We start from the raw sequence: 71501 nt of genomic DNA on the forward strand, positions 1-71501 counted from the left end.
CAAAAAGGTTCATGTACAGATTGCATAAGCAAAGAATTTCTACATTCTTTACACTTTTTTTTCGTTTGTGTTTTTTTTTTAAAAAAAAAGGAAGATTTTTTTTTTTCTTCTTCTTTGTATTGCAGGCACAGAACGGCTACTCTTGGCACTCGAAACGCAAGCGTGGAGGCTGGGAGGTCAGTGCCCCCCAGGTTCAACATTCTGCTTAATAAAAAAAAAAAAAAAAACAAACCAAAAAATGAAAAATAAACAAAAAAAAATCATACATGATAAATCATCTTGGCAACAGATTGGTTCCTTCAGGCCAAACAGTGCTTCTTGACTTTTTATACAGCAAACGGGGGGGAAAGAAAAACCAAAAATAAAAGTTAATTTGTTTTTTTTTTTTTTTAACCCTGAACAGCTCGACAACACCACAAATCTCTGGGCACCACCACACAGTTCCACTGGAAGATCCTTCACTACGGTTTCATCCTGGGCGCCCCACCCTCGCGCCTCCGTGGGCACGCTGCCCACCTGTCCATCCGTCCGTCTGTCTGCCCAGGGTATCCTCACGTCCGGATGACGCCGTTGCAGGGGGGGTGCTTGGGCAGGCAGGGCTCATCGGGCAGCAGGTCATGTGCAAAGACCGAGTCGTCCCCCGAGGAGCAGGTGCTATGGGTGTCCTGGCCGGCTGGCGAGTACTGCTCGAAGGGCACTGAGAGGTCCAGGTACTCCTGCCGGGGCGACAGACCCATCAACGCTGGGTGCCCCCCGCTGGGGACCGAGCAACCCCTCCCCGCGCCCATGCCGGCACACTCACATCGGTGGACGTCACGGTGAGGACCCTGTCCAGGTCTTCCACCAGCTGCTTGAAGGTGGGCCGCTGCGAGGGGACAGCGTGCCAGCACTCCCGCATGATCATGTACCTGCACGGATGGGAGAGGGGAATGTCACCCATGGTGGAGCTAAAGAGTGCCCACCCACCCCCAAATCACCCGAGAGAACAGCTATGGCCAACGCAACTTCAGCCATGGTGGCCCTGGTGCGTGGTCAGCTTGGGATAGTAGGAGGAGGGTTTTGTGGAGCTGCGGTCCTCACTATTGATCTCCTCACGTGCGTTGGTGCTCTCAAAGCAGGAGGAGGAGCTGTCCTAAAGGTGACACACCAGAGCTGCACCCCCAACCGCCAACCAAGTCATGGGCTGAGCCGAAATGTGTCAGGGTGTGTAAACCTACCCGCTGCCAGCTCCACAATCTCACAGTGGGGATATCCCGCCGGCCTGAACCACGGCCTGGGGTGGCATTTGGCTGCAGAGGGAAGGGGGAGCAGGGTGAGGAGGTCACCCCCTACCACACACTCACAAATCATGGGTGCAGTTTGCAGGTTTGTCCATCCGATGGCCTTCCTTTAAGAGTTTGAAGAGTTCCTCAACAGGAATTCCCGGGTACGGAGACCCTCCCAAAGTGAAGATCTCCCATAGTAGCACTCCAAAAGACCAGCTGGAAACCAAAGAAAGATCTTTAAAATTCAATGAGTTTTTTTTCCAAGTTCCCCCCTCATATCCCCTCCCCCCAGCTCGGCTTTATTTCTGTGCAGCCATGCATAGCTAACAAAGTCATCAATGGCATGACTAATTGCCTAGGCCATTTTTACTAGTTACTTGGAGATCTCTGCTGATCCAACTCAATAGCAAAGAAATCCCAGGCACCAAGTCTGAAATTGAAATGAGCATTTAATCAGATAGGTGACAGCCCATCTATTACCCCTAGCTCTTTGTTAGGTCTTCCACCAGCTCCACTGAATGGAACAAATCAAATTATTCATGCACAGCTTCACTGAATTGCAGGCTTGGAACCACAGGCCACTAATTGTGCAAGCTGATACCAAAACTTGCTTGTTACAACACTCATTTCACTGGCCAAGCTGAGAGAAAAATACCCCAACAAAAATCAGCAGAGCACTAATGTTACACACTCCACTCCCGCAGCTGTGCTCTAGTTAAAAGTCCTCTTTTTCAAAACTATCTTTTGCCTTCTTCGTTTTCTTTTTAAAAACAGGGATTATCTGTCTCTGTTTCCTTCCACGCACGCTTGCTCTCCCGTTCTCTAGCTTTGATTTATCTGTCATGCCTGCTGCAGCATTACCTAAGCATGGAAACTATGACTTAAGATCAATAAAAGCCAAAGTATGTGAAAAATACATAAATAGAAAGATTCATTTGTCCAATTGCAAGCAGTGAGACTTCAGGAAAAGGCAGGCTGGCTGCTGAATTACTGTAAAAATGCCATTATCGACCAAATATTAAAATAAAAAAGCTGGTGTGCATGCCACGCTACTTCAGTCCTTGCAAAGTTCAGATGTGATACTGATTTACACGTAAGGCAGGCTCTGCTGTTTGCTTACCATGCAGAGGCACAAAACCAGACAAGACAGGTTTAAGAAAAATAAAGGCAAATAAATGAAGCAGCAAAATTAATCTGAGAATATATCTGTTGAATACTCTGATCAACTCTACTAACGGCGGACAGAGTATTTCAAGCTCATCCCACATACTCAGCTGAAGCGTAACTGTCTGGGGCAAAGCATAGAGGAAGCTGAGGGTAATTTGTTTTGCATGGATTTTTTTTTGCACAAATTTTTTTGACTGCAAGGATGAACTCCTCATCTATAAACTGGACAAGAAATACCTGCCTGCCTTCCAAATAATTCTTCAACAGCTCACTAGACATCCTTGGATGAAAGCAACTAGATAATGGTAAAATAAAACCACCTGTGCAAAGCTGTAGCTTGGAATCGATTTATTTGCTTTTGCATCCCCAGGCGCCCCAGCAGTGAACAAGCCCTGCTCGTGCTTAGCAGTACATTTGTCTTCAAGATACTATAGGTGTTGATTTCCCCGTTGTTTTATTTTTTTTGAAAAGCGCGGGTATGCTTACACATCGCTCTGGTGAGTATAGACCCGGTCAAACAAGGCTTCTGGAGCCATCCATTTCACAGGCAGCCGACCCTGTAATTAAGAAGACAATGGGAACATCCCATCAGCATATTCCCCCAGCCACAACGGCACCATCTGAATCTTCTTTTCTAATCCAGTTTGAAACATTTTCATTAACAACCACATCTGCCTTCCCGGTCACCGGGCAAAGCAGTAGTGGCCACATATAAACAGATTAGAGCATTTGATCCCTGGATTTTCGCTGACAATCTTTGCAGTAAATGCTCTCTGTAGAGGACTGTATTTCACTGCCAAGGCAGGTTTAACATATCAGAGCATCTAAATCTTTGCATGGGAACAGCATCCACTGCTCATAAATGCAGCGAGCTCTGCAGCAGAGCATGAGACACTTTCCATCTCTTTGGTTAGAAGAAGCGGTTTGACTCCAAGTCCAAACCCTGCTTAGGCTGATGTTGAAGGGAACTTCCAAGAGTGAAGGCAAGGGCCAGATCCTCTAAGAATCAAATCCTGATCCCACTGGAGGCCAAAGGAGGAGGCCTGATCCCAGGTTTCCAGGGGAACATCCTACATCAGGGTCATAAACATGGGCTGTCACATATGAGAAATAAAGACTAGATTAATCATAATTCTTTTGGGCTTTGGCCCCTGGAGGGAGTCAGAAAGGACTGTTTCACATCTGAGGCATAATTTGGCTATGGGAGGGCTCTGTCCTCTTCTGAACTACTGTCTCATTGAGGGAGACAACTAGAGATGGGGCAGAGGCAGGATGCACAAATGGGATTATGCTCCCAGCTGTCCAACACAGCTCAAACAGGAAAAATCCATCTGATCTACGATTAAAATTCCCAAGAATTTTTATTAATTTATGATTAAGAAATCCCAGCAATTAAGAAAGATTTCTGATATGATATTGGAAAGGATCAGTATGGGCATGGTGGCCTTTGTAGGACTGCCTGGACATTTAGACCCCTTGCTGTCACAAGGCTCCCAGGTCCTGCAATACCCTCAGCCTCTTCCACTGTCACCTCTGCACTCTGTTGTAGTTGCGGCTTTTGCTCAGAGCTCAACATGTGCTGCAGGGCTCTGAACCAAGACACAGGTCTCCTCTCCAGCCCTTCATTCATAAATTCATCTCTACAGAAAATATAAATGCCTCCAGGACTCAGGCCTTGTCTGGGACTATCTTCTCACCCTTGGCAGTGCAACCAAAGAGCTCAGTTGTAAAAAGGAGAGAGAAATGCATGAAAGCCAGGTAGCTTCAGGTATACAAAAAGTGACATTCCTCTGTCAAGGGCTCTGGTGGGAGACAAGTTGGCTCCTTGGCACCTTTATGAACAACAGTGGAGCAGACTGGAAAGTGCGCCATTCCCCTTTGGTAAAAACCTTGGTTTCTCTTAATCTAGAGCCTCCTGGCCAGAGCCAAGACCTCTCAATAGGCTGTTAGCACCAGCAGTATCTGTCAGGCAGAAAACAGATGGTGGGTGGACTCCTGGGGCCATCCTGTCTACAGCCCCTCACGGGGTGAGGCCACCGGCAGATTTCTTTCTCCTAAGCCTCTCTAGACAGGGAGATGCAGGACAAGGGCCACTTGCTGCAGGGATGGCTGAATTCCCTGCCAGAAGGAGAACTGCACATGCTTGGCAGCTCTGTACTTACATTGGTGGTTTTCTTGTAATAGTCGATGTTGTGAACGTCTCTAGCGAGGCCAAAATCAGCTATTTTCATCACATTGTCTTCAGTGACTAACACGTTCCTGGCTGCCAAGTCGCGATGAATGCACTGTGAAAGGTGAGCAAGTCAATAAATAAGGGCTTGTTAGCTGCCTGCCCTTGGAACCAACAGCACCGTCTGGTTTATAAGCTGCCGTTTCATTGACTCCCAAGCTCATAAAGCTGTGGGCACTGCTTAACTCCTCGGTTCCTGTGTCACTGCCCCATCATGCATGCTCGGTGGGAGCCACCTCTTAGCAACACCTAATCGGCAGCCTCAGCACTGTCACAGCCACACATCTTTTCTCTCCAAAGGGGATGCACGGATGAGAAAGCCAACCCTCCTCTTCTGTGGGTGCCTACTGGGCTGTGAAGTTGTCTTTCTGCCCTGCTCTTCCTCCAGGAAGAGGAGTGCAGGCTGATGTTTAAAGGAAAAAAATCCTCAAATTAAGATAACCCCAATACATCCAAAATACATGGAATCATAGAATGGTTTGGGTTGGAAGGGACCCTTAAAGGTCATCTAGTCCAACGCCCAACATCATGGTTGTTAGCTGAGAAAGAAGCTAAATTAGCTGCACTGTGCAGAAAGGGAGTTTAAAACCACCATGAACCATCCACCCTGAACTGCAGTCACAGGATGAACCCATCTGACATCTGAAGCTGAACTTGCTCTTGGCGTAGTGTTTCCTGCCCGCAAAAAGAGGTCACGCTGGCTGGTACACAGCTTCCTGAACCCGAAGCCTGATTCTGCACTTGCTGATGTCAGGGTAAACCAGGACTAATCCCAGGGTATGATGTAAGCAAAGGCAGCAGCTGGCTCAACGCCAGTAAAGTGCTCCCCGGGGAATGTCCTGGGCACGGCCATGCATCAAGCCAAATCCACTGCCAGCTCTGCTCCTCACCGAGCTGGTGACAGCTAGGAAGACATGAGCTACACCCAGGATCTCAGCTTCCTCGTAGGTGCTCTGCCTCTTTAGTAATCTCAGAAGGGAGACGAGGGGGACAGGGGTGCACACAGCTCCTCACTATTGTCTAAAGTAACGTCTCTCACAGTGGAAGCTCACAACTTGGTGTGATGCTCACCCTGACCACTGCTGCCCGAGCCTCAGGATTGCACATCTGAAAGCCAGTTACCTCTCCGAGTGGTAGAGGCTGAATTGCTGAGGAACTGCACCAAGGTCTGGGTTGCTTGTGCTTTTGTATGCATTCTGGGGATGCTAACAGGCCTGCAGGTTACAGCGAGGGCTGTGCAGCTGCGTGGCTCATGGATGCAGCCGGCATATCGAAACTTCTGCATACGGCCGAAGCCTTCTGCAAAAAACCCAAGATACTTCATACTCAAAAATCTGGTCTCTAAAGGGAGAAGCCTGCAACGCTTTGCCCGAGTTGTCCTACACACACAGAGCACTGCATGCCTTTGAACACATGGGCCTGACCGACACTTCTGAGGTTTCTCAACTCACTTTCTGAGATGCCAAGTACTCCATGCCACGGGCCACCTGGTAGGCGCAGGAAACCAGGTCTTTAAATGTCAACTGCTCCTCTGGCAGCTTGCAGGTGTCGAAGGAATAGTCCATGCCAGGTGGGCGACGTGCCCTGAGGTATTCCCGCAAGTTCCCCTTCGATGCATATTCCACCAACACGTAGAGCGGTCCTGCAAGCAAGAGCACATCAGCATCCAGCGAAGGAACAGCTGACCACCAAAGTCTCCTCTGGGACCTTTTGGGCAGCCAGTGAGTAATTACACAGAAGGGACAGGCAAACCTGAGCCTCCCACGGCCCTGCAAGCACCGGGCAGCTTTGCTACGTACCATCCTGCGTGCAGGCACCGAGGAGGTTAATAATGTTTTTGTGCTTCCCAATCATTTTCATCATTTCCATCTCAGAGACCAGGTCGGAAAGGTCCTTGTCTGTGGCGTCATCTGGAGAAAGCAAGAGAGGAAAGCAAACAAATGTCAGGAAGAAAATAAGTGTTTTGTGAAGTAGTTAATACAACTGCTGCGTAGCCATGAGGGGCTTTGATAGGGAAACAGTACTCAAAATATGGCAGTGTTTGTTTTTATTCTACTTTGGGAAGAAGAATAAAAACAAAACCAAAAAATACTATCTCAAAAAAAGAGAGCGTAATTGTTCAAGAAGAAAAAACAAATATATATAGAGAAATGTTCATATGGAAATCAATAAAACCTTTCCTCTGCTGTTTCATCCTGATAAGTATTAAAGAAAAAAAGTCAGTTTTGGTACCTGGCACCATTTTCCATTTCTGATTTTTCCCTCCCCCATCTCCAGGGGCAAAGAGTTAAAGATGGGGGAAAGTCAGAGCTGGGAGAGGTACTAGAGGAAGGAACGTATGTTTTGCATGGCAAGCTGTAATTCTTCTACAGAAGTAGAAAAATGGGGGAAAACCTCCCCAAATGAATGCTTTTGTTTGGAAAGATGGAAATGTTCCTGCTTCCAAAAACAACTTCAGAATGGACTGAAGGAGATCTAAATTAAAAGAATCTTCTTCTGATAAGAATTTTTTTTTTAAAGATGTCGCCCCGTGTAACCTCAAACCCGCGCTGTTCACTGTTGGAGCATCCGCCCTGCTTGCTCCAGCTGAACTCCTCGGGGTGATTTTGTCTGTGTGTTGCCTGTGGTTACTGTGCATGGGGGAAGGATGGGGAAACAGAGATTCATCTGAAGGTGCCCAGTGACTTCCCCATTTTTGGCCTCCCTCTAACCTCTCAGGAGTTTGGGATCGAGTTTTTTCAGCGAAGAAACTCCTCAAGAAGGAGTCTGTCAACCAACTTTCTGCAAACGCCACCTGAGCTTGTTGCATAAGCTTTTGCTAGAACAGGCATCACTGGTTACAGGAGGAGTAAGGAGTGGGCTGATTCACAGAGCTGGCTAGAAGTGAAGGGGGTTCCCTTTCTTCTCAGGGATGCTATTACCCCTTGGCAGAGAACTGGGTTAATTCCCATTCCCTCTTCCTGATGGGATTTGCACTTTTACATGTTCTCCAAGGAGAGAGCCCTCACCCCCAGGCTATGTTGATGAAGGGGAAGAAAGGCTGTTCTTGCTTTCTTCTATTTTATCTGTTTGTATGAAAGACTTAAAAGAGAGGGAATGAAAGGAAATCCCAGTGCAATATGCTGTTCTGCCCTCTGTGAACTCCCCATACCTTTTAACATCTTGACAGCAACCGTGATGGCCTTGTTTGGCTTGTCCTTATCAATCCCAATTGCTTCTGCCATCACCACTTGGCCAAAACACCCCTCGCCGAGCGGCTTCCCCAAGGTCAGGCTGGAGGGAGGAACAAGCAGGCATGTCAGTGGGTACAGGGGTGGTGACACTCGCAGGAGGCAAGGGGACCCTGACCTGTGGGTTGACTGACCGAGAGCGTGCCAATTCCCACTTGGGATCAGGAGGCAGTTCCAGCTCAGAGACGTTGGCCAGCATCGGCCCATCGCTGGAGGAGAGGCGCGTGATCCGGACCAAGGGTGTGTTGGAATTCATGGAAGAGTTGGACTCCAACGACACCTGCTTGGGTAGAGCAAATAAAGTGTTATTGCCAACTGTATTCCATGGGAAGGCAGTGCCTGAGATGGATCACTGAGGGGGTTTGAGCCATCTTTGCCCACTGACACCTTTCTGGCAACTTCTCTCCCCCCATCCTTGCAGAAATGCACTGGTGTAGGCACCTGTGGTCAGGTTTTTAGCTGGTGGAAAGGAGGGACAGAGCCAGTGCCCTCCAACAGGTAGGAGGTATAATCTGTTCAGTTGCTCTGTGTGCATCTCCATAGCAGGTACAGGCTATGGAGTGACTTCTCCTGTTCTGACCCTGTAAACGCCCACCATAAGCTTGCAGCCAAAGCTGTGAAATCTGTACCCTTCACTATGTGGTTTTACATGGTGCCTTTTGCTCCTGCCCCTCTGCAATTATGCAGCAGAGCATCTCTAACTGCATGGAGAAAGAGGACCCTCTCCCACCTCCACGGGAATTGGTTCAAGTCACCAGTGACCTCTGAGAAAGCAGGACCAAGCACAATTAAATGTGCTCTTGCTCCTCAAATCCCCACTCCACCAGGGAGCCTGGACTAAACTGTTCCCCTGCAATATGTGCTTTCTGTGGCATCCACGGCTGTGCTGCCAGCCCCTCTTGGACAAGGGCGACAGAAACGTGGCTGCTTGGGAGCTGCTCATGAACCAGAGCCAGCTGCCACCAGCTACTGCTCCACTGGAACAGAAACAAATGAATAAAAGGGGTTAAACTCCTAGAGTGCAGACAACTTATGCCCCTCTTGGGCAATGTTTTTCTGGTAGAGTTTCTCACCTAGAGAGAAAATTTCAAGCAGGGGGAAAAAAATAAAAGAGGGATGACCATAGCGGGGAATAGGAATCTTGTATCTACTTTCTGTTACCTGTCTTTTGAGCGGAAATTTGGAGACTTTCTGTACAGTGGGGGTGTTCATGGCTTTTTTGTTTGGCATTTTCATCCTGCAGATAATCACAATGACCAGCACGAGGATGAAGAGAACAAAGCCAGTGCCGTAACTGAGTATGCCAGTGTACACTGAGCCCGAATCATCCATTTCCATGAGCTCCTCTGCTGCGGGGTGACAAGAGATGTCAGTCAGGACAGTGCAGGCAGCTGCCTGCATGCAACTACACACATGCAGCACAAGGAATTTGGGGAGGACCTGTTCATCTACGCCAATTTTCCAAGTGACTTCAGTGAGGGGACTCTCCTAGGCCAGTGGTTTTCCACCTGCAGCCGTAGCTAAAACAGTAATTCAGTTTGCCTTTTTTGGGGCAATTTTACTGGCCTTTGATGCAACCCTGGGGTTTCTAAAAGCCTTCAGCCCACAGGTTGAAAACCACTGCTCTAGGCTGAAGGCATCTGCACATGTCTGTGCTGTCCCTCTGACCCAGATCTTGCTCTCCCTGCACATCCACACCATGTACCTGGGTGCCTTGGATGTGCAAAGGCTGCAGAACTGGGGTTTGCTGCACTTTATGATTCGGCTTCTCCAGCAAAGACTTCCACTGGACCAGTGCCTGCCCTGAGGGACCAAGGGGCTCGAAGGGCATCCAGGGTAAGGCATCACATGGGGGAAAACCCTCATGAGCGCAATCTGCGTAATTATTTAATGAAAACTTAGTTCTGCTGGGAGGAGGCTGGAAGGGCTGGCCCAGAGGGTGATGGCATGAGCCCATCAGCAGTGGCTGCCCACTAGCAAGACTTTTTGGGGACGAGCAAAGCTCAGCTGTGTTTCCTTCCTTGTTCCTTTCAGGACAGGCACATAGACAAGAGGAAGGAGCCACGGTGGGACTGGTTTTCTGTCACCCAAAGGTGTACTGGCATCAGAGGAACAGTCAGCAGTGGGAAACTTTATAATGAAGTCATGCCAGTGGGGTTAGCTCACTTAGCTCACTAACGGCTTGTGGACATCACTGCTGCCCCAAAGCAGCATCTTTGGCAAGCAGCAGGAGCTTTGCCCCTGGCAGCAGCAGGCTCCAAATCAGGTCTCTGGTGGCTGTGTCCAGTGGGACATGGAGAAAGGGCTGTCGGTGACACTGGGGGCTGCACCAGCCTGTGTGTCAGCTGTGCAGGGCCTGATCCTGCCAAGCGGCCATCTCCCCCTGAGGGGAAGGGTTACCAGATCTCCCGGGATCAGGCACTACGGTCGGTGCCACAGCTCTGCTGCCTTGGCTCACACCGTCTCACCCTCTGCTCCATGTCTCTCCTCCCTTAGTGTGGACAGGGGCTTACAAGCAGAGGTTCCCCAGATGGGCTGTATCCTGCACCTTCTCTGTGCGCTTCGGGGCCTGCTGCTGCACAGATGGCTGTCCTTCAGTATGTCTGACTTCAATATAAAGTTCCACTTCAGATCTTTTGGTGGGTTTTCTCCTGCTTATTCTTTGCTTAAATAAGAGGTGTGAGTCCATACATTGTAAAAACACTATAACAGTTGGATGAGACAGTATCATGAGATTCTCAGAATAATAGAGACATTAGTCTTTGAACCAAAGGAAACAATTTCTCATCCAGCGGATGGCAGAAGCAGAAACAGAATCAGATCAGCTATTTTAGAGCTGGCAAATAAACAGAGAAAAGACCAGCAGATCCCACTGGCAGCAGGGCTGGGCATGGAGGAAACCCTCTTGAGCCCCAGTAAAAGTGATTACATCCAAATCACCCGCACAGATGAAGTCAGGATTAGAAATGCCAAAGTTTCCAGTTCCTAAACACATCCTGAGATGGATGTGTTGCAATATGGACCCAAATGTGGTCTATGACTCGGTGAGCCAAAGTGGGGTGTACAGGACTTTGGGTACCCTTTCAGTAAGGGTCTACTGAACATACTCCAGGTCTGCTCTTGCACCATCTGCAAGGCACAGCACCTATGAGATTCAATATGAACATTGCTGGTGCTTTTCTGGACTGTGCTTGTGCCTATCCCGTAGTCAGAGGCAGATTCCTCAGGTGAAGGGACAGCACAGCTTCATCCCCCTCTTTTGGAGAGCAGACCCCTCTGTTGCATATTCTGTGCTGGCTTCTTTGTCAATGAGAGCTTTGCATATGGAAGGACCACAAAATTCAGGTCACTCTGGCCTTGGGTTTTAAGCTCACTGCAGCTTTCAACGATCCCAGCTGGAGCAGGCAGTGCAATGCCCCTGGGAGCCAGGACTCCTGGGCTCTCTCTACAGATGACTCTTCTCAACCTTCTGTTTGAGATCGCTATCTATCCTGGCCTATTCATCCGTGAAGTAGAAGTAACACTACAGGCAGGGAAGGTGTACTCACACCAACCACTTATGCATCTAATTTTAGGTTAAGATATGAGGTTAGACAGAAAGGCTCCTTCATAACATCATTGACAGTCCATGTCCAATTTAGGTGCCTTGGATCATCTGATGGGGAGGTTTTCTTCTCCCACTGGCAGTGTAAGAAGACAAAGTTCCTCATTCTGGCACTTAACAGTCTCCTAACAAAGAGGCTGTGAAAACCTCCTTGTTATCTAGATCAAAAAAAGATACTGGGCATTTTGTATCGTTACTGCAAAAAATAATTTAAATCTTGAGACGCAACGCAAAAAATGTCAGCTGTGAATATGCAACAGAGGTCTTCTTCTGTGCGGATTTACCACCCACACAGCAAATCCCAGAGGAGAGCCCTCCCTGGATAACATGCCCTCTTCCAAGCAAGGGGCGGTCTGCAGGAACTTGGCATTTCTAAAGCAAAACATCAAGGCACCCTGGAGAGGGAAAGAGAGGCCAGCACAGAAGGAAATACCTGGTAGCACCGTCAGCCAAGCAGAGTGATGTGAGAACCCAATAGAATTCCCTGCGAGACAAGTATATTCCCCAGCATCCTCAAAAGTAACATTTCGCAAGTACAGAATCTCTAGCTCCTTATCCGTTGTGTTAACACCTGCTGTCTACAGGGAAAAAAAACACACACATATAGAAAGAGGGAAAACAGAGAATAAGCCACATTCCCAGCAAGTGTGAGGACACCACAGGCAAATTTCAAAAGCAGATTAAGGTGGGTTGTTTTTTTTTTTCCAATGGCCCATCTTCCACATTTATTTATTCACTCCCCTCTGCAACCTGTAGTCAAAAGCAAAAAAAAGTTCCCTTCACCAGGTTCTTACTCTGTCCCACTAAAGAAGCATGCAAGCAAAAGCATCCAAATGAAAAATTGCCCCCACAATATGACTGACTTTGGGTTAGTAGGGTGAGTCGGGGGGTGGGGGTGGGGAAGATGGTAAAAGAGGAGAGAAAAGACAGAAAGAAAAGAGAAAGGAGGGGAGATGTAGTGGGGAAAGACTCAAGTGCTGATCAGAGGAACATACAAACATTTTTATTCATTAGTTCACTGAAAAATATAGTATTTTTTAGAATTTTTTCAGAGTGGGCATCTCAAAGCCCTCGATGCTGTAATGTAACTCTGGTTGACTACAAGAAGGTACCTGTAAGGAACTTCCCTGCAGTGGCACTGAGCAACACAGCAGCCAAACCCTCCAGGCTGGAGTCAAACCCCAGAGCCCACGAGATTGCTGCTGCTCTCTATTTAACATGTTTGCTTTCATGAGCCAATGTTGATATTTATTTCTCCATTACTCCTCCAAGGGACAGAAATTTGTGTACTGATTAGTTCAGTTTTATAGGTGAAAATCTTGAAACAGCTTGGTTTTCCAGAGCTTTGAACGTCACAGGTCATTAACATGCAATTCTGTTATCAGCACTCAATTGTAAGGAAGGGAAAGGAATAAAAGCGTGAAGAGTTGATAGCGAAATTTGACAGTCATTTTATTGTGGGAATTTTTCCATGGCAATTGCTGTATAGGCGTTACATTCTTGTAAAAAAAAAAAAAAATTAGCAAGAAAATAAGATAAAGCCATTCAGCGTCAGTTGACAGGGTATAATACAAAATGAATAGTAATTTTAATCACTAGCTTCTTAAAAATGTTATAGCTCATTCTTGCAGTTGCCAGGGCCTTGGGACAGAGTCTGTGGTTTACCTGGTTTTGGTTTGCGAATGTGGAGCCAAAATGGTTTTTCGGCTATGCCTACGAAATTGTTGGCTCTACACAGATATTCTCCTTCATCTTGTTCTGTCACATTGAACAGATTTAGGTTAGCATCGGCTTCAGCGTTTTTACTGATCCAAGACTGCAGGAATAGACAGAAACCTGAACTTCAGTAAACCAAACAATACCTCCATCGCACCTACATTAGCTAGGATTGACTGTTCATGGCTATTTTCTTTTCAGCTGTGGCAACACCCCCAGCTCACCCTGCGGTGAGAGACCTAACCCAGGACCTGGGCGAAGAAGAGAAGTTGCATCTGGTCCCCAAACCACGTGCAAGTGAACTCCCTTCCCTTCACTAGCGGCACACATGCAATTTCTTTTTTAAAACAGACCTATTTCCCACTTCTCCATCTGACAGCCGTCAAAGGCCCTACAGTTTCCTAATAACTCTGCAGACAGGAGCACCAGAGAAAGGGCTTAAGCAGAGATTTGTGTTTGCAACCCGGCTCAGCAAATACTGTTTCAATTATCAGATTCCAAAATAGAATTTGGAAACAAAATATAAGCAGTGGCGGTCTGAAACTCGCTGCTGACTTTGCCTTTCAGAAATTAGCTGTAATTTTTTCCACTGCTTATAGGAGCCTCTTCTTTACTAAATAAAGTGGTGCATATAAATCAAACAAACTTCAGACTCTTAAGCAAGGGTTTTATTTCTCTTCTTCCACGCTGTCACAACAGCACATCAGTTTTTTCCCTAAACAGTGGTTTTTATTTTGGTTGAAAATGCACAACTATTTTGGGTGGCCTCAGAAGTAGCCTAGGGAAAGTCTAGAAAAAAATATCAGCTTCATTTCTGGAAATGAAAATAAAACCATTGGTCTTCTCATTTTTGGTCTTACGCTCTCCAGCCCAGTCTCGGTGCCTACGATTTCAAGGCCTGATCCTGCCAAGATGACTTGCAGCCCGTTAAAATCAACAGGGTTGCAGTTATTAGGAACTGAAGCCAGAGGTGGCATCAGAGAGGAGCCCCGATGTCCACGTCTGATGACAAACACCACCAGTTTTGACCTGATCTCATCTCTAAGGCTTATGTGCTGGCAAGTTTGCCTGTCCTGACTAGTGGGGAAACGTGCCTGCCTGCTGTTGCTGCCTTGTTTATAATTAAACCGGGCATGTTTCAATGCAGAACATACAATTTAGCCTTTGACAAAGCTTGGGCACCGTGTTGCCAGCCCCCGCTCCGTAACTGGAATGCATTTAGCACTCTTCTGCAAAGAAAAAGGGGTTTGCTTTGATCACAAATTAGCCCAGGCTTTCAGGAACTGATGCAGGTGATGGCTTGGTTTTGTCAGGCTGTTTAAAAAATGGGTTGAAAGTACGGCATTCAATTTATCCATCTGGACTGGGGTGGGTTTTGACACCGCCCCCCTCCCCCCATTTAGATGTGAGGGGGGAATTTCATGTGCTGGGCACCTCTCCTTCCCCCTCACCCCGATGGAGACCGGAATACTCCCCATGCACAACCCGCCCCACAGCAGCTGCTACACTCCACAGAATCTCCTGAAGGCAGGAGGGAAGGGCAGGCTGATAAAAAAGCCTTATCTCCCTGCAGGCACCGGGCAGGAGGGAGCCCTCTCTAAAGCAGCTGTGGGCAGGGAAGGGCTGTTAACAGCACCCTGCTCCAGCAGCACTGCCAGGATGCTGGGTCCGAGCAACAGCGCTGCGTGGCATGAGGGGAATGAGCCTATAAAGCCAACGGACTGGCCCCAAGATGACGGTGAGATCATTTTATCAGATCTTTATTTTTAAAAAACAAGCACACAACACATTAAAAAAAAAAAATCCCTGCAAAGCTGGGCCTGATACAGCTCCACGGAGGCCCAGTACTGGCGCACAAAAGATGCATCCCAAAATGGAAATGCTCCGTGCCCCAGCGCTGATGCCGGCATTAATACAATTCAAAGCATTCCTGATTAACCAGAAGTAGTAAATAGACGTGTGCTGGTCCTATTCAGCAAAAAAATAAAACCAAACAAAACTTGCGCTTTCAAACGCCTGCCTGTGCTCCCCTTCGAGGAATGCAGAGCCTTTGCCGTCCACAGAAGAGAAGGTATTTGGCAATTCTAATTACCTAGCCACCCCGGTGCCGCTCCAACTTAATTTTAAAACACTATTTATACGGACTATTTATATGTTCTTTGCCACAGCAAAATGGGAGCTTGTGCTTGTGACACAAGGCACTGTTCGCAGCGGCTCTGCAAACTTCCAAAAGGTAGCACTTTATCCCACGGGGACCACACACGGAGCTCGGAGACTATACTAGATGGCATGTGACACAGCCAGCTATTCAGAGCGTGGTACTGGGCTGTGAAACCAGGGGGAAATTCAAATATGCATAATTCAAACACATTTGGAGAGACAGCGAGAAAATCAAAAGTTTTATCAACTCGCGAGAAGCGCGTGTTGCCAATCCTGAAGAACTGTCTCCAGCCATTTCTTCCAACCAATCTGTTATTTCAATCTGTGTAATTATTTCCAGGGTCTCTGGCTTTTATTATCATGTAACTGGCTGAGTTACAGTTTTGTAGATGCTGTCTGATAAGTGGGGTTTTTTTAAAACTGCATACAAAGAGAAGGGTGTGTGCAGCAGGATGTGCACGGGGAATGTCCAATGCACAGGACAACCTCAGCTTGAAACTGCAGGGACAAAACCCGCTTTCAGCTGTAACTGCAGAGCCAGAAAAACTGCATCTGGCCCTATATATTTTAATAAATACCAACACGGGATGCCTTTAATTATTAAAAAAAAAGGGGGGGATTTTAAAAGTCCAATGTACGTTTCACTCTCTATTCTCTACTTTTTATATTTGCATAGGTTGAGGGGAACCAGACCCGCTGGCTTTGTTCTGGCTGTAACCTGGAAGTTCGCTTTCAAGAAAGATTTTAACAAGTAGAGTCTTACTAAGTGAGTTTTTGCTCAATAAAAAAAAAATAAAAGGCTTTCCTGAGCATGGGTAATAGCAATGCTCACAAATGTTAGTGGCTGGAACAAGACTATTTTGGCTCTCAGGTGCTGGTAGTTCAGCATTATTTAGCATGTGCACGCTGCAGCGTGTTTACTTGGAAAAGGAAAGAATGTGTTTTAGTTGGGAGCCTTTTATTGTAATAAGCCCTGAAAATACTTCTATTGAAGCTGTAAAAAAAGGTTATTTTTACAATTTTAGGTCAAATGCAATCTGACAGCTTCTCTTTTATTATGCTGCATTTCTCACAGTTGCCTCAGCTCTTACAACTACTTTGCTTATCTGAGCCACTACAGTAGTTGTGTTACCTCTGGCAAACAGAAGAGTCTGGAACATCGACTTTAGGACATTTGTGCTGTACCCCCTCCAAAAAGCAGAGTATTCCACTGCATGGGCTTAAAGGAAAGAACAATCCCAACAGCTGTCCTTGGCTTATTCTTGTGATTTTTTTCTTATAGACACAAAACAATTACAGAAAATGAGACCTTAAGCTCCCAAAAATCTTATTTAAATCATTATTACCCTTCTAGGAACTGTGGCATCGAACATATTCTGTTGGGAATTTCTAGTTCGCATTGCACTGCTAGTCTAGGGCTTATTTATAAACATGCAAATGAAGTTTATGGCTTCCATTGATGGTGAGCACCTTTACTCAGTGCTGATCTCTCTTGCCATGAGTATAGCAGTGGGTTTCTTTGAGGAGTATCCCCACAATGTAGCTGCCAACTCTGTAACACTGAGACCTAGGCAGAGGAAAGACTGTCCTGAGGGTGAGAAGAAGGAGCGTGTACCAACCTTCAGCACTGTGACATAGGGCGTCCCATCGGGTCCGTATTTGCTGCCGTTGACTTCCACGTGTTTCAGCCACTGGATGTGAGGCTGGGCATCGCTGTAGACCTTGCAGTGAAACTCCACATTGCTCCCTACCACCACAGTCTGGTTGGCAGGGAGCCCTGCTTGTAGGATTGGTCGGTGGGGTGACCTTTCTGAAGAAAAGAAAGAGGGAAATCCTAATTTATCCATCCTTCCTCCAGCAAGGATTCTCCTCTGAACCCTTCATCTCCTGGCTTTTCAGCAGAAAGGGTGCAGACTGGGATTGTTCCCCTTAGGTGTCCTGGCCACCGCTCTACCCAGCGCTTCTCAAGCCAAACAGGGAAGAACCACCTGGAAATGGAGGAGGCATCTCAGCCCTGCCATTCCTTCTGGCCCCTCTGTAGACCAGCTAAGTAATTTATTGATCACAGATCTGAGTCTGAATTGTTGGCCAACAGGAAGCTTGTTATCGGTTTCAGAAGATGCATGATTCAGCCCTTTGGGAAAGAAACCAAGCTCCTGCTTCCCATATCCCACTATGTGCCTGTTCAACATCACCACAGATCAGCTGTTGAAGGAAAACAGTGGAAATCTCACCTAATACATCAAGCTGGTATGTGTGCCTAATATTGCCATATTTGTTCTCCACAACACAGGTGTAATTTCCTCGGTCTGATGGCACAACACTCTCCATCACCAAGCTCCACTGCTGGTGTCGCAACTAGAAGAAGAAATCAAACCATCAAGCCTGTGGTCAAGCGCCATCACCACCTTCAAACCAGTGAACAATCAGTGAACTTCTACACTTGGGCAGCATGAACAGACCCCAGAGTAAGCCTGAACATCACAAGGACTCATTTCAAGGATCATTAAAGTCTTAATGTGAAAGGGAATTAAGACCAATGCATGAACAGCACGCTCTGCTCTGGTCCAGAGACTCTGTCAGCTCAAAATATCATACTCTTGTCTGCAGACCTTTATTGACTGCTACATATACCCCATGAGATGACTAGCAACAATAAAGATCATACTCCTCCCTCCATCTATAACTTATTTTAAAGATGTGTGCTATGGAGGCAACAGGGCATGGCACCTGTGTGAACAGAAATGGGTGTCTACAGCTAAATTAGTCCCCTAAATTCCCTGTAAAAAACAGGAGAAAACATGCCCAGCTTCAAGTCTGGTCTCTAGGATGCCTGGTCAGCCCTTCTCTTTTGGCACCAAGTTTTATATTGGTTTTCTGGATGTGGCTCATGTCCAGTTGTTGGTTGTTCAGTAGTAGAAGGGAAAGCACAACCCATGTCTCCACCCTGACCTGCTGCCCTGTGCTCCCAGCTAGAACATTTGTTTATAATGAGTACAAAGGAAATAACGGATACAGAAAGCAAATTTTGAATACAGAAAGCAACCAACACTAACAAAGATGACTTCAGGATGCATAGCATATGAAAGCTCTCCAAATCTCTGGATATTAATTTGATGCCTTCTGCCGCCCAGAGCAGAACGTTTAACTTTATTAAACATTTTGAAGGTGACTCCAAGGACACAGAAGCAGGAGATTACAGTAACACTGTGCTACAGAATGTCAAGAGCTGATGGAAAAAACAAGGGCATAACTGCTCCTGGATGTTTCTTGCTGCAGCAGGTGAACTCAAATATGAAGTCATTTAACCTCTTCTGCTACACATAAATTGCATCCACATGCTTTCCTTTAAAGGGCCAAGTCGCAATTAAAGCCAGAGTTTTGTGAAGGGAAGGTTTAAAGTCATAGGACTAGGCAGCTTAGTTGCAACATAAGCAAGCAAAAGTTATTTTAACAAAGCCCCTTGCTTTGTAGATCTCTGCACCCCTGGGAACAGCACTGCTGAGCACCCCACTTTTCAGAGGCCGCTGAATATAGCATTTCCTTTCATTTCAGGTTATAGGTAATAGGAGGCTGTGGCTAAACACTCTGTACAGAAATCTCGGTTCTTGCAGATGTCTGGTCAGGTCTGACTGCACCCTCTGCCCACCCAGGACAGCACAGATGGAGCTCAATGCAAAACCAACATTACACGTTTTGTAAAGCAACATCCCACTTGGTACATCTCATGTCCAGTTGTTGGTTGTTCAGTAGCAGAAGCGTGGCAATTACAGGGTAAAAGATGCTCGGAGAACAGAGAGTCTGGACCCTGTGTTCACAGCTGAACATACCGGACTGTCAAGGAAGTTTCAATGCAAATTTGTGGCTGCTCAGTGGCTCATTTCCATACTGGCTTGTCTCACAGTTGGGTCTAAAGATTTCATTTAATCCAATTTTCAGCATTGCAAAGCATTTGCCTCTGGAATCTCTAAGAGCTACTCCAAGGAAATGGAGCTCCAGATACATGGACAATGCCCTAGTCTGACCTGTATTATAAAATCAGGTCCAAAATAGGTGTTTTACTTTCAAAGACACTTTTATGACACTTTCAAAGAACTTCTCTTCATCAGTTTGTGATGGGGACTTTGGACTCTTAACAGAGAGGAGAAGCTGGGGGGCATAGGCTCATGGGGCAGAACTTGTTTGGACTCTTCTAGAAGCAGTAAGATTTTTTTTTTTTAGGTTGAGACTGGTGTCTAGATTTAAAGGATAACAAAAAGGGATGTTCCCAAGCTAGGATAGTCGCCACACTTGATAAAACACTAGAAACATGAAGTGACTTAGTGGAGGCATTAAACAAGTGGGTGAGATACTGGAAATCCCTCTGGTTTATTTGGTGTTGTCATTCTTGGCTCCTTGTGAAACAAACATTTGCAGACAGCCTTGGAACCTCAGTCCGTGTTCGCCAGACTGGTATGCAAGTCAGTGCAATGGTCTGGGGAAGGGATAATCCTCTATCTCCCCTCCCTCTCCATCTTCCCTTCTAGGGTCATTTAACACACACAGGCTTACAATATCAGAGATTCCAACAAGGATTTAACCATTAATGCTCTTTGGGAAATTTCATATGATAAGTCATATGAATTTCTTTTCTTTACCAGTTAAGGATGAACTGCAACAAAACTAGGTTAGCCTGGACTTCATGTTTTCAACACTCACCCTTGTCTCCTGCAGACTTAACACCAGGGAATCACACATGATCTAAATGCCATTTGAGGCAGAAGTGGAAGAGTGGTCAGCTTTCATCTGCTGACCACAGACCTTTCGCAATCAACGTTTAAACTCTTCCACACGCTGAAAACAAATGAGAACATTCCCAGCTTAAGGATTTCTGGGTTAAGATCAGATCTCAAGGTGAAGTAAGCCAACCAAACTCTGCCAGATCTGGATCTTGCCCATTCTTTTCAATCTGCCTAATCCTGTTATGAAGCTAAGTTGTAACAGGGAATTTAAATCTTAAATACATGAGATACTGAGCAGGTTTTCAATCTCTTTTTCTGGTTCAAATCTCAGCTGATATCTATCAGTATATTTATACTGGATGAGATTTACATTAGACTACTTACAGCTAACCACGGCTCAAGAGCAAAAGCAAGCAAATAAGGGAAGGAAAATTACAGAGAGAGAAAGACGTCTTTATATCAAGAAAGGGACAAAGAACTGCACCTAGACAGATAGAGAGCTTAAACCAATCTTGCTGTAATTGGCCTGACATTGCCTTCAATAGCTCTTTAAGCATTGGCTTGTTGCTGGAAGGTGCCCCTGGAGAAACAAAGCACAGTGATGCCAAAGACTCACTACGGATGAAACGTGTCAATTTAAACTCAAGGATAGATTAAAAACACTGGGAAGTGGGTAGGGGAATTGCTTTCAGCTTTAGATTTTATTCTGCAAGCATAATTTAGTGCAGCTGATGTCACATAGTTTTGTAAAAAGCCGCTCGAATGGCGCACGCAAGCCTGAAAACACTTCATGATGATCCTTACAGTCTGCAATTAGTAAAAGATGCTTGTGCTTTGTGAATGTTATCTGCCGAAAGGCTGTTTACCCACAGGAGTTGCTTCCCCACTTCTTTTCCCTCCTTAACTTTTCAGAAGATCCAAACCTGAGCGTGTCCTCAGCCTCGTCCAGGCTGGAGCAGGGACAGGGCTGAGGGGAAAGCTTCAAAGGCTTCACTGGAGCAACCACAAAAGGCTCTTTCAGGAACGGGTCTGAGCTAACAGGAAAGAAACAGCCCAAAACTGTGGGAAGGGAAGACTTTTTTGAATCCCTTTCTGGTTTCTGGAGCCCGGCACGCTTTGCATGCCTAGCCCCCCTTTCAAAATGCTACAGATGTGGTAGGCATCAGCACACAGCTATTCAGAGTACTCGTGAAGGTGCCTTCCTAAAAATCACCTTCTCTCCTTAGCAGTAGCCCAGGGATACGCCAGGGCTGGCAGAGTGCAGGCAAAAATCACTGCTCAGGAGTCCTTTCTGCTATGCTGATTTTGTTACAATCAGCTGTTGGCAGTTTTATTCTCCCCAAATAAAACCTGAAAGGAGTCTGCCTGTGACCTCAAGGGGATGAAGGAATAACAACAACAAAATCACAGAAGAGCTGATTTTCCTGTTAAACTCCTGCCATAATTCATCATATACAGTAGCACAGAAACTTCTGGCTAATTAAATCATTTGAGTGCAGTGGGTTTTTGTGTCCCTTAGCTCCATCTATAAGCACAAGCCAGAGCATTTTCCAGAACACCTTATGGTAGAAAGGAAGGAAGGAGGAGAAAGCAGCCAAGGAGCAGATGCTATTGCTCTGGCTACAAGGGAATCCAACACTTGACTGAGGGTCAGTAATTTATACCACAAGAATGTTAATGACCCCCAGCATGACAGTCCAACTCTTTGGTGAGGTCCTTCCTACACCTTTCAAAGGATGCAGTCGTTTTTCCTTGAAAGCTGGGAGTAGCTACGGCTCGGTCTAACATGTCTCAATGCACTGGGCTGATCTCCAGAAATTAGGACAGAAGTTTCTGCTTCTGCTTTCTCATCACTGTCCACAACGCAACCATAAACCCAACCTCATTTTACCTAGTCCCTGAATGACCACTATAGACAAACTCAGAGGGAATTAGCCCTCAATCCCAAGGGACAGCAGCCCTATTTAACACTTTGGTGTCGAGCAATTGCTAAGGCTGCCAGAGACACCCCCATTCCCACACAGTTGGGACCGTGCTCTTACATGTTAATCACCGTGAAATACAATTTTCTACAGTTGGTAGAAAGCTCCTGATAAAAACAGAGATTCAAACCAAGGCCCTACCTTGATGCCCCCAATCCTATGCTCTCCCTTGAACTCCTTGCCATTTTTCAGCCAGTAGATGGAAGGAGTTGGGTTTCCACCTGCCGGACATCGGAAGCGAACAGTGTTGGCGGCGGGAACTGCCAGCAGCTTCTTCTCCATCTTATCTGGCCGGGTCCAGAAGGGGACACCTGAGGAAGGAAAGACCAAGTTAAACAGGCCCATTTCTGCTGTGGAGGATATCAGCTGGTGAGCAGATGCATTTGAGAAGGCTTTGGCATGTGCGGAGTGACAGTTAAATTGCTACCTGCTGCAGTTAAGATAAATGACACAGAAATGCTTTCCAGCTAAATTACTCTCATAGATGTAGACAGGGTGTTTGCATTTTAGGTTTGTGATGAAAGGTTCATGACCAGGTTCCTGTCTCAGTAATGCCAGTATAAATCTAGAGTAGCTGCTTTTAAATCAACAGGGAGAGTCATCCCAGATCAGGATGAGAATCTGGCCTCAGCGTGTAAAAAGATACAGATGTACCTTTGGGACAATAGTAGCCAAGAAGCACGAACAGCAGAAAGATGTTGGAACTGTAAAAAAAATGTTGATGAGCCAGCAAGGGACCGGAGAAAAAGTGTTATCTGAGTGCACTGGAAAATTTTGCGTCTCAGTAAGCACAAATGTAGTGTAGCCTCCTTAAGGGAAGGAAAGAAAAAAAAAAAAAAAGCCAGTGCCAAACTGGTTTATCATGTTTATGTTCTTTAAGTAGAAGTGATTTTAAAGATTCATGTTACCTTTGAACAGGGATAAGTTTTAAAACACCAGTGTTAGCGTGAGATACTTTTTATAATCTGCCTCAAGTACAGCGATGTTTCTTGGCTGTGTTACAAACATTACATATTAAGTCCAAATTAAGGCAGCAGCAGCAGCAAACTCATTATACTGGGAAGAAAGAAAGAGAAAGTTTTTTTTAAAAGCCTCCCAAGTTTTCATTTCTGCTTAAGGAAACACTGCAGAGCTGCACGTGGGGTGCTTCCTCTGCCACGCTGGAGGCCACATCGAGCCCCCCAGCTCTGTGCTCCACACCAAGGCCAAAGGGAGATGTGGGCAGACAGCATTTAGGCTGCGAAAGAGCCAAGAGGAGGCCAAGGAGTGTAACTGGCATCTCCTACAGATGGGAAGGAAGCACCCACAGACAGAGAGCACCCAAACCCACTGGTCGCAGAGACCTGTGTGCTTCTGGCCAAGACAAACTGAAGGCGGTGGTCCTTCAAGAACTGCCTTGGAGAACACGATGGCCACCGAAGCTGTCAGGAAAGCATTGTTGCTGGCCTCTCCCACAGCGGTGACAGCGCTCAGAACACCACCACAGCCCCACCTCAGTGCTACTCCAAAGCCTCTGCAATCCCCTTCCCCTTAATGACAAGGGCGTACGAAGTTTTCCCTCTTGTCGCATCCCTCTGAGATGCACCAGAGCCGCTCCCTTTCTCCGGCGCTCCCTGATGTACTTAGCCCCGACGTGTTTGGCAAAATGAAACCCACCCTGTTGCAATTCCAGGTATGTCAGTGATGACCCCACCTTGGTCTGAGTCCCCAGTGTCCCCCATGCAGGCTCCTTGCTGCATTTCACCTCCAAGGATTTTGCGGGCAAGGTCATACAGCTCAGCCAAGGCAATCCATGCACCCACCACTTTTAGCACCTGCTAACACTCTCCACATGGTCCCCTCTCCCCATGGCTCCTTGCGAAGTCCACCTGACCATGAGGACTGCATGTCAGGAGCTAAATCCAGAAGGCCATCCATTTGCTGGAGATGGCCCCGCTGGGTGCATTGCTCTCATGTCTCATCTGTTTTCACACCTCTGCAGCCAGACAGCTGGACACAGGTGCCTCAGTAATGCTGTCCTGGGGTTGAAATCCAGTATTGAGGGCTTGCATCTGCCCTCCGGCTGCCTTGCACAACGCGCCGTGATGCCTATCAGAGTCAGCTCCACGTATCAGAGGGATCTGGTGTTCACCCATGCCGCGTACGCCTCATTTTTTAAACAATGAAACTCCTTAAGGCCCTTTTCTTGCCAGGATGGCACCAGAGTAGGAGTATGGCTGGCACAAACGAAAGGAGGAATCCCTGCAATTCCTGTGCTCCTGCAAAATCCTGGCTATAGCAAACTTCACTGTGAACATGCGGCACATAGAATCATAGAATCATAGAATGCTTTGGGTTGGAAGGGACCTCCAGGAGAGGCCTCAAATGCTACATGATAACATGGGCTAAAACGGAATACCGTGTAACCATCTACCTTCCAATATCTAAGCTTAGAAAAATGGTAAAGAACTGCACAAAAAAGGGGGGAATATTCCAAAAAATGTCAGAAGAGCGGGTGCAACTCCTAAAGGAAGAGCAGGTCTTGACGGTAAAGGAAGATGCTGTTATCGCATGCATTGGGAAGAGCAGAGACCAAGCAAAGGCTGGGCAAAAGCCCAGGCAGCAGCAGGGGCGTCAATTTGGAGGAGAACAGTTGGGGTGCTGCTGGGAAGGCTGAAGAGGAGGGGGCTGCAGAAACCATGTTGGGAGACATCTGGCCCTTGGTTTCCGAAGCACGGGCTACTTCCTGGCCGAACGCTTCTTTTGGCAACGCACCCGGATTTCCCGGGGATTTTACAGGAGGGTAACGGGGCTACAGGGGAGAGTTCAGCAGAAGGCCAGGCATGGATGGAAAAGCCCCCCTTCGCCGCAGCCAAGAAGGGCAGCCGAATAACCTGCTGTTTGTTATTTGATTAACATATCTGCCTACAATAAATCCCATTTTACAGTGTCAGAGACACTCACCCTGGCATGGGGGTGTAACTAGATTGCACAGCCGCCCTGCCAGGACCGGGTTTCTCCTTGCGCTGTGCTTTTGGGGTGTTTTCCCCCTTCCACACCAGCTGTTGTGTGCTGCGGGGCGACGTTTCACCGTGTTTTCTCACTCAAAAGACTAGTTTGCATCTCACAGGAGACCCATCAACCCACTGGCTGCAAATTTTGCCACTGAAGCCAAGGGGGATTTTGCCATTGGACATCAGAGAGGAGCAAGATGGGGCCCAGGAAAGTTTCCAGCCAGGGATATTCTCCATATGGAGCAAAGGCAGGATCCACTCCTCCCTCCTGCAATTAGACACGGCTTCTTCTCTGAGAGCCTCCCCTCTGTTTGGGTGCGAATTGGGGCTCACCAGGGCTGGGCACCCCTGGATTAATGTGCCAAGATTCAAACAACCAGAGCATCGCTCTCAAGTTGAACTGAATCTGGAAGAAAGTGTCTATGCATTGAAAATGGTGCTTTTGTTCTCACTTGCAGGAGCAGCGAACAAAACAACACAGCTTTTGGTTTGCTGTGCCCCCAGAGTCCCTTCATTACTGCTTTTTAAGGGGGTGAAAATGTTGCTAACTCTTCTTTTCAAGCAAAGCTTGCAAAGCTCTGGAGAGTTTCAGGAGCGAGGAAGGATGAAAGACAGGAAAAATTTCTAGACCCGCTCTCTCTAAATTAATTATGAGCAATGATTTTACATGCGCAGGTGTGAAAAAAAAGGGACCCACACACATTGTCACCGGCCCTTTCCCATCATCAAACACTAAGCCTGACGGTCCGTTTTGTTCGTCAAAGACACCGGCCACCCATCCAACTGGAATGACCAATTAAAAAAACCCGAGAGCGATACTTGGAATAATTAATACAGCCAAGCGCTCATTTAGCAATTAGAAGCTGCCACAAAATTCTGCGGCACACAGAATCAACCCTAATTGTGTAATTTCCCCAGCTGACGCCTCTGAGTACACAGCCAGATTTAATTGGAGATTATAGGGGCTCTTTGAAGGTGCTGGGGCTACGCAGCGGGGGCTCCAAACAAACAGATACAGAGGGGTAGGGAGCACTGGGGCAGAAGAGCAGTGTGTGAAAAGGGAGTTTTGTTTTTGTTTCAGGGCCAGGAAAAACAGCTGTAGAGAACAGAGGTATTGGAAAGCCTCTTTTTGCAAAGGCGGATCGCAGTTCGTGACAAGGCTGCAAGAAACAGGCCGATGATTTGAAGCTGCTGAAGTTCCTCTTCCTTCTTTTCTGCTGCCTGTCCCTAAGGGATGCCCTGTTCCTGTACTGCCCTTCGGAGAGGATGCTTAAAGGAGGGTGAGCAGAGCAGGGCATTCCATGTGGAGGTCCTGTCACCATGCACTCCAAGGGTTTCTGCACCAAATATTAATTTCTTTTAGGAAAGATTTCCTCTCATTCTCATGCTTTGGTATTTCCAGCTCCCATCATTCAACAATTTTGGGTCAAACCCCCAAAATTAACAAGATTGGCTTCAAACTCATGATGCTATTAGAATCACCTCTCCAAGCTCTTCTCTATAAATATAAGAAACTCTCTTGAACAACACAAGTAAGCCAGAAAATTAACTTATCATCCCAAGGGGCCAGGAGACAAGGTTTTTATTCAGTGATGTTCAATATGGCAACACGTAATGAGCCAGTTCTGCATGGATTACCTCCCCCTAAATATGAATAACTATCGGTTATATTTTCCTTTTGCATGAAAGCATGTTTATTGCCTTCACTCCTCAAACAACTGACCATGGCTACGTCTGATGGCAAGCAGGGGCTCGTACACCTCATTAGTGAGGTATCTTTTTGCCACAAGAGATGGAGGACACAGGTCTTTGGGCTGTCCATAGGACATGGCACTGGCTACACCCACGTGTCCGCCTGCCTGGGATGGTCCTGCAGCCCCTGTGCCCAGTGGGATGTCCCAGCGGCGGTGGTGCCAGGGTTAACAACATGGCTCCCCAGGCTCAAGAGAAGATCTGTGAAGGTTAAGCGCAGGGCCTGATGTCAAACAAAGCAACATAAAGCACATCCACGTCACAACACACCATGAGGTTTCACCGTGCTGGCACGTTAAGCTCATCAACCGTTTTTAAAGCAGAAGAGAATCCAACATTTTTTAACGAGACCTCTAAGCAAAGCCAGTCATTACCTTCGAGTCTAAAAAAAGAGACAGCCTTGAAGTCAAGAAGACCCAGAATACAGGCTATAAATACACGCGGCAAAATGTGTGTTTTCCTTTCAGTGAAGAAAAACGTGTCTTTCTGTACCATAAACCAACTGATGTTTTGTGATACCTGTTGCTAAGAGATGGAGTTTACTACAAGCCACATAAAAAAAAGTACAGAACGATTAATTGTGCTCATCAGAAGCTGCTCTGCAGCAGAAACAAATCCTGACCAAACCTGACCCTCCCTATGTCTCTATCAGGCTTCAGCAGGCATCAGGATCCCTGAGCACCTCTGCAAAGGTGCTTGTCACCTCACAGGATCTGGCCCTTAATTAGAAGCTATCAAAACCCACTAACTGCTGCCGATGGGTCACCTGGCACTGTAACTCACCATTACTGTCCACACACTGCACGACACAGCGGTATGAATTTATTACAGTGGGAGACCTGTTTTAAAGAGTCCTGCATGTCCAACGCTATGGGCAGGAGAAACTTTCCAGTCATGTTGAAATTCTGCCAATGTACATAGCTGATTGGGAGTTCAAATACAAGACATTTATTTATTAAAAACACATACACACAGGCAGCTGGCTTTGCAGAAATATAAAGAGCATAATAAAACACAACACTAACGCCTCTGAAGCATGTAATGATCCTGATTAATGCTATTGCACTTAAAGAAACAAGCACTGGGATTGAAAGAGATTCAGACGAAAAGCACCAAGAGGCTCTGTCCTGGGGCTCCCTTCCTCACATGAGCGACAGAAAAAGCCAGTAAAGCCAAAGGGGTTGCTCCTGCTTACGGCGTCAGTAAATTTGGCCCTTGGCTAGCGTAAATTTTATGCTCTGACTCCAGCCAAGATGCCGGTAAGGACCAGAACGAAAACAGCTAAAAATAAAGCAGGCCAACGTTTGCAATGGTCTAAAACTGGTGTAACATCAGTTTAGTAAAAAGAATATGCTAAGTGGGTTTGTCTGGACTTACATGCAAGGAGAATTTATAACTCCAGCTCATCAAGTCAGATTCACAGAATCGAGTCTCCGAAAAAAAATTACGCTACTGCTGCTGTAGGATATTATAGCAGTGATACCACTCTGGCAGCTATTTCTACATTTTTAGATAAACATCATCATGGTACCATCCTAAGGTCACCGATTTCAACACAGAGAAAGAGCTGCTGTCCAACCAGGTGAACATGCGGATGAGCTGCTCCACTTGGGAGCCCCATCTCTTTGAAAGAAAAGGTCTCTGTATCCCAGAAAAACAAATTACCTGTATCTTCTGACTCATCGTCATCATCTTCATCATCACCCGATGAAGGGGAATCTAGGAGAAGGAGAAAGAAGTGAGCAGAAAGAGGATGGCACACGGGGACACCACGTTGGATGAGGCTGCTGGCGCCACGGTGGGCTCCAGCGAGGGAGGACACCCAAGTGATGGGTCACCCTTCCCTGCAGCTCCACCAGCCTGTCCCTCCCATGCTGCTGGGCCAAGGACAAGAGGCCAGCAGCTTTCTGAACTGGGAGAGAGGTGTCATGAGTCTGCCAGTGCTCTGCCACCAGAGACTGGGGTCCAATGCCAACTACTTCTCCCTGTGTGAAGTGCTCTCCTCCTCATAAATACAAAAGCAATTCTAAAAAGGGAAGTTTCTTTTTGCAGAACAAGCTCTCCCCCACTTTTTTTTTCCCTCTAGCATTCACTCTGAAGACTTTTTATTTCACCAAGTCTCAAAATGACAGGTCAGCATTTCTAATTCACTTTCCCTGCATTTTTTCTTTTAACCTAATACACCCCTGCCACGTCCCCCCTCGCTAACTCCTTGCTCAACCACTCAGACCAAGGCTTTTAAAACTTCCCCTTGCAATCAAACCTCTCTCGCGATCGACATTTTGATGGCTACTCCACGAACCAGTTCCCTTCGGTTATATTCCTCCTACAGAGGAACCTCGAGGCTGTAACTGAATACAGGTTAACAAGTGGGAATTTTCCATCTGTATCTCTCCAAAACATCCTGAACCATTTTGCTTAATGTGGTGTAACATCTCACCTTCTCCAAGCTGTCCACAACGAAGTCTCAGTCCCTATTCCCCCCACCAAATGACTACTGTAAATGTAAATCCCACTATAAAATAGCAGCTTAGCGTTTGATTTAGTTTACACAATTTAGCACAATTCAGTGTCTGAAAGATTTAGCATCACTGACTTCATATAATCTCCAGGAATTTCTTTTTTAAATAAAGGCAAAATGCTAACAACCCAGCAGCCTTTATATCCTGAGACAGCGGTAAAAGAACTTGGCGTTAAACGCTAGAAAATAGGAAACTTTATGAGTGTTCAACATGTGGCCAGAAATGTAAAGCACTACTTTAGACCAAGCCAAGCAGAACCTCCTTCATTTCAAGATGCACTTGAGTTTTCTGCCATTCTCTGACCAGCTCAGTGGAGGTAAAACTGGAAAAGAAAAAAGGGAAAAAAGAGAAAAAAAGAACGAACGAAAAAGAAAGACAGGGGAAAGGTAACAACAAATACTACTTCTCTGCAGAATCTGGAAGGACTTCCCAGGCATATCCACCATCTACAGGAGCAAGTAACACAGGAATCATCTCCCTGCTTTAAGAATGCAGCAGTGCATGGTGCTTTGCACCTTCTCTTTGGCAAAGTCTCAAGGAAGACTTGTAGCACGTATCTAACTGCAAATCCACAGTTGAGGTCCTGCTGGCAGCAGAACTAGGGAAATGCCATGGGGCTTGCTGAAAGTGAAGTGGATGTTTAGGTGTTTTGGCTGAACCAGCAGGTTTACTCAAGTCCTGGCGAAGGCAGAAACCAAGCCAAATGCCCACCAGCATCGACAGAGAAACCAGCACATTCTCAGCCCTGCACTCTCAGATTTGGTTATCCATATATTAACATGTGATTATAGTTTACTTCTGGTTTCCAATGAACCAATGGGGTCCAGAGGAGCAGAATCAATTTTTAAACCAATTCAAAAACATTTCCACAAGATTGAGGGAAGAGTCTTTGACCTTGCTTGTGCTCCAGATTAGATGTAGCTTAGGTTTTAAGACCAAATATCCCATGTTCAGAGCTACTGTCCTATTCAGGTTACTAAAACATCACCTTTTTCCAAAGGTGACTAAAAATTTGTAAGCTATTTGTTGATCATTTACTAAAATAGTAATCCTTTTCAGAAGCTGACAAGTATTGGCATCAGCAAGAACTGCTAACTGCTATTCTCAAAAGGGCTTTAATTATGAATGGAAAGGGGCATAACTTTTTTAGTCACCTGTTTTGGAGCGCTTAGTCTTGGGTATTTGGAAAGCTCTTTTTGCTGGTACCAGCCTGCAGTCGTGCTCGTCACAGGGGTGCTGCTCAGCCACTAAATCCAGAGGCTGTTCTGTGTGTGAAATGGTTGCAGAAATGGAGCTTCTGCCAACAGGGCTGGAGATCAGTTTGGGCATGCAGCCTCTATTTGTGACCCTCTTCAAGTGCTCAGGTTTTAAGAGGACAGTATGTTTCTTTTTGTAAACTAGCAAAACACTCAAGCTCACGTCTGTCAAGGGAGGCAGTTTAAAGAGATCAAACCCTGCTATTAATCAACCTGGGTTTCAACCCTGAAATGCCAGCTCCAGCATCTCTTTGCTCTGCCTTCAGCATCAAGCATCTCACTGTGCACGCTGAGGGTCGCTCCAGAAGAGCCAATTTATTGCAGACTCAAAACTCACAGCCTCACGCAGGAAAATCCTGATATGCTCCTAGAATCTGGAAGCATCTCTCTAAATGGGACTTATGTGTATATCAGCTATTCTGAATATACCTAGCCTAGTTTTGCTCACCTAAGAATACAGGCCAGAGCAATTCCAGTTTGTTAGTACAGATTTAAACCAGCATAACGCAGAGAACAACTCCAGCCCCGAACATCAGACATCCACATAAACACCCGCCCAGACACCCGAGCTAATCCCTGGCGTTACCTTTAAGAAGTGGGAACACAAACCACAAATCTCCGATAACAATCTCATCTCCACAGTGCCACGCTGAGCAATCAATACTAATTATGAAGAAATATCTGAGCATATGAGAGGCGCCACTATTGCCACATGAAGCAGGGCTTCAAAGTTTAAAACAAGTGCTGCTGACAGCTAAAACGGAGACTCCCACATTACCAGCACTTTGGTGGTAATGACAGTGGGCTAATAGAATCAAAGACTCATAATGCTGTCAGAAAGCAGGTTCAGGTTACTCGCTTGTTCTTAAGCTGTTATTAGCTATTATTAGCGAAGAGGAAAAACACAGGGGCTTAAACTTTTTAAAAGCAGAGGATTATCAGCCCTTCCACTATTAAAAACAATTTCTCACTTTACGAACTTTTGGGGCTGGCAGCTATTTCATTTGAGCGTATAACTAGCTGCCCTCTTCTGCCTCCCTGCTGCCCCTTGAACTCAAAAGCATTTTAATGTCACTTAAAAAAAAACAGAGAAAGTAACGTTTCTAACAACCTGCAGTTCCTTGGATAGTTCCAATAATCATACCTAGTTAAAGAAAGCCTTTCAAGGGCCAAATACTTCTTTAACCATTTAATTGATATGACCTTGAAGCATTCACAGCAATCTCCAGTAACTTCAATGAAAAGCAGATGTTGGTGAAGGCTTGCTGAAACGAGCTTTTATTCTCACGATGGTCTGATTCTCTCGCTTACACAAAATCCTATTTCTGGCATGAGAAAGCCCTTTATGGATTGGATGTGATTTACAATCACTAACATCTCTGTGCTTGGTTTTCAGACAGAGCCCCTTACTTTTTGAGGGAACTCAACTTTGGGAGGCAAGGACCTACTGTTCAGGGATGCTCGAAAAATCTCCAGCAGTGCAAGGGCAAAGGAACGTTTTCAAAACCTTAGGGTTAATTCTGAAAATGCAGGCTTTTAATCTGTGTGATCAGGAGGCTTTCTATCTGCTCACAGTGATGAGCATCCATCTACCAATACAGCAGCCTGAAATCACGGAGATGATCTTAGTGTTAGCGGTTAGCTATCTGGGAACAACAGATTTTTCTGGCCCTCTGTTTAGTGATCCAGACTCGGACAACTTGCACCTCTTCTGTCCTACTGTCCCAATCATGGAAAATATGGCCAAGCAAATGACAGCATGTGCTTTGCTAACACAGCACTTGTTTGCAATATATGAATCCCAACAAGTACCTTTGATGAAGCACATATTTGAGATATACACAGTTGATAGATGAACTACTTCTGAAACAAACAAGTAATTTGTGATAACCAGGATGGAGGGAAGAGATTTATCAGCTACAACAGGGACACAGTTTTCAGGAACCTCCAGCTTTTACATGCAATTTTGCCGCTGATTTGTCACATAAAGTGGAAAAAGTCACTTAACCTCCCTGAGCCACAGTTCACTCACTCACAAAAGACTTCAAAGGCACATGTAGCATTGCATCTATTTGAGTGTTAAGGGGGATTTGGGGTTTAATCTGACTAGCACCGTTTCTAAGTCTCTCTCAGTATTAACATCAAGCTTTAACATTTGGTATGGACACGCAAGCATTCTTTGGTTTATTTTGTCAGTCTAATCACTGCCAGGAGTTACCAGGGAGGTAGAGACCTACCAAGTATCGATGAACACAGCACAGCACCAGCTGTGCTGAACATGTGAAGGGGCAAAAATTTAAAAAAAAAAAAAATTCACCGAGACAGGTCTATTTCTGCACGTACCTGTAACTCTGACTGTAAAGTTTCCCAGGACCTCGTTGGAATGCCTTGGCTTGCAACTGTACAGCCCCGAGTCATCATATGACACATTGATTATCTTCAACAGTTTTTGTCCAATATGAGTTCTGTTGGTAGGTGCAATCCCGATACCATCTTTAAACCAGAAAACAGACACAGAAGAGCCTTGGGTGTTACAGGAAAGTTCAATGGTATCTCCACTTCCAAACACCAACTCTTCCAGAAAGGCGGTCTCGCTCCTCAAGTATTCTGCAAAGGGAGAAAGAAATGGAAATGAGTAAATAAGAGCATGTGTTGGAGAACAAAAGAGCATTTAAAAAAGAAACATATCTTATATTTGCCCTACTGATGCTTCCATGTGCCCAGACCTCCTCCTTGCCAGAGGTAAGGCTTGCCCCAGGCAGGTAGCAGTGCAGAAAGACAGCTGTGCACACTACAGTCAGGTCTCTGGCTGATCTACAGGGATGGCCTTAACCCTGTAGCAACCAAAACGTGGCCACCCCACCAGCTGCATCCCAATAAATAGCACAGACCTCTATGCAGGGTCATTGCAACACCCAGTGTTGTGGGGGGGGGGGGGGGGGTGATTGGCAGAAATAAGCATGTGCTGAAAAATTCACAGTTCAGTCTCCGGATCTCAGTTTCTTTATTTCTGTCAGTCTGTCCACAACCCCTGTGAGACCCAGCAAGGAGGGGATACAAGGAGCAGAAATGGAGATAAACCCGATTTCTCAAGTGACTCTGGGTGGCCCAAAGGCAACCTCTGTGGGCTGAAGGAAACAAGGGGGAAGGCTGGACAGAAGACACAAGCTGGAATAGCTAAAATAAATGAACCCACCATCTAGCTCCCTGCTGGAGTCACTCTCAGTGCAACAAGGAAGTGCAGAACCAAAGACTGAGCATGAAAGCTGAAACCCCTATTTCTTCGGTCTATCTACCAGATGCGGCAGTCTGTTCCATGAGTGATGACAGTGAACTCTGCCATGGGCTGGAGAATTTTGTTTTACCATAGGATAATGACACAAGGAAAAGGTTCAAGCTCAGAAGTCTCCCCATGGAGGAATGAGGGGCATGTTGAAAGTGTGGTTCTTCGGTCTGATGGTCCTCAGGCTCATTTTAGTGACATATAAACTCACTCTTGACACTGACTGCTTTATTCATCCTTTACACCAGTTTAATAAAGAATTAGCTCTCTACAGCTGCCCTCAACCCAGCCAGATCAACAGCAAGACTGCCATTCTCCCCACCTTGTCTGTGCTAACCAACATTTTCACTTGGCATTGCCCTAACTCTGTCTTCTGGCTTGCACCAGCTCTGAGATGATACGCTCCACCAAGCGTAAGAGTCTCCTTGGTTTTGTACAATACGTATCACGGGGGATCCTATTTATGATGAAGACACTTTGATGCTATGATTACATAATTAGCAACTAAAAAGTAATTCAAAACAGATTGATTTGAACCTAATCCTATGATCCAAACCCAGGTGGCCTGAGTTGATCTCCAATAGTAATCAGATATGCATAGAGAACCTGATTTTGCAGCTTAAGCATATTCATAGATTACAATTTGACTGTGAACCCAATACAATTACAGCAGCTCTGAATACCCGAGGATGTGGCATTGGCTTCAAGCTGCTCTTTTGCCATTAAGTGAAAGAGTTGGAGCAGGTTATGAGAGATAAAGGTATTGCTTTTCTCTTCCTGTCATGCAAGTTTTTATTCTTGTGGAAATGTAAAAATTAAAAATATAAAAATGTTTCCGTCAATAGCCTCGCAGGGTAGAAATAAAGAATCTGAGGGGCCTGAAAATGTGGTATTTCATGGGAGGTATGATCTCACAGGAGGCAAAGCCCACACTCATTGGGGTTACAAAGAACCTTTCCTCTGATACCCTGGCAGCAATTCCAACTCAAATATTTTAGGTTTTGGCCAGAATTTTGTGGTATTCATACAGTCAAGGATTTAGGATGGGTTTTTTTTTTTTTCTTTTAATGAAAAGATTTTCCCTGAAAGCGTATACTTTCAGTAAAAAGAAGACGACGACAGAGATCCAGCATCTCCTTCCTATCAGACCAGCACTGTCCTGCTGCGACACTGAGTGTTCACCCATGGTCTCTTCCCAACTGGGATATAACCTTGGGGAAAATACGGTTGAGAAATATTCTGGTGTAAGTGTTCCTTTCAGGTTTTTTCCTTCCTTCTTCTAGACTATGAGGATTTTTTCAATGGTACCAACTTTGGCTTCCAATTAAAAAGACCTGTATGCAGCTTTGCACTTGCAGGACTGGGTACTGATCTGTGTTTGTTGACTCTGATGGAAGCTCTTACTAATTTAATCTACTGGAAAACAAACACCATACAGCTGCACAATCCCTCCATACAAAATACACAGTTTTACCCAAGCTGTTTGCCAAATGATCAAGACTTGTATATTTTGGCTTTCGTATCATAAACCTACCAAACAGGAACAAGCCCAAACTAAGCACAAGCCAAACTGTACTCTTTAGCCATTTAAAATGAAATCACTCTTTTTTGCAAGCCATAATGAACCTGGGTTAATGACAAAGCGACAAACTATTTTTATAAACCATAATTAGGGAATGCTGAAAAGAAGAGGAAATTCACTTTAGACTCAGAGCAGAATGATGGGGGTCTGAAGCTTCTTCTGTGGAAAGAAGCATCATCTCTTGTTTCTGACAACTTTATTTTGGCGTCTCTGCCCTCAACCCACCCAGCCGGTCTCCAGCAGGTATCATGATGCCTGTTAAATGCAAAGTTCAGTCCTAGTGACTTTATTCCTACTGACTGGGAGTAATATCTGGAAAGACAGAGTGGTGAATTAAAAGGAGAATGTTACTAATAGTTTTAATCTCACTTCTTTAAACAGTTTTTCAAATTTCAGTTTATATGCTTATGGCTTAAAAAATAAACAGGACCCAAAGTGGAGACCTCCACAAAGTACTTAAATGTGCACTTAAGTGCTTAAGCACTTTGCCCAACTGTGACCTTGGCGAACAAAATTTTACTCTTACTATTCCTCAGATAGCTTTCAAATACGATGATAAACCTGAAAGCAGAGACAGTCTCATTTCCATGCCGAGAACAGCTGGAGTTTAAAGCAGGGAACCAGAGCTCACGTCTCCCACTGGGTGCCCAGAGCCCAGCACCTCCTTCCTGCCTTCCAGCTGCAAGAGCTTGGTGTTTCCAACACCTCCTCAACAAGAGACACCAAGACATGAAGGAGACATGAAGTTGCCCCCTCTGAGGCCAAGCATCCAGCCATCAGACTGATCTCCAGAAGTCTGCATCTCCAACCACGTGGCGTGAACAAAGTGGCAGGAGCTGTGCGTGCAGCCTGTGCTTGGGAGGGGTTTAACACCAATGGCCTGAGCCCTCCTGGGGACCTGGGCGAGGGTTTGGCCACCTTCTTCATCCCGCATCTCCCATTGCTAAATCATAAGGAAACCAGTACAGGGGAGCATACGCCACGCTCTCCTGACATGTTTGTGCCTTGCACCTGGACATGCACCTTTGATCGAGGCAGTCAGAAACCTTCCCACTGCAAAGCAGCACTGCCGGAAGGCAGGCTTCGGATTTACTGGAGCTACAAACATACTTCTCCTGGATCTCAGTCCTGAGTCCTAAGAAAACCATCCCCGTTGCTGGCAAACAGCTATCCCCACACGTCCTTTAAAACTTTCTGAAAGCGTTTCTATTGCAAGTCAGGTTGCAAAGGTCCCTCCCAGCTCTCCCAAAGGAAACTCCCCAAATGGGAGTCCCATTTTGATCTAGCTGGCATTAACAGCATCTTTTCAAAATCCACAGTAGACACAGGTATAAATTACTGGGGAGTTAACTTGTGTAGGGGTTACAGGAGCCCACTCCACCACTTGCCAGCAGAGCAGGGATTAATGACTTTACAGCTTTAACGGGTTCTTGGAGAGGAGGAGGCAATCTAGGTTGTGGGCTCCCAAGATATGACTAAAATTCAACCACTTATTAGTTTAGCCAAAGCAGTAATGAGTAGAGAATCACCAAGAGACGCTTCTGATGGAGATCAGCACTTGCAGCATCATCACTGCTGCTCACAGCAAACATGCTACAGAGAAAGACGCAATTTTTAAGCTGTTCAGAGGAGCAAAAAGGCAGCAACTAGCTGGGAAGCACCTTCCACAATGAGAAGCAGCTGGCCCAGCAATACTAGAATGCTTTTGTATGTATTCGCTTATAAGGATAAGATACTTCATCTCCATAGCTGCTTGGCTCATCCCAGCAATAATTCACTTCCTGTGTGGTTCGCAGCTCCAAGTGCTTAAGTGTGTCAGTATTTCCATCAGATGTCTGCTCCTCTTAGACATCAATACTTGTTTCTGGCTGAGCCTGGAAACGTTTTATTTTTGGTTTAACACAAGGAGCTCTCAGGAGCTGCAGCAAAACATGCAGTTTTATTTTTCAGGCATGAAAGGACGAGGAGGTGGAGGGCAGTGGGTTATTCCTGGGCTGCTTATGGCCCCCCAAAAACTTCAAGCCAACCTAGAGCCTGGCTGGTGCCCTCCCCAGTGCCAGGGATGATTTCCAGGTGCTGTGGCAGAAAGCATGGGGGCTGCTCCTGGGTGGCGAAGGCCCACGGTGCCCACAGGAGGCTCGCTGGGGTGGGGGAGCCGGGGGCCCTGCACCACCTTGCAGGGTGCTGGGTCCTGGCCCCAGGACACTCCATCCGGTTATTTCTCTTCACCTGTGTTTTTCCTCCTGGAAGAGCTTTCCACGATTCTGATTTTCCAAGCATCAAAGTGTTTGGGAGCCTCCCAAGGGACTGCTCAGCTGGGGTACGTGCCTCCCCCACCATCATCCTCTTCCTCCAGTCAGCATCCCAAAGCTGGGGCACATCCACCACACAACCAAAACCCCACCGGGACGCCCGCCACAGAGGGCTCAAGGCACATGACCTTCAGTACCACCAGCAAAATACTTCTCACTCCACCTTGAACCCTGGCAATCCCGGAGAGACTTTTTGGGATTGCTTCACAGCCCGGTGGTGGAATGGACTAAGCAGCTCATTTCTAAGTGGATCATATTTTCCCCTTTTCAAGCTGGAGAAGCTGTATTTGGCATATTAAAAAGCAGAAAAATAGCAGCACTCCACGTATTTCTCTCTTCAGGCTAATTCGGAAACGTTTCTTGTTCTATGTATTTTATTACACCAAATCCACCGTGACAGGATATATTATAGGATCACGGAGCAACAACCGTGCCAGAGCTTTCTCCTGTTGAGTTTGGTATCCCGTTCCCAGCGGGATGATGGTCACAGCCACCACGTCGGTGGCTAACTGCTGTAGGGATATGGAAGTCTCCCCTGGCCCCAGCCTGGTGGGATGAACAAGGCCATGATGGCAAAGAGCACAGAGGCTATCTCCAGGCTCAGACCAGCGCTCTGGCCTCTAATTAAGTGTCCCACCTGTGGTAATAGGGGCCCATAGTATTATTCACCACCCACAACAGTGTTTTGTCCAATACCTGTGCCACTGCCTGTGGGATGGGGCTGCTTCCCCACCTCACCTCGGGACTTCTACACCAGGAAGAGCAAACCCCATTGCCCAGAAGGGAAATAAAATGCTTTTCTTGCCTTATGCTGTTCTTTTGGGACCTCCCTTAATTTAAAAAGCAGCCAGGAGGGGTGACAAGGGATGACAAGCAGCCCCAGTGCCATCTCCCCATGAGCACCCTGCGATGTCCCTGTTCCCCCCGTCTCCCCAGAGAGGCAGACGGGCCCCAGGGGAATACTGAAAGCCACCAAACCAGCCCCAGGCCCTGCATGGAGCAGCAGCCCCCCGTGAGAGGTGGGCATGATAAGATCGTGGGATCGCCTGTTTCCCCAAGTACCTGCCTTCTCAGGGCAGATAAGATCGAGGGAGCAGCCCCCGCAGCAAAGCAAGCTCACCTAAAGTCACTGCATACCCTCACAGCACCGCGGGGAGCTGACAGGGTGTTTTTTATATATGTATTTTTGGCGGTGCTTTACAAAAGGCAAAGCTCCCTCTCCTTTCTGCAGCAGCCATGATGGTGCCAGTGGCAGAGCATCCCTGCCTGGCCACTCCATGCCTCCGCAAAGGGCCCATCACCAGCCTGGCACAGCAAAATGTAATACATAAAGCAGAAGTTTTATAATATCAAATATATTTTATATTTATATATACATACCTAATATTACATACAGTATTTTATGTGTGTGATATTATATATAATTTTATATATATAAAATGTATTATATAAAATGTGTATGTCTTCTCTCTCCCCCCTTTTTCTCCCCCTCCAAGGTCAAGACCCCTCTCGGAGCACACTTCCCAGTGTCAGGCTGCAGCCATCCCGGGAAGAAGGGGCTCCGGCAATCACAGCGGCACAGGATACTTTGCCAAAGCAACATCATTTCCCAAAGTGGTGTTCAGCTGGGTTATCTCCCCTGCTCAATGGGGCTCACACCTCAGCAAAAATAAAAAAAATCTGGTTGCTTCTGTAAAAGCCTAAACAGTGATCAAGAAATGTGCGTTTAGGAAACCACATCCAAAAAGGGTTTGGCTTGGTCACTTGAAGGTGCCACTTTATCTTTCACCTATTGCGCATGTTTGCTTGGGGGGGGGGGGAGAGGTGTAGTTCTCCTGGAAAAGCTTAAAATAGCTTTCCTAATAATAATGCAAGGTAAACTGTTTATACTGTATTACCACCACAGTGGCCTATGCAATTGTTACCAGACAATGTTTCTTCCAAAGATGTTAATAAGTGTGCTGCACTGTATTACCACCCAGTGGGGTTTTTTTAGATCTGTGTTAGAAGTGAAGCAAACTTTTTTCCTAGAGAATTAGCAGAACGATAACCAGTTTTAGTTCTGTCATATGCAGCTTTCTTCATAAACAAGAGATTATGGAAAGAAAAAAAAAAATCCCTAGTGTTTAGCTTGGCTATCCCCGACAGCGACTTTGGAAGAGCTTCTCAAATGGAAAAGCAGATGTTGCAAATCTGCCTTATCTACAGAGCAACTGTTGACTCTGTTGTGCAAATCCTAATTTACATCTGCATGAAAGGTTTCAGAGATTAAATGGCATTCAAGGAGGAATATTAGCTTTTCTCCCTCCCTCCAGCCCTCCTTTGAATGGATTTACTACTGGCAATTAGCTTTCTGTTCCACCGGCCAAGTAGAAAACAGGATTCATCAGGACTCTACAGTATCCTCCTTTTAATGGACTGTTTTCTCAAATCACCCAATTCAGATGCTGAGAGTTAGAAGAAGAAATAAATCGTCACAGAGCTAAAACAGTTACAAAAACACTTTGGCCAGGAGGATTTCCCTGTGGCACTTGGAAAACCCTGAGGAGGAAAAAAACCTCCCCCCCCCGCCCCGAGAACAAATCAAAGGGGTCTCCTGGCTACACCTAACAAAAATGGGAATGCAAAACCCAAGAGACACAAAGCTTTGGTTGCTGCAGAGAGCCCAGAGCCTGTCCCAAGGACAGCCTTCAACTGGGGCTTTGCTGGCTTAAAGGAACAGGCAGTGACAGGGTTTTCCTCAAAATCTGGCCACACTGTGCAGTCAAACACCTTCCTTTGTTCTCCCCTGAAAACACAAAAGAGGGAAGCAACCACCACCAGTATCTATCTACTTCACAGTTCTGCACTCTTTTTTTTTTTTTAACAGAAATGAAAGAACTGTTATGAAATGCCCTCCACTTCTTCATCAATGGTCCCTGAAGACATGAAGCAGCAGAGCAGAGGCTCGGCAGTGTGGGGATGCTGAGGTCCCCAGGCTGTGCTGCTCCATGTGTCCTACGAGAGCTCCTGGCTTGTGCTGAAGCACCTCAAGGATGCCCATGCAGACGGTTCTTGCTCTCCAAGGTGCCGAACTCGTGCTTTACTCGAGGAAGGCAGCAATGAGCTGTATCAGATCTCAGCAGCCCACGCCTGCGGCGGGGATGACGCCAGTCCCAGCCTGGCATGTGGGTGCGTGCATCCTTGCAGCTGGTTTGCCCACATGTCACACAGCCCACCTCACCCAACCGTGGTGGCCAGATGTGGCCAACCCAGACCGCTCCCTACTCAAGGCAGAGCGATGGGACACCCGTTGGGCCGATCCTAGGTGGAGCACAGGAGACTGTGCCAACGGGTCGTCGTCCTTTTGGTGTCTGCGTCTTGCAGCCTCTGAAGAATGGCAGCCAACTTGGCCCCAGCTTTTGCACAGCACAGCAGGGGCATCCCAGCTTGATCTTGACAGACAGATCCCACCACAAAATGGCTGATATTTTTACATTCCTGCTCCTCATGCCTGAGGGAGTCCAAAAAAATCTCATCATTGCAGCAAGCAAGGAACTGCCACAACCCCTTTCCAAAGCCAGTGGGGCGGTTGTGGAAACTGAGGCACAGACCGAGGCTTCCCGGCATCCCAAAGGACTGAGCAAAGCTTGTCCCCAGCCTCCATCAGAGCAGGACTGGGTCCTGCCAGCACGTGGAGGCCCTGAGCAAACCTATGTTCTTCAGCATCACCGCTCCACGCCATCCCCCCTGCGTTGCTGGATCAGGCTACCTGGTGGGGGTTTGTAGGTGACACACACCAAGCAATTAGCAAAGTTTGCAACAAGAGCTACAGATTACACAAATGAGTGCTCCACAAAGCATAACAAGAGAAACTCAATCTCTGGTAATATTTTTAAACTGTCTTATTAAATCCTTAAAAGAATAAGCATGCATTGCTGAATAATTATTTTTAGTTATGTTTTTCTGGGCTCCTCCTCTATACCCTCATCTTCCTAAAATCCTTCAAAATGTCATTAGTTTCAGAGTTTTGACCTCCAGGGTAGGTTTTCAGCTATTTAGCGAATTCTAGCAACATGTTCACCACCTCTTAAGTGCTCTTGCAGATGAATTTTTAAGCAATACTTAAGTTCACCAGGCCCAAAAGTTTAGGTTTACCTCAGAGGAACTTTTTAGGGATGCAAAGACTCACGGTCCCTTCACAGTTCCCAGGCAGGCCTGGCCCTGGCAGATACTTGCGATGCTTTTCTGAAGTGGGCTTTAAGACCACATGACATCAGAAAAAATTTGCCATAAAGCCCCAGCCTTTCCCCTTCGGTTCACAGCTATGCAGCTCCCAAATCCCAGCTCCTCTGCATTTCCCTCGGACTTCTAATGTGTGCTCCTCTAATCTTCATTTAATGCAGGCAGCTGGCTGCAAATACCCCCGAACAATGACTTTAATCCTAAGTATCCTGAAGCCCCCCCTTCCTCCCCACACCAAAACTGAAGGGGAAAAAAAAAAAAAAAAGAACAGCCTCATGACAGCAAGATGGAGAAATCCAAGCTATCCACTGGGCCAAATGAGCAGAAAGACACAATGAGCTAAATTTTGCCTGGTTTGCTAATTAAAAACGGAAGCTACCCCACTCCGGAGCTAAGGCGGGGAGCGGGGGGGAGTTTTCATGCTATTCAAAAAATCGGCTTCCAACTGGGACCATATTCACTCCACATTAATTGTCATTCCAACTACGAGTGTCCTAGTTTCAAAATGAAAACTACTCTCCAGTGTAGCTAGTGAAAACTAACACCAGTTTCAAGGCATTAAACAAAATTTATTGATCGCATTTTCCCACCCACTAAAACTTTAATAAGCATTAAACCTCAAACTCCTGGCCCCGTTTCCTCCCTCTACCCTCTCTCTCCATAAAAAGGGTCAGGCTCCTCTATATGGAGATTAGGACTTAATGTTTGGTATTTGTTTATGAGCCTATCAATTGCCTCTATTTCAGGGGGGGAAAAAAGCACATCTTAAAAAAAACCCCTCTTGTACACGGATTAAGAGAGGGCAAAGGTTTAGGGTAGTTTGGGTGGGTTTTTTTTCAACTGATTGTGGGTTTTAGATATATGACGGATCATGTTCACGTGAATGAAAATAAGTCAATATTCCCCTTCTTGTAAGTCTCCCTTGAGTTACATAAAATGGCATTTTTTAAAGATCCATATTTCTCTGTAATAAGAGGCTGAACTTCAAGTCTTCTCTGCTAGCTCTTTTCAGCTGTGTAAAAGGGAAAATAATAATTTGGGGGCCGCTCTGTCTGCATACTTAGTAAAGAAAACAAAGGCCAAACATTTGAAATGCAAAGGTCAGTGATTAAGCCCAGAAATCCATATCTAGGCATCAAAATGAATAGCCAGATTCTAAGAGTGCTTAAGCGATTTAAATGCAGAGCCTGACCTGGCTCAGCATCCTTCAAAACCAAGCCTGTTATTTCAGTGCCTCGAGCGAGATTTAGGTGCCAGGTACCCAAGTTGGAGAAGTTTAACAGTAATCTCCTTTCGGGAAGTCTGATCCACTTTAATCTAAAGACGCGAATGACAAGGAAGATTTTGTTATTTAGAAAGCACATCTAACTAAAGCTGCAACACTGTCCTTGTGCTAAACTCAACTCTTACCCCTCAGCATTATTAGAAAGAGTTGGGAGAGATGGCAGAAGAAAAGTGGATGTAAAAAATTCTTTTATTTCTCCTCTTTAAAGAAGGCTGCTAAAGGGATTAGACAGCTTTGAGTTCACTGCTCTGTTAAATCAACCTTACAATATTTTTTCAGCTTGTTTGACTTGCTCTTTCTGTATACATTTGTGTTTTCACCTTTCTGCATTCAAATCCCACGCTTAGCGTTTGTTCTGTGCTTCTCACAGGAAACCTGGTCCGTTCTTTATTTGTATTAAGTCTACAGAGTTATAGAAAACAGATTTGGAAAACAATCCCTAAATTAGCAGGACTTACCGGCTTCCATGCATACGCGCGCACACACAGGGCATCGCATACCATCCAACCCAAACGCGGTTTATCATTTCCAGCAGCAACAGCAGGGCATCGGGTTCACCAGAACAGACCTTTTAATGGTCTCCTGCAACCGTATCTATTACAGCGGGTTTCGGACTGCACGTAATAAATTAAGAGAGAGTTCAAGGAAGTCATGCGTGTCTCAGTTCCCACTCCCTCCAAGCAGTTTTAATGCTCCCAAATAATCATCTTCTACAAACTGTACTACATTAGGCTCCAGTAATGCCAGAAGCAGGTTAGACACCTCTATCCGCAGCTATTTTAATGCTTCTGTGAGGAAATGTGCGCTCTGCAGAGGGTCATTTCCAGTGTCCTGCAGCAGGACATGGCAGGACCTTCCACAGGCACTTTCAGGCACCCGTCCCGTCCTACACAGTCTGATTTTCCCAACTTTTCCCGCCCTTCCCCTACCAGAAACACTTCTAAAACCTCCTTCTCTCTGTGCACGAGCACCCAAGTGTCTGAGTGAGATGGACGCTGTCGCGACAGCAGGGCTGGTCATTGCAACAGGCAAGCAGAGGGAGCAAGAAAATAGCCATTTCTCTTCTGCAGACAGAAAACATGGATGATAAAACCAGAGCCCAGCAGCCACCCGAGGGCTGGATTTCTCTGAAGGTCAGGCACCGAAGCTAAGCTTCAGCCACGCTCCCTTGGGCGGGACGGGGGAATGAACCACCTCCTTGCAGCACTAGTGAAGATATAAAGTTGGACAACCTCCCCCCATATTTATACCTATTTATCCACGTTGATGTATACACCCATAAGGGGAGCAAGAGCTGCCCGCAGCAGCCTGGCCCCTCCACTCCCTTTCCAAGGGCAGGTGGCTAATTCAGGGTCGTCTCCTCTTTCTCCCTGCCCCGAGAAAACCCTGTGTTGCTCCTCCAACTGCTCCTTCTCATCCCCCAAACAGCCAGGCTCGAGCACCGGGCGAAGCTGCTCCTGCAAAGACTGCTTGTCCACACCTCATTTGCTATGCACTGGGAGGAGGGGGGCAGAGAGGGAGAAAACCTCCACTTCAAACATTTACTCATATTTTGAAAGCACCTGAGGAGGTTTCAGGCCCTTTTTGCCAGGACTAACACGTTCCACCCATAAGATGACCTTGTTCAGAGCGCGCAGACGGCTCCTCGAGGGAAGGATTTACGTTGCGTGGGGTCGACAGATCCAGCACGGGCAGGCAGCGACCCAGCGCTGAAACCGGAGCAGCGGGTACAAACCTGCCCCCTTTCTGCCCCTGCCCTGAGGAGACGGGGCCAAGGAGAACCCCTGCTGTCCCCCCCTGCCACCGCTGTGGTTCTCATCCCTCCACAAAGACCTTCCTGATGGAGAAGCCCACTGCTTTCTCAAATCCCAATATGCCAGCACGCCTACACGTAAAAATGAGGCAGAAATCTCATTCCTTCACTGAATAATATACAGGTTGGAGTCCCAGTACAACTCAATAAACACTTTCTTGGAGTTATTTTCCTTTTTGTCTGGGCAGATCTCAAAGCATTTCTGCGGCAGGAGGCTTCAGGTTTGGGTTTCCTTTGCCTCCTTGTCCAAATAATGGCAATACTAATCGAACCACTGGCCAAAAGAAAATTAAGTGTGACCCTTTTCTCCATACTCTGGGGGTTCCCAGCTGCTCCTGCAGCTCTCTCTGCTCTACCTGAAACAAGGGCAAGAGAAGGTTCTGCTGTCAAGGTGCCCCCCTCCGAGACACCCAAGGCTGAAAGAAAAGTGGAGTATCTGTAACACGGTATCTACACTGTATTTATTTAAACTCCACAGTATTTATACTGTATCCCAGCTAGGATGGGAGCTGGGGGTGCAGGATGGTGGCTGTACCCAATATCTTCAACACTAATTATCAGCACCCCCCAATAGCTGCTTACGCCCTTGCCCCCAAGCCAGGGAAATCAGGAGCCTGGAAAGCCTGAAACTTATGCTTAATTACAGATTTCAAGTGCCTGACACCAGGCCCTCACTCATTACACGTTTGACGCTGGTGCCTTTGGGCTGAGCTGGAACAAACGCTTTGCGCTCGCTCATCACTCACTACGTTCACGAGTGTTTAACTCGGAAGAAGGTGGGTGACGGATTTGTAGCAACTTTGGGCAGGGATGCAGAGAGGACACCATCTGCCATTTCTTACGTATTTTTTTCCTTCCTTTCTGTAATTCATCAGTTCACAAATTGGGAGGCTGAGTTTCCTTGCAGTCTCCTCTTCCGATCACCCCTGCGAAGCAAAGGCTAAGGACACGTCAGGGTGGCGGCAAGGTCTAAGTGCTGCCCGTGGAGCATGAAGCAGCATCAGGGCCAGTCAGTGGGAGTGCTGGGCTTCCAGCCCTGCGGCTCGTCCCACCCAGGGGCCTCCTGGGGCCCAACCCACCGCAGGCTGCAAGAAAGAGGCTGAGTTTTCCCTGGGAAAAAAAAAAAAAAAAAAAAAAAAAAGCTTTCACAGAAAGCTGCGAAATCATGCATAACACACCGGCTGTAAAAATGAATGTATTTTTTATTTTTTTTTTCCCAACTGCATTCACTCACAGCTCATCTCTTACACAGTAAATACCAGCTAATTTATGCACCTCCATTTACCAGCCCCCCCCCACTTCTGCATGAATCCCCAGTCTATTAACATAACTATTTAAACTGGACATGTTTTCTTAAACATTCTTTTTCTTTCATAAACTGCCAAGTGACAGTTGTTTACTGTCAACAAGCCTGGGTACTCTAAGACAGGGAGAAATATGCCCTTTCAAAAGGCAGACATATTGGCCACCAAAGGAAGATTAAAATCTGGTGTTTTTCTCTTCTCCCTCCCCAAAAATGCTTTATTCGTACACATACACATGATACAGATCAGGAGAGATGGTACTATGCCTAATTCCAATCATTCTTTTAATTAAAGACAGGCTCGTGGAGGATTTATCTCTGGTTGCAGATGCTAGTTGTCAGGGCACACTCTTAACTCCCTAATCTTCCCATTGCAACTGGTTTTTCCTCTTCACTTTTAGCTCTGATACCCCCATCTCCCAAAGCACATCTCGGGGAAATCAGCGTGCTCATCTTGCACAGATCCTGCTACCGGCTAGAAACAAAACGCTTGCCTAGAGGAATCTATATAGGGAAGTTAAAAAAAAAAAAAAAAAAAAAAAATTGCTGGTTAGTTCAAGACCTACACAGTCTCCAAACAAGCTGCTGAAGTATTTTGCTGGGAGGGAATTTCTTGTGCTTGAGTCTTGCACATGAAAGGCAGGGGTGGGGGGGCAATATGAAAAAAACCCAACCCTCTGAGAAAACTCTTTTTCCCTTGCTCTGCCTGCCCGTGAAGTGCCAGGAAAGCTCCTCCGTCGGCTCCTGGCCCGTGCAAGTGGCCCCATCCTGCCCGCAGGCAGGGCCGCCTCAGCCCCAGCTCGCCTGCGGACCCCCGCGGGGGATTATTAACACTTTCCCCGGCGCATTGTGCGGCTCGCAGATCACGGTGCTGGGGGCGAATGCCGGCCGACACTGACACGATGGCAACGAGGATGGGGCATGAGGAGATGGCGGCCGGCGCGGCGGCTTGGCTCCTCGCAGGGCTCGCGCCAGAGTCGCGGGGGGCCCAGGCGGTGGCCGTCACCGTCGCCTCTGGCGCTCACGTTTGGGCTGCGACGCTGCCGCTGGCTTGCATCAAAGCTGGAGTTATAAAAACTGGGATGAGAAGCAAAGATCTGCGCTACGGCAGGTTGAGAGGAATGGGAGGTGACGGAGAGCCGGCCAGGGATCGCCCCCACGAAGCGGCACCGGGCGCCTCCCCACCGCCAAACCGGGGAGCCCTTTTACGTGCCGAGTTTCCTCTGCTTGTTAAAATGTTTGGGTCATTAGAAAACTTCCCAAACAATCCCTGCTTATGCTAAATAGCTGCTCCCACCACGATCTGTGACGGGCTTCAGCCTGCTCCCTTGGAAATCAATGGGGGCTTTTTTGCTTAGGATTCAATAGGCGCGAGATCAGGACCTCAGGACCTCATTATTATTTTTACAGGACTACAAGCAGCAGAGAACAGCGAAACCCCCAAACAAAGCAACAACCCTCCAAAGCAGGAGCCAAACTTGCCCTGAAGGATCTTTACAAGCTCTGCCAAGCATCAAAGTAAAATTAAAAATCCAATTCTTGGGAGCTTTTCAGTTTTTTGACAGGGAAAGCGTTAAGGTTGATAAAGGCCGGTCTCATCACCTGAATCCAGGAACATCTCCCGTAGCTCCCTGCCCCCAAAAGAAAAGCCTCCACAGATGTGTATTTTGCCTTCCCCAGGGGGAGCGAGTAAGAGGGGATGAGTTGCCAGTCCAGGGTGATGCACGTTGCCCCGCGGGTACCCCACGGAGCCCAGCGCAGAAACACCCTCAGGGCCTCCCGTGCTCTCCTCTGCCCCATGCCACAGTGAAACCCCCCAGTAAGTCCCTCTGCAGATCCACCACCAGCAACACGGGGACCAGACGGCTCCTGGGACGTGGGTCCTGCTACGGGGACCACATCTGCACCCCACCTCTGCAGAGGGCAGGTGCTGCCTGCATTTTGTGAGAGGAGCTTTCAGAGATGCTCTCGTCCTTAGCACCCTCCTCGGAGCTGTACGACATTCAAGTTCTCCACTTCTTGCCTGTGACTTTGCATCGCTCCTCTCTCCTGGCATGAGTGAGAGCTCGCCCACGCACCACATAACCACCGCAAGGTTTGGCCCCTAAGCAATACCCAGCTATTTTGCTGACTCCCCTACAGCCAACTCACCCCAGGTCAACTCCAAAATGCTTCAACTCCGTTGTACTCCCTTAAGCGCTGCGTACTAGCCCAGTCCTTATAACCTAGCAGTGACCTGGTCTCCAAAGCTTAGTGATTTAACTACATCAGCTGAAATAATTTAGTGAGATTCCTTGTGAACGGCACCAGGTAGTTCGGTGCAATAAATGCACAACTGTAAAACACTCCACTTTTTGGGGCAAAAGCATTAAATGAAGATAAGATGACAAATACTTTCATCAGTTATCAAACAGCAGGAACTGGCAAGCCACCCTCGCAGCTCTCTGGCATGCCACAGTGCACCATGATCGCTTGTTACTTCCCTTCCCTAAAACATTATACTCAAACTAAGGGACGTAGCGATGGCTTGGCTCCTTTCGTGAAAAGGAGAAGAGGGGGAAAAAAAAAAACCCCAAACCAACATGCTGCCATGTGTCAGCTTGACATTTTCAGGTAGTTCAGTCACTCACAGTACCACCCCTGGGTGCAACCACCAACGCTGGGGTCCTCGTGCTGCGACGTCCCCGGGGAAGAGTGCCTTCAGCACACACCGCAGCCTGCGGAGCTTGGCTTGCTCACAGCGAGCGATCCTAGACTGCGTCCTTTCCTCACCCGAAAACTTGGAACCCTTCTCACTTCTGAGTCATTAATACTTTTAACCCCTCGCAACCTGCAGAAATGGCACAGCCCCAAAATCTCACAGATGCTAAACGTGTAAGCACATGGTAATTGTTTTGCATACAGTTCTGCGTGATAAAGAAATCTCCTTCCAAGTTTTAATATAACCCTTCTCTTTAACCAACTCTTTATCTTCCCCTGCTTTCTGGATTTGAGAAGGCAAGGCCAGCGCACAAGACCTACCTCCCCCTCCACAATAAATACCACACCTTTTTTAGATGAATACATCTGAAACTGAAGTAGTTACTGGAGAAATGTTTCCTTACTTGACTGTGCCGCTATTCTTCAAAAAAAAAGCTTTGCTACGTTGTGTAACCTGAGTGTCACAGCAAAAAAAAAAAAAAAAAAAAAAAAAAAAAAAAAAAAAAAAAATTTCATTTAACTACCTGGCTAGTCCCTATCCACCTGAACGCGACAACCCCCCAGATAGCCTATCAGAATAATAGGGCAGGTTTACGACTGATTACCTTTCACATTTTAACTACTAAGTTTACTAAAGGTTTTACTCAGCTCGTATCTCACAGTTCTTGTTTGCTTTTGATATTACAGAAACTTCCTGGTTGTTCAAGCCAAAGAGCAGATACTTTAGGGGTAAGCACACCAGGAATACTGCATTCACTGCAAGAATAAAAGCCCTTCTTCACACATCCAGGGATTTAAATCATATCTACGGCACTTGGCAACCCGAGGTGTGAGCATATTGGAAAGGGGGCACCTGGACAACCAGCTATACTTCAGAGAAAAAGTACTTTTTTTTTTTTTTTTTTTTTACAAGATCACCAGATAAACAGCCAAGAGAGGGGCAAACAGTAAACTGATAAGCTATGTAGGAGGCCAAGGAAAAAACAGTCAGAGTGTAACAAGGTATTTTAAGGCGCTTTTGGCATCATACGTGCCTTCAGACATGGTTTTAGCCCAGCATTTGAATAGGGGGTGCTATCAGATTTACTCCTCCTAGCAGCCCAGACTGCCCGCTCTCACATACCATGAATGGCTTTGCTGAACCGCAGTCCCATTTGCTGCAAAAAGCGGGAGGTATGGTGAATTTTTACCAAGCTACCATCCTCTCTGGCATTCAGCCTGGTACGTGGAGGAGAATAAATTTTATTAGCTAACCAGTATTAAAAGAGATGAAATGGCAAACACTGAAACAGCTCCATCAAACCACGCTACCGAATGGCTCAGAGGGCGCTGAGCCAGCAGGCAATTTCAAGCTGCCTTTTCTTTTTTTGAAGGGTCAGAAAAAAGAAGAAACAGGTATCCAGAGCTAGACAAACCTGCAGGGCACAGGAAAAGTTACAAGCACGTAGCATGCTAGGAAAAAGAGAAAAGCCTATTTAAATGGGGAAACAGAATAAAAGTAAACTAGGTTTAACTGATCGACTGTGTATCAGATCCAGCCTAGCTGGGAAAAAGTTGTCCCAACCAGCAAGGTAATTTCACCTGTATTTTTAGTAGAAATACGTGAATTTGTAACATTCCTGCTCGTTCTACTCCACATACACTAAAAATTGCCAAAAGCTAAACTATGAGGAGAACACAGCCACTTCACCTATTCTGAAGCCTCAGCGCTCACGCCCAGGCTCCTGCACCGGATCCTGCACACTTCAGTGACCAGCCAGAAAAACCTACCAGCAGGCCATGCCCTAACCTTAGCTGAAATTAAGGTTCAGCTAATGCTTTCAGTCACAGCTCTGTGTGCCAGCTGACAGATCACTGTCAGAAATGCTTTCGTCAAATGCTTTTGTAAACTGGACATTTTATTAACTGCTCAGAAACTGGGGAGTTTCCCTATCTTTTAGGGTCTCTAAGTGAAATAGCAGAAGTATGCAGTAAGTTTGCAGGGAGGACAGCTTTCTAAGCGTATACCTGGAGGTCAAAGGTCACTTTTATTGACCAGACTTTAAGAGGAAAAAATTTTTCCAGCCTTATTGAGGGGAAAAAAGTCCTCTCCTAGCTTCATGTGAAATTTCAGTTTTGTCCAAGCAGCAGATTGCGTCCCACTAGATGGGAATGGTCCAGATGCAGCAGGGATGCAGCAATCAAGACCTCTTTAGTGTTCACCTAACTTCAAAAACCACACTCAGGCAGGCTTTGGGACAGGTACGCCTTCCCGAACAGCGCTGAAGATTTGTTGGAGTGAGTCGTAAAAGTTAACATGCTGGTCAGTGCGGCTTACTTTAATTGCATGATTTAATTAGCAGATCAACACTTCGCTACACAGTTTTCAGATTTACTTTCATCACGTTCCCTACTCAGTGGTTGTTAATAAAGTCTTAATTAAAAGAAACCCCCCCCTCCAATTTAATTGGAGTGACCCTTGTCAATATGCATAAAAGACGTGATGTTATACAGCTAGTATTGAATACATTAACGAGTCCGTCTCTGCACTGGAACAGAATTTCTAGTTCGCTCTTCACTAGGTAAGAAATAGATTTTTTTAAAAAAAAAAGCAGACATATTTCATCATCCTCTTATTTTATTGCTCAGTAAATATACTAGTCTCAACATTAAAGACTTAATTAGCTTTTCTAGCTGCTGCTGTTAATGAGAACAAATGGATCAACGTTTAATCTCAAAACTGTATCACTCAGAGCTGCCCACAGAATCTAAGGGGTTTCTGGCCTCAGGCACAAAGCAGGAAGCACCATCAATATACGACAGACTCTTCTTAGAGGGTTTTAACGCGTAAACCCCAAGGCCGGCTCCAGGAATGGTCGGTGCCATTTGGCACTCACTTCAATACCCTTATAATTTCAGGGTGAGCTTTGAAACGCTCAGATACACAAAGCGAAGCAACGCGGATCGCTGTACTGTACACCGGACCCTCCGCTGGGCGCATGCTGGAGGGCTGCAAGAGCCCAGGTTGCCAGCAGCTGCATGAAGAAAACATCACTACCGGTGCATCACCAGTTCTTTCCAAGCAGAAAAGTCACAGGAATTGGTACGTGCCCCACTATTCGACACACAAAATCCCGAAATGGCACCTTTTCCGTTCTTTTGGTTTGGAAATGCCTGTGCAATAACTCTGGGTGACAATGTGACTCCAGTGCTGCACTAGGAAACTTCGGTTCTTGGTCCTGACAGACTGGGAGAGCTCTCCCCTTCCCGCACAAACCTGCTCAAACCTTAGCAGCCCTCCGTAAAACTCTGAATGCACACGGACAGCTTTAGCAGCTAACTAGTGCAATACAAATCCTCAGAAGCCCAGCAATTCCCTTTTTCACGTATACCGTATGCAGAGACACATACAAACCAGCTACCGGAGACAGGCCGGTTATCAGGAGTTTTCAAAAGCAAACCGCTGCCGTTTCAGTTGCTCTGCTCTCTAAGAGCAGCCAGCGTTACTTGACATTCACAAATCGTACGAAGTAATATCTTTATCTGAATACTAATGCAAATTGGACGGGCTTTTTTATATTGATGTCTATTCTGTGGCTGCTGAATAGAGTGACCGCATGCTCAGAGCTGCAAAGGAGTTCACTGACCTCCCTAATCATCTCTGTCATAGCCCCTGAATGACATACACATTCAATCCTGCCTCGCCTCTCTACTTTCATTCATAAAAAAAAAAAAAAGGGGGGGGGCGAAATTTGACATTGTTCTTCCTGCAGCAGCCCCGAGAAAGGGAGAGAAGAGAAACTCAGCCCAGATGAGGCCCCTGGTGTTTTTAGTTTAGCTTCTATTCAGCAACAGCCCCGCCATCTGCCTCCTTCCTGCCAACAGCCGAACACCTCCCTGCGGAGATGTTAAAACCTGCACCCCCTCCACCTCCGCTAATAGCGAGTATTCATATTAGCAAACATACACATACCTCGAGAATGCCTCCCTTCAATGTGTGTTTTATGTAGCTGAGTATAGGCACAAAGCAGTAGCTGTTATAGCCTTCACAGCCCCGTGTGGAGAATTAGATCACTGGGGAAAAATCCTTCCAAGCCCCTTTATGGAAAATAAGGCCTTAGACTGTAAATGCAAAGCCCAGCGAACAACAACCCTCAGTAATGAGCCAATACCCCATGGCCCATTTGACTAGGAGAAAGAATTTGCTTTTTACCATTCAATTCAAAAAGACTGAAAAAGTAAAATGTGTTTTTACTTGGCTCTGAAGGTTTATATTCTTTACAGTTTCTTTTCCACAACCTTTCCCCCCCCAGGTCGGACGGGCAGCGGGTGCCCCCGTGCTGGCGGGGCCGCTGGCTTCGGTGCGGAGCTGGGCGAGCAGCGCCGGCTTCACGCTTCCCCGCGCACGTGGTCGGCGGTGGGAGAGCCACCGGCACCGCAAAGCTCCCCCTGCCCCTGCGGCCCCCCACCCACGGGAGCCTCCAGCATCACAGCGACGGGGCAACCCCTGGAGACATCGCTGGGTGCTGGGGTTAACGGGAGCCCTCCGCTCAGGGCCGAACCCTGCTCCCAGGGAGCACAGGGAGGATGTGACAGTGACACCTTTACTTTGGAGAAAGCCAACAGAGCGGTAAGAGAGCCTGGCCTGAGGATTTCCACCGGAGCCCCGGAACGCCCAACCTATCGCTCAGTTTAAAGATATCACCAACGGGACGCTTCCCTCAGCGCGACCTCCGGGTACGCCACTTGTTACCATGCAAACAGCATCCCAAAGCCGTAACGTGCGAAGGCGCCTTGGAGCACGGGAAGGGTTTAGCACCGCTTGAACACATCATCAGCCCCACGCTATGGGCTGAAGACGCAGGTGGAAACCCCGGGGACCGCCGAGGCAGCCACCGAGATTGCTCCCCACTCCCGAGGGTTCAACTCTGCCCGAAGTGACAGCGCCAATGGGTACTTCAGCCTAAAATGGGGAGAACTGGGGACACTTCGTTTCTGCCGCTTCCCACCCCTCTGACCAGCACGGGCTGCGCGCTTCCTCCCGCACACCGACCTCATCTGCTCTGACCAAGTCGCTGAGATGTTGCCCCATAAATCAATTCTTTTGGCTGTGAAAAATGAGCCAAACGAGTTACACTAAGAATCTGCTGTTTTATTAGGACTTTCTTGAAAACAAAACCAACCCCCGGTGTGATTTATAGCTTTAACCAAAAGGGGTATGAAAGTAATGCCCCCACCCCCCAGCCTCCACGAAGCCCATTTATTCCCCTGTCACTTTTTTGGCAAACAGGCTTCAAACCCTTTCCTGAACAATGGAAACTTTCTGCCGGGTACATGCAAGCCCGAAGACGGGGGGCTGCGAGGGGGCACCCTTCCATTAAAGAGCTTCGAAAAATAAACAGAGACTCAGGTAGCAGCTGAGGCGTATCAGAGCGACACGACATTTCAAAAAAATAATAATAAAAAAACAACAAAAACCCCAAACCCACCAGAAAACCCAGCTTTTGTCCGACGTGTTAACTTTTTTTCCACTTGTAACTGCAGCGCTGCCACTCGAGGGGAGATCTTCACCGGCTCCCCCGAAATGCTGTTCCCCTCCCAGCACAGCCGCGGTTCCTAAGCTGCGACCCAGCGTCTGCCCAACCCGGAGCCGTCGCAACTCCGCTTTTGCTCCCAAGAGGTGGCTCTGAAGGACCCTTCCTTACTTCTCCCACCCGAACGCGCACAGCCCGAGCGCTCCCGATGCGCGCCGAAGACGCGCGCTGCACGCGCCCGGAGCCGGCCGGCCGTCCGTCCGTCCGTCCGTCCCCACGGCACACGCCGGTCGAGTCCCGGGCGCCGCACGTCCCGCCGCGGCTGGGAGAGGGCTGCGGGGGCACGGGCAGCGCCTCCGCAGCCGCCTTCGCCCCTCCGAGGCAGCTCAGCGGCTCGCCCGCGCCGCGGCCAGAGCGGGAGCGCCCCGGCCCGCCCGCCAGCGCCCCGCCGCCTTCCCGACCCCGCTCCCAAGCGGCGCCGGCCGCCCCCCGCCCGCCCCGCTGCCCCGCTCCGGGAGCGGGGGGGGGCTCGCAGCGCGCAGCCCGGCCCCGCCGCCCGCCCCCGGCGCCCAGCCCGTGTGCGCGGCCGCGCAGCCTTACCTGCCGGCTGCCCGCCGCTCCTCTCCGCCGCCGCGCCGCCGCCCCGCCGCCCCGCCGGCATCCCGCCGACGGCCGCCGCCAGGCACAGGCACCAGACGGAGCCCCAGGCCGCCCGCATGCCTCCGGCCCGGCGCCGGGGCAGCGCGGCCGCCGCCGCACCGCCCGCCTCAGGCATGCCCCGGCCGCATGCTGCCGCCGCTCAGCGCTCCGCTCCGCCGCCGCGCTGCCGGGAGAGGAGAGAGGCGCTCAGGGGGAGGAGGAGCCCCCCGCCCCTGGCGGGGCACGGAGGGGGAGAAGGAAAAATAAAACGGGAAAATAAGAGTAAAAAGCTTGGGGGGGGGGGGTAAACAAGCGCCGGGGGACGCGCGCAGCCCGGCGCTGAGCGGCGGCGGGGCCCCTACCTGCGCAAGCCCCGCGGCCGGCCGCGCACCGCGCATGGAGGGCGGGAGGAGCGCCCGCAGCCGCCGCGGCGCTCCTGCGTCTGCTCGGCGCGGCCCGGGCGCGGAGCGGGGCGGCCGCGATGTCCCCGCCCGCCGGGCCGGGCCGCCCGCCCCGCCGCCCCGCCCCGCCCCGCCGCCGCCGCCGCCGCCGCCGCCGCCGCCGCGGGGGGCCGCGCCCGCCGCCCGCTCCGCTCCGCGCCCGGCCCCCGGGGCTGCGCGGGGGCTCGGCCTCCGCGGGGGGGGGGCGCTGCCGCGCGGGGCAGGCCGCGGCTCCCGCCCGGTCCCGCGGGAAGCGGGCCCCCTTCTCCCACCCAGACGAGACGCGAGCTGGCTCAGAAGCCCACGGCAGCGCCCCGGCTGCGGCGCCAGGGTGGCACCGTGCGCCGCGAAGCGCACCCGCGCGTTTTCTTCCTCCGGCCCTACAGCAGCGCGCGTTCTGAAAAGAGGCAGGGGGAGCCGGCCGAAGGGGGATCCGTGGGTCGGGGGCGGCACAGAAACTGCACCCAAAGCTTTGGGTCGGCCTGAGGGCTCGCACGGGAGACGGGCAGCGCGCCCGCCGCCCTGGCAGGGTTGCCGCGCTGCACCCCGAGGCGAAGCCGCCAGCCTGCAGCCTGCTTCGAGCACCCTGACTTCACCCACCAAACACCCGGAATCGCTGTGTTTCATTGAGGGGAGCAATCAGCCTCCGCCGACTCTGCATGTTTGCTGCCGCTAACTGGACTAGCCCCTTTAATAAAATCCGGTGAAATGGCACTTGCAGCTAGTTATGGTTACGATGATCTAGTCACTATCATAGTTAACGGTTTGGGATACTGTGGTCACCTCAGAGATGCCCGACACAGCCGAGTTGCCTAAGTGACGTGCATCAGTTACTGCTGACAAGCGATCCGAGCTGCTTCGTACAGAGAAGTCGCAGCTCTGCTTTAAACCCCCTTGACACAGCAGCTCATTCGCCGAAAACAGATGCACCTATTACTAGAGCTGAAAATGCTCTGCATAGGGGGCCCAAAAAACCCAACCTGCGGAACAGTCAAGCCGAGGTCGGAGAAAAAGCTGGGGCAGCGTGGAGGTTTGGCTTTCAGCGAGGGTGTACGTCCGGGACCGCTTGCGGCCGCCGTGGAGGGCTCAGAGTTCGCGCAGTTGTCGCTGCAACCGGGATCTGTCTTGACACCTTTATCAGGCACAGAGGCTCTGACGTCTCAATACTGTCACATTGTGTGGGGAAGCATCGAGACGGGGCTGCGGCAAGGAAATCCTACGTGTCAGCAGAGACCCTCGCCAGTGACACCATCGGTTTAAATGAAAACAACGGGGGGAAAAGCAGACGTATAAATAAAATGTGGTTATTTCACCGTCACTGAGATGGCTTGGCAGCATGTCAAACTGCACAATGTTTGCTCTCACAACTGCTGTGCTGGAGGTGCCAGAAAATCGATAAAAATAAAAACAACAGCAGCAGCATAATTAGAACACTGCATGGAGAGTTGTTGCTGTCGTTATTTTGATGACTTTTTGCAAAAGAAGGGCCAAATTCTGATCTCATGTAAAGTCAGCAGGGTAAGAGCAACACCCGTTATTGTTACTATTATCATCCCCATTTTCCAAGGGGAGGGCAGCAAAGGAGGATCAGGGGTTTTCCTGAGCCCACAGCTAAAACAGAAATGTAAGTGAGAATTCAGGGCAGTTTCTCACACTGTGACCGTGTTTCGGAAGCGCCACAGTGGCTGTTCCTCCGTGTCAGGGGAAGGCGAACGCTTTCGTGATGCTCCTGGAGTGGGGTAATAGGATGGAAATGGCTGATCTGAACCCAGGGAGTTTTAAGGTTGCTGGGAGCTGTAAAGGTCTGCATCTCGGATCAAGTCAGCTCAGCCCTTTAATGGTTTTGAACTGTTTTTCATTTGGAGGAAAACTAAAAGCTTATAACATTTGGAAGCCCTTTGCAACAGGAAATCAAAGGGGTATTGAGATAGTCCTGTATGAAGGACTTCAAGGTTCGCAGTTTTCCCTGGAGTGGGATATTTTTAGGTTTCCCGTTTATTAACCTCTGGTGCAGCACACTCATGTGGGGCTGGGGAGCAGAGATCCGATTAAGCGCAGATTTTCTGATCCTGCTTCGTCACTGCGGTGGCCACTGTAACAGAGCCCGGGACGTAGTGCTGTGCAGCAAAAACTATGGCTCTGGACTGTGTCTCAGCCACTCTCTTACTATAAAAAAATACACATACATAGACTAGTAAAGCCTGCACAACACAATTGCACTTATTTTAGGACTACTATGCCATGAGCTGCATATTAGCCCCAAAGTTTTCCTTCCCCCTCGAGCTAGGAGCGTGCACTCCCCTTCCTGCAGGGATACTCTTGGTGCCAATGTGTTTGTTCTCCTTTTACCCTTTATAAACATTCCCTTCCCAGAACTTTATATTTGTTTATCCCCTTAATATCCAGAGCTGTCAGTGATGAAAATCAAACCCCTTTTCGGCAGCTGAGGGATGGTGAGCGGCTGCCCTTTTCCGAGCAGGCGGCTGAAATACAACATGGTCAGCGGTGCTCTCGGTGTCCAAGCTTGTCACCGTCACGCTCCCACGGCACCTCCGCCTGCGCGGACCCCGCCGGGGGCCCAGCCACCCAGAGCAGCTGTCCTGGGAAGAGATCTGGGGGGCCTTGCCGGCCCTGGTGGCGTTGGCAAGGCTAAAACCCTTCTATCCCTTCACGCCTCTCCAAAGCCCTGCCTCGGAGGGAGGCTGCTAATCTTTCTCTCTGAAACTGCAACCTGTTGATAGGCTCAAAATAAGTTAAATGCAGGCTGCTGTCAGCAAAATCGACTCCAGGTGTGAACGCTTTGAGCAGACCCTTCTGCCTCTCCACCCAGGCGATGGGGACGGGACAGGCTGTGAGATGCCTGTCCGCAAGCCCTTGGGGCCGAGGCTGCTCGTGAGTCGCCCTTGCTGCCATGGCTGGAGGAGAGCGTGCGATGGGACGGGGCGCGGTGGCACGAGCTGCTTCCTTTCCCCCCACAGTCTCTCCTGGGCGCTGTTGCAAGCCACTCGCCTGCACATCTGAGCTATTTAGCAAAGCAGACAGCGGAGCACAGGGACCACCCTGAGCTGGCACAGTGCTGGGCTCACTAAGGATCTTGCAAACACGATTCTGGGGACTGGTACCTCCAGCATCCCCGTCAGCAGGTCCTTGCAGAACTTACTTCCTTAGCAGGCAGAAAGCGATTCCTGAATCAATACTGAGTGGGAGCAAAGTGATGAAGTAGGAGAAACTTCGGTGCAAGTTTTAATACGCCCGGCAAGTTTGATCAGAGATGCGGTCACATGAGTCTGAATAGTATCGGGTTAGGTACACACAATAAATACCACCAAATACTTCTTATCAGAACTGGGGCTTGTTAGCCAGCTTGTGAGCCAGACTGAGTGTTGCAGCCCCGCGGTGCTGTAACGAGCTGTTCCTTCAGCCCGACGGACCATTGCGTGCTCACATGAGGCTGAACTGAAGCACTGGCTCAGAGATCAGTGTCTGTGTGCGTGAGTAGAAGCCCAAGCTGCCCACCCCGTTGCATCCAAGGGTTAAATAGCGTCAGTGGATGCAGACACTGGGGTACGTTTTCCAGAGCTCATGTCACTATCCATTTATATCAATAAGGTGCATTGGAATGGCTAAACCGTTTTTTATTAGCTAGCCAGCCCAAAGGACTGCGATTCCAAGCAGGTTTATTGAATTTCAGGCCGATAGTCGTCGTTGCTAAGATTAAGGACTCTGATTGTCAGGGTAAACACTGCGAGAGCTTAAGCCACCCTGTCAAGGCTCTCTCTGTGCCTGCACCCTCTGCGAGCTGGTTGCAACACAACCTCGTCCTGCGGGATTTGTTTCCCACCAAACAGCGTAGACAGATGAGGAATAGAAGGCTCTGCAAGGGGCGAGTTGTTTGATTTGAGGTGAAATAAGAAGGAATGAGTGAGCTGGACAGACACACGGAGTGTCTTCTATGAGAGCTATGTACGGGGAGGTGCTGGCAGAGGTAAAATAATTTGGCAGCCTGGAGAGCAAAGCAGACGATTGGAGGAAGCGGAGAGGAAAAAAAAAACCTGGAGAGAGCCTGTGGAGGGTGTGAGAAGCAAAGATTTAAAATCAGACCTTGAAATAATGCTGACTCAGCACAGCTGCTGCATGTGCAGCCGGGGGACTGTGCCGGGGTCACAAGCAGCTCTCGGAGGTGCCACTGACCGCCGGCACAGGCTGGGTGTTCCCCGTCCTTGGAGTAAACCAAGACAATGCTCTGGAGCCTGGAGAGGAAAAGACAGAGATCACTTCTGCCTGCCAGACCTCTTCGTGCCGTCACCACGTAGGACATTTCAAGCAAACGGGCTGGAGCGTTGCACTTGCGGGTGTAGCAGGACACGTTACTTTGGGGGGATTTGAAACGAAGCCACAACCTGTTTAACCCCCCACCCGCCTGTGCAGACGGATGCCTGTGAGGAGAAACCACACACTGCCAAGATGAGCTCTTGGGAGCCCAGCGGCCGTACTTCAAGTCTTCTCTCCCGGGTGTGACCAGACACCCCCAAAGGGCACCGGCTGCCTGCTGCTGCCCGTCCACCCCAGCTGCCCACCCGCAGCAAGGGGGTATGGAAACACCCCTCGTCTGCAGCCCTTCAGAGATGTCGCATGCCCGGCTCTTCCCCAAGTCCCGGCCCGGCTCTATGGCCTGGTGGCCCCATCCCTACCCCCTTCCTGCAGGGGCTTGTCCCCTGCTCTGCCCCCCCTGCTCTGCCCCACTCCGAGGTAGGGAAAGGGATGAGAAGTGAGCACCATGGGAGCTTTCAGAATAAACAACCACATCCTAAAATGAGTACGAGCTGAGGGCTTTCGTCTCTTAGGGACGGCAGAATTTTAGTCAGTATTAGGGCATCATTGCTACGACTTTTAGGCAAGCTCTTTCTCAGTGGCACGTTCTCTTACTTCAGGGGAAGGCTCAAATACGGGGACAAATCAGCCATTCTTAATTGTGCTTTAATACAGCCTGTGTGCTCCCGCAAGACAGTGCTGACACAGTGCTGCGCCTGACTCCAGCCCAGCCGCATCCAGAGCCTGATTTGTATGTCTATCTCCTTGCAATTCCTGTGGTAGTTTTATTTTTCCAAAGAGCATGGCACAAGCTCCGCTCTGGGTATATTCCACTGCAGAGATAGGGTGGGTGGGTCAGTCACGTCAGCATATTAAATATACAGGGCATGTTACAAAATTGGGTGGCTCTATAGGTTTTACTGGCCTTTGAAATGAGAAGCAGCATGCACATGCATTCCAGATCTGATGTGCATGTCCAATAGCTTTGCAGTGGAAAAGCAGTTGAGGGTCTCAGGATACTTTATAAACAGAGATAACTCCGCAGGGGATAGTTAAGTGTTATTATCCCCGTGGTACAATCGGTCACTCCAAAGCCTGGGAAGGTGAACTGCCTTCCCAAATACCAACTCCTGGTCTGCAGCTTGTCTTGTGGGACCACGCTCAGCTCTGTCATAATAAAGTGATAACTACCTCAGGGATCTTGTGCTTTTGCAGAAATGTGATTCCCCTCAGGCAGCGTGCTGCATGTCCAGATGAAACATCATGAAGAATGCAACCTGTGGTCAGGGAGGTTTGGCCTCCGTCAGCCCTGAAAGGCCTCTGCGTAGTAATTGTGGCATAAATAATTTCATTCACCATTAAGAGAAAAACATTTGTGGTGTGGAAAGCAGCAGTTACATAAGAAATTGGATAGGAGGCAGGTAGATATTGACTTTAAGACGTTGCATGGAGCCAATGCCTTTAATCAACAAGGGAAATGTTTGAATGTTAATAGAACTAACAATGAAACCGGAGTCGTGTTTTGACAAGTATTTCCAAACATTCCAGGAACACTGCGATGCTCTAGCAGCCTCTTTCCTAGGGAGGGAATTGATTGCTCAAGTTATAGTGCAGTTTGCAATGTGCAAACAGCCTTGCCAGTGCCTGCCAAACTGGGATGCTGCGGTGGGCAGGGGCAGGCGGTGGTCCTGGTGGCTGTAGGGCAGATGGGCCGATGACTATTCCGAATAAATGAGAGCACTTTCTTCCTAAACCGGACAAACATCCTGCAGGCTTCTTAGAAGAGAATTGAGCTCAACGCTGGGAGCTCTTCCTGGGACAGAAATTCTCTTCTTTATTGTCCTTTTATATGAAGAAACTGCTCATGATGCATTTTTCCAGAACTTGGTGACATTCCTCCTCCTCTGTTGCATTTTGCCCCAGTTTTTTTGCAACTACTTTTAACACAGGTCAGCTCTATCTGTTCTGAAAGAAAACCCCGAGTCATTTAAAATGTGACTGGAAAAGTGCTGGGGGACAGCTATATTGTTGAGAATCATCCCTGCAAGGCCTGCATGGCTTTGCCATGCTTTTCACAGCTAATTTTGCTTTAGGTCAATAGATCAGATGAATCATTAATAAACATTTGGAAACACTGGATGCCAGGTACCACTGATCTTGAGCACCTTGTAAAAGATTCACCGACCGGTCAAAGGTTTTTATTTATGGAGAAGACCCAAGGTTTACCCCCAGATTTGCCATTAACTGTGTGACTCTAGGAAGTCCGCACCCTATTTGAGCATCTCCTGCCTCTGCAACACTTTGTCACCCATGTCTACTCTAGGTTGAAAAACCCACATAACTTCAAGTGAAGTTAGCAAAGCACCTGAGTGAGGAACCTGATGGGCCTGGGCTGTCCCTATGGTCAACAGAGAGAGCTAGATGCCTCCAAAATATGACTTTTTGAACTTAAACTGCTTCTGATGGTGCCTGTCTCTCTACACTGATAGTGGAGGGATCCTGGATGCCCAGCTGCTGAAGGGGGGGAGTTTTCACCCCATTCTAGCAGCCTGTGGTGTTGCTTTCTGTGGGTGGAGGGGGGCTTCAAGGCTTCGCTGTGGGGGTGTAAAGAGAAACAGCACCCCCCTTGGCCCATGAGCACTGGCTGGAAGTGCTGGAGATGGTCCAAGGTGGGAGACTCACGATTGCTGAAGGCTTCATTTCTCCAGACTACCATCTTGCCTGAGGTCAGGGTCTGCGCCCTCCGTTTCACACACACCGCTATTTCGTATTTGTGCATCACCTTTAAATCCGAAGGATCACAATTTCTTTGCAAATCCCACTCAAATATGTCTTCAGTACTAGTGAGAGGTAAATAGATACTTCTGAAGGCATTTTTTACAGCGTAACTCCAGTCTTCCTTAAAAAAATGCAGCCAGAATAGCCAGTGGTTTTCAGTCAGTGGTTTTCAATCTTTTTCATTTGCAGACATCCACATTTTTTCCAGCAGAGCTTCAGCCCCTTGTATAGTTAAATTGAAACCTACTGACAATAGGCTTATTTTTCTTGTTAAGTTTTGTAGACCATTCAGGAGAAGTCAGTGTACCCCGGAGACCCACAGACTACAGTGAAACCGACTGGAAACTACTATATACTTATTCTTTTGTAACTAAATATGATATTTTTTTTGCCATATATTTATGCAGACTGTCTACTTCAGTCTCTATAGTGTCTGGAATCTGTGGACCTGCTAGTTAGGGGGGACAGAGGTTTGCTCCGAGGCTGAATCTAAATATTATTTAGGTATGTTCAATTATTTAGTTATATCCCTATGTGGAGTGTAACTACAACAGAAACTGGGAACTAACATCAATGGACAAAATCAAGTTACTGCTCTTAATGATTAGTTTCTGAACTTGATGGAAAGACAGGAGAAAAGAGTTTAAATGAATCAGAAAAATAGCAATAATTGCCAAAAGGCTTAATGTAGTTTACCCAGAAATTGCTTCTTAATTGCTTCTTAATTGCTCATGGTGGGCTCATGGGAGACAGTGTGCAAACAGTGCAGATCTTAGGAATCTCTCTAGCCTAGCACTGGAGAGCAAACCTCATTTTCTGGGAGGAAAAGTGTACAAAGCCAGGCACTTCAGAAACAGCAGCAAGCAGGCAGCTGCAGTATCCACTCTGGTTCATACAAGTCACTTGATTGTGACAGAAAATTTGTGTCCTTCTCCAGAATTCAGGCGTAGTATTAATCATACGCCATGATAAGACAAAAGGGTTGCGTATTGCCAGGAATATATTAGCTCTTCTTTCAATTGAGAACACAAGTAGGAACTTGGTTGAAAAGGGCATATTTTCTCTGTGGCTGTTGATGCCTCAAACCATAGAAATATGAAAATATTTGTAATAGTTTGTATCTTACTACACAGTGGAAGGGGGATAATCCACTGTCAGGCTGATTTCTCTGCAGACAGCCGTGCAGCTAGACAGCAGGGAATATCTGTACATGTAAAAAGTATTTAAAAATCAAACAATCTGGACTTTGAAAATATATTCCTTTCTGCAGCTGACAGTGCTGAAGTTAACCTGGGAGCCAGAGAGCACTCTGTCTGCAAACCAACAGAAAATTAAAACCACTGTTTGCTTCCAGCCAACTGACTGCCTCATAGGGTAAGAAGACAGACAAGGGCACTACAGCAAAGTTATCATTTTTTCTTGAAGGCTGTGTGACAAATTTCCAGTCACTTCTTTGCCAAAATAGTTTCATAAATACTGGAGACACTTGATTTTATGCACCCTGAATTCACAGAAATGTTGAAGCGTGTTCTCACAGGTAGCCACAGTTAATCTGTGTAATCTTGAAATGGCTTCCAGCTTTTAGAAGTTTACATTAAGTAAAGATTATCCAATTATAGTTTTCTTTAAAGATAAGAAAGATAAGGTTGATGGAGAAACATGCTAGATGACTAAAATATGCTACTTGTATTTTATACATTTTTTTCGCGGTATGCTGTGAGATGGTTCTAAAATTAAAACACTGATTTTGACTACACAGAAGTGTATGACATAGCACAGTAATTGAGGCATAAACACAACAAATGATGACAGTCATTGGTCATAAATATTCTGCTATCTAAAACACATCGTGGCACTATGGATTTCATCCAGTGTTATACATCAGCTTTCAAAATGCCTCACTTCATATTTTGATTTCAGCCAATAAATTACCTGTAGCCTGACTCAGCCACTTGAAAATATATGTTGACTTTTGAGGAAATTCTAAGCATTACTGGAAGGTCTGAAGTCTGACAAATGGCTGGTTATGGATCATTTTGCAGGAGGAATATTGTGTTCAGAGAAATGAGGAGAGCATTTTTGAGTTTGGTATTAGGAAATTGACTCATGCTAACTTTAAATTCTAGTCCTCTCCGTCTCTTACAATGTCTGAAATATATTTGCTTCTACCTCACTGCAGCTTTGAAAAATATTCCCTTTGTACACAGGCTTGGACAGATTTAAGAAACGTGGTGAATATTGGTCCTGATAAGGCCAAACATTAAGTTAATATCCATTTCAATTGTATCAGTAAAGCATTTCATGGAATGATTTGAAAAATAAATATTAGTGCAATGTGTCAAACTGGTAATAAACACAACTTAAAATAAGATGTTGTGGCTTATCATAATGAACCACCCAGCTGAAAGCAAAAGAAAAGTCTACCTGGAAGTGAAAACAGAGGATATACCTAAAGGAAACGGTGTTTCACTTGGGGATACTTAAGCACTGGAGCGTCATTTCCATCCATGGAGGGCTGTCCCTGCAGCTGGGTGTACCTGCTCTGCCATGTCCGGGAGGGAAGCTGCCTGGATGCTGCCCTGAGCCCACCCTGCTCCGGGAACCTGTATGGGCAGCTGCTGTAAATACATGAATTACACTAAGCAAACAGCATGGCCACATCGCCAATAGCTTATCTAGTTGTAAACAGCACCTTAGGGCCATGATTTCAGTCCAGCATCGGTCTAAAAGGCAGCAAATAATAATTTGCCATCTGGATTCCTTGCTCTTGCCTCTCATTTTCTTCGAGGTTCGTGGCTTCCCTTTCCAATCAACGTAGAATTGAGGAGGCTGTTGAATTTAGCGATCTTGTGCTGTCGTCACACTGTGTGTTTTGCAGATGTTTGAAGAGAAATTTGAGAGATTTGAGACGTTCTTTGAGAAATGGCTACCTTGTTGTTTGCATCCGCGGAGCCTCAAGCAATGGCCGGTGCCCAGTGAGCAGAGCCGGGGCAATCCCACCTCCAGCCGGTCCCTGGCTGCTGGTCGATGCCAAAATGCTAACCATATGCTCGGGCTTGAGAATGAGTAAGGAAAATTCCCCAAGTCAAACAGTCTCTTGCAGAGCTTTTAACATTGTGAGTGTTTATTTTTTTGCTTGATGATGTTGGAAAACTTTAAAAGATCTGTGAATTTAACTGAATGGGGTCAGTGAATTTTTCAGGGCGAAATTCATTCTGCCAAGAGACTGTGACACTTATTCGGGAAAAAAAAGAGAAAGGTTTGGACTTTAACTGTTTCCCTATCAAAGGTACTTGATGGAGAAAGACTGAAAAATGTTGGGTTTTGTTTGGTTATTGTGTGCAATAATCACTTGTCCTTATTCCGGCTCTTTTATTCTGTTGCATTCAGTCTTTTTCCCAGCCTGTATTTGAAATGCCTCAACCTCACCTGGTGTTTGCAATGACCCACATGAAAGGAAATAAAAAGATTGTGCCATTGTCACACACACAGACTTATCTTTATTTAAATAAAGCCTCTGTATTTTGGGAGCTGGCTGTGCTCTGCCACCACGGGTCACCACAGGCAAATCCAGGTTAGAAGACATGACGTTGGCTGGGGAAAAAAAATGCTGGTGGGCATTCCCTGCCCCATGGCAGCAGGGCGTGCAGGGACATCTTGAAGACTGTTATGAGAGAGGATCTGCAGTAAGAAGTGTGGGAGATCCGTGCTGAGGTCTGCAGAAGCAGCAGGCGGTCTCTAAAAACGGGAGGTCTTGCCTTGCCAAAATCACCTGGTGTTACTTTTTGGGTACTTGCTTTGGTACTTGCTGTTTTCTGTGTTTCCCACATTGGTCTGTATTATAATTTTTACTTCCTGAGCCTGCTAAAACCTTAAAGGGAAAGCCTGAGGACTGCAGCTCTGTGAATAAGCAATGAGAGCTAATCCTTCTCGTCCTCAAAGCTGTACATATGGCCCCTTCACTCGGGCAGAAAATACAAGAAGTGGGTTCCAGGCAGTTTGGGCCAGAATTGGTGGAAAGTTAGTTTTCACTTCTCACCTCTTCATATTCACAATGAGTTTTGAAATTGCCTGCACCAACTCTATTTTTAATTCCAGATGAAAGACGTTGCAGGCGGAGGAACTGAGCCGAGGGTGAGTTTCTCAGAAATGGGAGAAGGTGCAAGAAAACAGGGAGAAGCTGAGTGGGCAGATGGAGTGAGGGTCTCTGCTTACATATGGCTTACAGGGGATCATTCCCACCCACCAACGCAACGCTATACCTCAGTGGTGCAACATGCCGAGGGAGTACCAGAGCTTAGCAGAAAGGCAAGGATTGTGTCCAGAGTCAGTGCAAATGTGAGGAGAAAACAGTGCAGGCATCAAACCGCTAAGGTGCAACACCTCCATCCTGGGCTGGAGCCAGCACGGGTGTTTGATGCTTCAGGGTCTTGCAAAGTAGCCAGCAATTGCCTCTGCAGCATCAGGTGCCCTTTGCCCACAGATCTTCTTCATGAAGCAAAGAGGAGGGTTCAAATGCTGTCAGTCTCTGCCTCCCCGCTATGACTTCCTTGGGATGCTGTGAATTTTCTAAGCGAGGAGAGGGTTTGGTCTTTTTTGTTTGTGGTTATTTTTTTCCACAGCCCTTCCTTAGTATTTTGTTAGCATTGCAAATTCCCATTTCACAATCAGCATTCTTCCAGCAAGACGGACAAAGGCATTTGAAACTAGCTGCGTTTATCACTAATGCTTGAGCTGGATGAAAGACAGGGCTGGATCCTCCTCAGAGTGGTTACACCATAACTCCATTGACCCTGGGGGAGCCGTGCTGATTTACCACAGCTGAGGACCTGCCCTGTGGGGTTTAATCTGGGGAGGCTTTGGTGATGCTCTGATCAAAGGCAGCTTCTGCAGAGGCCAAATTCAAAAGGCTGAAGGACAGAAATACCATGCTCTTGGGGCATGCTCTGCTCTTCCTTAGTAGATGGCCGGAGAGTCCCAGCTCAGCCTGTTGCACAGCCATGCTGTTGCAGATATCAACCATCTGCATACTTGGCAGTCTCTCTCCAGTTGCATGTCCACCCCTGAGGCAGTTGCTGTCCCTTGGATGGCCTGTTAGACCAGGTTTAGGCAGTACTGATAAAATTAAAGAGGTGAAAGAAAAGATACAGCATTTGTCTCAGAAGTGCGTTTGCTCAAGGTCCATCAGACAGAGCAGTGCTGGGGAAGCCCTTTGCTCCCAGCTCTGGCTGTGTCTACCTTGAGGGGTGTGCTGAGCAGGACCAGGCAGGTTGCTTGAGCAGCTGGGAGTGTGGCTGCATCCACGCAGACATGTCCTTGGGGGTCTAGCAGGTTTTAAACTCTCACAGCACAGGCTTGGGTGTCAAACTAGTTGCAAATGAGCAGCTAGTGGTTATATTTTCAAAAAGCAGGCTGGTTTTTGGTTTGGTTTGTGTTTACGCAGCTGAGCTTCAGTCACTTAGATTTAGCTCCGAAGGCACTGAAGGACAGTAGTGGAAACAGGCTCAAAAATGAATTATTTCCTTTTGTCTTCAGTGCGTCTGCTTACCCACTTACAAGACTTTGAGGAGTCTGAATTTAGATGCTTCCCTCACCATCAGGCGCTTAAGGTAACTCCTTGGTCATCCCTGTCTAGCTTGAGCTGCTCTTTGCATGTCCTCTGACTTGCTTAAACCCCACAAATGTTCTCTCCTGGCTTTCTTTGATAAGTGGCTTGCAGCCATCTCCATCTGTGTTTTCTTCTAGTTGTCTGGTGGCAGGATGGGCTCTGCAGATGCTCTGCTTTCATTTTTAGCACAGATCTGCTGTGTGCCTCTCCCTTACTGGGTGATACTGGAGACTCAGATCTGATGAACTCTCCAAGTCCACTCTGCCATCGCTGTTGCAGCCGTAACACAGAGCACATTGATCCAAACCATATACCTTTAGCAGCAGGTGCAGGTTCAAAATAGTGGCAAAACCCACCCAAAGAACGGGGTAAGTACGTGGGTAGTTACTCAGCGGTGCTGCTGGGTTAGGCTGTTGTTGATGCAATGTTTAAAGCTGGTTGAAGGTATGTCTGCAGGTTATCTCCACTATAGAGGAGCCTTTGATCAAGTTCTGCACTTTCTACAATAAATTCATTTAATCAGATACATCATTCTTCCCAAGGAGTTTGCATCCAAAGTCATTTGGCTGGCTCTCTGGACCTTCAGAGAGTTTTTCTGGTTTTCTACCCATTTGTTAACATAGGAATAACATATGAACTGGAGCCTGAGTGGTGGAACTTTAAGCTGTAGATTTCTGAGGCTCAAATCTTGGTTAGCACTACTGTGCTGACTGCGGATGTGATTTCTTTCCAGGCATTCCTACTTAGCTGTGCATTGCTGCCAAGATATGTAAATTGCCTCACTTAGATTCCTTTGCTTTCTAATATCGCATCAAGTTAGGCATTACCTGGCTTCTTGTTAGGTCTGCTTTTTTCATAGCTAATTATTTAACCTCCTTTTTTGCTGATCTGGACAACATTTTGAGCTCTGCTTATATGTCAGTACATCTTTAATCTAAAAAACTGCACTGCTAGTAAAATCTAAGTGATGTAGGGTACTGCTGCTGAGCCACGTAAGGCCTGTGTTGCATCTACGTATGCTTTTTCTCCCGCTGAAGTCCTGGGCAGTGCCAAGGAGTAGAAGTGAAGGAAAACATCCTCGTGTGATGTCAGTGCCTATGTGAAGGCATTTAACTACGCACTCTTCACCTTGATATAAAACATTAATGATGCTCATTCATTTTGCTGGCATAGAGAAACAGGGTGAATCACCACAATGACATTAGCTGAGACAAATAAAGAGTATTTAACAAGGCCTTCAAAGCCAGTGACCTCTGTAGATATGCCCCAGTCAGTACTGCTGGTCATATTTTACTAGCATCATTCATAGAGAGAAGCATCTCTTTCCTTAAATCAGGTGACTTTAGGGAAAGAGGCTGGAAGAGTAAAGCCCAGGTAATGGTTTGAGGGTGAAGCTCTCTAACATGGAAACAAGTGAGTCAAGTGTCTCAAAGCCTCAAATGAGAATCAGTTCGAGCAGTCTAAATCTGGCCTTGAGAGATTGTTCTCCAAACCCTGTGTTGCAAACGTGTTAGCTTTTCTTAACAAAAGGAAGGTGGATATTTGATTACAAAGCTTTTTCTCAGTTGTTTAATTAAGGCAATTAATGATTAATTTAATCAGCAGTTTCTATTTTCTTTGTTGGCGACATGTGGCTGAAGGACAGCAAAGCTCCTGCTGGCTCAAAGCATCTCAGTGCTGGGAACCACTGTAGTTTATTGTGCATTTAGCTTTTGTCAGCATTTCCAATAATTGGACCAATTTCTGATAGGAATTACTCACCCTCCCTCTTCCCCCAGCAATCGATATTTGCAGCAGCCTGTGTCCTTTGGGTACGCTGCTACTTTCCATTTCATTTGGGTGTCCATGGACTACATCTGGGACACCGTGGTTTGCTTCTTTGGAAGAAAATAAAAATGCAAGTCCCGGGATGCACAGGTCCTTTAAAGGATTTTGGGACTCACCAGTCTTCAGAGGCCATGGATCTGCTTGGAAGATTTATCCGTCTGCCATTTGTTCTTGCTTATGGGAGTTGTGTGCTTAACTTCTGGGCTTCCAGAAAGATATCAGCATAAGAAATGGTGCTGAAATCTCCATTTTACTTTGAGTTCACTATCATGTCCAGCTTTGAGCACTTTGGAAAGTCCTCACCTAATAAAAACTGAAGATAAAACATTTCTGTAGGAATGGTACTCAGGAACACAACATCCATTGGCCCATGGCTCTGTCAAAGCCCCTATTGAAGCTCTGTCTATAGCAATGTCTAAAGCCGTACCCCATCCCAGCTGCAGGTTTGTTTTCATTGGGCAGTATGGATGAGTATGTCTCTAAGTATATAAACTACAGTCTTGTATCAAAAAATGCATTTGAAGGGTGGGATGTATCTCACTCAAAATTGAGTGACTACAAGTTTGTCTTCAAGTAGTCACTTTGTAGGGGTAGGCATCACCTCCAAAGGGAGCAGGACTGGTGTCTCCAACAGGGTCAGTCGCAGAGCTCCTGGGACCCGATGAAGGGGGTTTTCAGACTCCTTGGATACATCCAGGGAATGTCCTTGACTGAAACATTGCTGGCTTTAGGTCAAAAAGTTGGTTCAGTAGAAGTCTAAACTTCTGTCCTTATGGTGTTTAGGAAACATCCTGATTTACTTAATTTAAACAAAGGCAGATATCCGGTTAAAATCCCTGGAGCTGCAGCCAATAAGTGCCTTATTTCAGCACTGAGCTTGCAACGACGGCTACCCACCATAAGAACACGGTTCAGGGGAATAAAAGTACTAAGAAAATAAATGGATGTAATACTTGAATTAGATGCAGATTTGAAATATGTGAGGAAAGATGGAGCAAGTAGAAAGAGCTGAGAAAGAATAAATAGACAGAACCTGGTGATAGCATGCTTAAGCCAGGCTGCTGCACAGGGTGTGTTTTTATCTGTATGTTTGATTTCTTCCCTCCCACTGAGTAGGTGAGAAAGGGACTTGCACTGCCAGCTGCCTCGGAAAGCATCTGTGGAAGGGTGATGCTAGCACAGTGCAGAGAGAGCATGAGATGCTGCAAAAGGAGCTGCAGGAGAAGGCCTTCCTGTTTTCAGTGGATGCACTGATGAGGATTGGATATGGGCAGGTTAGGGACAG

The 71501-nt window shown here is 47.4% G+C and overlaps 1 protein-coding gene across 1 annotated transcript; it reads right to left on the minus strand.

The window, feature by feature from the left end:
- Nucleotides 1-551: 551 nt before the first annotated feature.
- Nucleotides 552-55388, minus strand: FGFR3 (fibroblast growth factor receptor 3). Its single transcript, XM_075709776.1, has 17 exons — nt 55214-55388; nt 32942-33205; nt 28486-28539; nt 22217-22386; nt 17607-17730; nt 16992-17182; nt 11930-12074; nt 9054-9241; nt 8027-8175; nt 7814-7935; nt 6462-6572; nt 6114-6304; nt 4595-4717; nt 2919-2989; nt 1344-1481; nt 803-908; nt 552-716 (listed from the first exon to the last, which is right to left on the minus strand). The coding sequence occupies exons 1-17, from the start codon at nt 55386-55388 to the stop codon at nt 552-554; spliced, it is 2487 nt and encodes an 828-aa protein (XP_075565891.1).
- Nucleotides 55389-71501: the final 16113 nt, after the last annotated feature.

The sequence above is a fragment of the Pelecanus crispus genome, chromosome 4 (genome assembly GCF_030463565.1).
Source record: "Pelecanus crispus isolate bPelCri1 chromosome 4, bPelCri1.pri, whole genome shotgun sequence".
Taxonomy (NCBI): domain Eukaryota; kingdom Metazoa; phylum Chordata; class Aves; order Pelecaniformes; family Pelecanidae; genus Pelecanus; species Pelecanus crispus.

What these genes read in the sequence shown, in the direction of transcription:
- FGFR3 (XM_075709776.1), bottom strand. Translation starts at nt 55,388, where the DNA reads ATGCCTGAGGCGGGCGGTGCGGCGGCGGCCGCGCTGCCCCGGCGCCGG. An exon ending in TGGGAATTGGCACGCTCTCG is followed by an intron (nt 7,936 to 8,026) that starts GTCAGTCAACCC and finishes TCCTCCCTCCAG; the next exon opens with CCTGACCTTGGGGAAGCCGC. An exon ending in TGCTGTCAAGATGTTAAAAG is followed by an intron (nt 6,573 to 7,813) that starts GTATGGGGAGTT and finishes TGCTTTCTCCAG; the next exon opens with ATGACGCCACAGACAAGGAC.